General features: G+C 46.8%; 2 protein-coding genes across 2 annotated transcripts; both read right to left on the bottom strand.

The window, feature by feature from the left end:
• Nucleotides 1-7,625: 7,625 nt before the first annotated feature.
• On the bottom strand, nt 7,626-29,074 carry GP6 (glycoprotein VI platelet; the record flags this gene model as incomplete). Its single annotated transcript, XM_082677314.1, has 9 exons — nt 7,626-7,792; nt 8,659-8,709; nt 9,878-9,937; nt 11,057-11,110; nt 14,092-14,376; nt 17,795-18,052; nt 18,168-18,203; nt 21,898-21,986; nt 28,959-29,074. The coding sequence occupies 9 exons, from the start codon at nt 29,072-29,074 to the stop codon at nt 7,626-7,628; spliced, it is 1,116 nt and encodes a 371-aa protein (XP_082533440.1).
• An 18,513-nt stretch (nt 29,075-47,587) lies between these two features.
• On the bottom strand, nt 47,588-61,972 carry RDH13 (retinol dehydrogenase 13). Its single transcript, XM_082676599.1, has 7 exons — nt 61,781-61,972; nt 58,895-59,013; nt 55,688-55,843; nt 52,735-52,839; nt 51,417-51,629; nt 50,554-50,655; nt 47,588-49,185 (listed from the first exon to the last, which is right to left on the bottom strand). The coding sequence occupies exons 1-7, from the start codon at nt 61,843-61,845 to the stop codon at nt 48,941-48,943; spliced, it is 1,005 nt and encodes a 334-aa protein (XP_082532725.1). The 5' UTR covers nt 61,846-61,972; the 3' UTR covers nt 47,588-48,940.
• Between the last annotated feature and the right edge of the window lie 10,117 nt (nt 61,973-72,089).

Below are 72,089 nucleotides of genomic sequence, written 5' to 3'. Positions count from 1 at the left end.
CATGAGCCATGGCCGCTGAGCCTGCGCGTCCGGAGCCTGTGCTCCGCAACGGGAGAGGCCACAACAGTGAGAGGCCCGCGTACCGCAAAAAATAAAATAAAATAATTAACATAACTTAACATAAAATACAATAAAAGAAAAGAAAAAATAAAAGAAAAGAAAATAAAATGCTAAGTCAGAAGAGCACAATAACCAAAAAGCATCATCACACCTGTAACGTGCCAACTGAAGCAAGACAACCACCTCCTCAGACAGAAAAGTGCTGGAAGCATATACACCCCCAAAACCCAACGACTGTGTTTGAGTTTCCATGCCATGGATGATTTTATCCAGATATTTTCCCTTTTTTCAATGCTGCCTCTGGTGAACATGCATTTGGTTTGGGGAAGAAAAAATGTTAAAGGGAAATGAGTCACCCAGGTCACAGAAAGTCAAAGGGTAAACACGCCGCCTGTCATGTTTTCCAGTTGAGATGAGGAGGAAGAAGTTCCAGGAAGGTGGCGGGTGATGAGGTCAGAAGCCAGACTGAGTAGACGGGGACACACAGGAGTGATGGCGACTTGGAGCCACACAGAGCTCTTCTTAGGAACCTGACAGGGAGAGTGAAAACCTACATTTCAGGTTTAAGAGCCCACAGGTGAAGGGAGGGGTGAAGGTCCTCGACAAGCATAGGGAGGGGGACACGAAAGCTGCTGGAATTTTGGATCAGACAGTGACGAGGACAAAGGCTTGCATCCGAAGACGGAGCACACAGCAGCACAGCGTGAATGAAGCGGACCATTAAAGTAGGCAGAAAGTCACCATCTCGTTCCAGCCTGGGCGCTGCTTACACGTCAATAATGTGGTTCTCACGTAACTGAAGGACGACCAGTTAGGATTGCAGGTAACACCACGAACCGCTCGTTGACTAAAGGAGGTAGCCCAGTACAGCAAAACCGCATTAGAGCCACGTGGGAAAACAAGGAAGGTACATGCCCAAGACTAAAGGGTGCACAGAGGTAGTTAGCTCTCTGGACCCCCCAGGAGACGGAGCATAATTCCTTGAAGGAGATATTGGGGGGAAACCCGAATGAAGTCAGAGAAGGAAACAAAAGTGGAATTTCTGGTTCCGTACGCATGGGTAAGGATGAACATGTACATGTGAGAACCCCCGGAGTGGAGAGTGACATAACCTCTGGCTTCCTACCCTAACCCTGCTCAAGTAGCTGGATAAGTCATTTAATTTCCAGTTCCCACTGCTAAGCCTGTTTGGCCAAGAGCCACACCTGAAACCATGCGATGCCAGGAATATAGAGGCTCCTTCCCTGAGTGAAGATGCCTTGTAATTACAGCAGCAGAGACACTCCCGCTTAGGTCATTCTCTCTGCTCTTACCATCATGAAAGCGGATTGTTCCCACCCAGAATGAATGGGTGACGGGAAAAGGGGGGAGTCCGTGACTTGGGTATATTCATAGGCAGATAAAAGCAGGACCTGAGAGGTAGCCTTGAAAAATGAATAACAAAATGAGTTGATGGAGTCAAATAGACTACAGGTGAATAGCTTTACCCTTAGCGGAAAGCAGTTCTTTGTTTTGGTGGGTTTTTTTTTTTTTTTGGCCGTGCCACGGGGCACGTGGGATCTTAGCTCGCAAACCAGGGATGGAAGCCGTGCCCCCTGCAGTGGAAGCTCAGAACCCTAACCACTGGAAGCCAGGGAAGTCCCAAGCAGTTCTTTACTTTAAATAGGTATGAGCAACTTAAGGGTGAAGACCAGTGCTGAGAAACTTAGGACCTGAGCTGGAACAAGCCTGAAAGGCTCCGCTGTGACAGCAAGATAAAAGCAAAGACACTTGCTGAAAAGGAAGTGATATGCTGCCGCTTGGAACTACAAAATTGCTCAGGACTCTGCATCTAATTAGCAGCAGTAGTTCCCCTTGATGCTCTGTCACCACAAGCATTTGGGGGGAAAAAAACACAAATTTATAAATTCATGACCACGTCGCTGTCCCCCACCCTTCATGACAGTGACACTTGCATCCGTCTTTTGAGATCAAGGAGTGATACCATCCCGAATTATAGATGCAAAACTGAGGCTCTGACACGGTAGTCCTCTGCTCGAAATTACAGTGGGAATGCAAAGGTACCGCAGGTGGGCCTGAGGGATCTCTTTGGGGTGATGGAAACGTCCTAAAATTGGGTTATAGTTATGGTTGCACAACTCTGTTGTAAGTCTGCTAAAAGTCACTGTACACTTAAAATGGGTGGATTTTGCAAGATGGAAATCATACCTTAAAGAAACACTTAAAAATAGCATTGGGGGCTTCCCTGGTGGCGCAGTGGTTGAGAGTCCGCCAGCCGATGCAGGGGACACGGGTTCGTGCCCCGGTCCGGAAGGATCCCACATGCCGCGGAGCGGCTGGGCCCGTGAGCCATGGCCGCTGAGCCTGCGCGTCCGGAGCCTGTGCTCCGCGGCGGGAGAGGCCACAACGGTGAGAGGTCCGCGTGCCGCAAAAAAAAAAAAAAAAAAAAGTTACACATGAAATCATTGGCAGCTGTCCCCCCCTCCACATCTCGTCTCCTCCTTATAAAGAGAGAACTCACCTTGAGGCCTGCAAAAACCTTCTCGAAGTCTCACGCCGCCATTCAAGCTCGCAACATTCTGTGCAAAGGCTCCACCAATAATTGCCACTGAGTTAAGAGATCAGACAGAGAAACAGGTACAAGAGTAGGTACTCACCTCCCTCCGGCTACGACTCAGTTGCAACCTGTGGGTTACCTCACGCAAAGCAAAGCCTCCACCAAGAGAAAGTCTTCTACCAGCCCGCACTCTGTGATTGGCCCGTGGGACCTGGCGGGAGGGCAGGACTTCCGGTCCAGGGTGGAATGGCTCTCCTTATAATGGTCAACCGGTGGTTCTCAATCTTTAAAGTGAGACTCACATTGAAATTACCCGGGTCCAATCCTTGGTCATCCTACTCGAATTGGTCTGGGGTGGGCTTTAAGAAGCCAGAAGCCTTCAAAAGCCCCCCAGGTGATTCTGCTACTGACCAGGGTTCTTGACCTTCCCCAATCAATAGAAATTGATCAGAGGCCAGACAAGAAATTCGTGCAAGGTTTTATTGGGGCACTCGCTGCAGCTGGGGGGAGAGAGAACAAACTTCAGGTTCCCTTGCTGGCTTGCTCCCCAAGGCCGGGAGAGGGGGGTGAGCTCTCTCCATATATGGGGAGAGAGTAGGGGTGTGTCCAGGGGGTCGGGCTGGAGGGGGGGCTTAGGTGGTTTGCCCACCCATGAGGTGGTGTTTTGTGCAGGGGGCATGCTCAGTACCCTGCTTTTGCTCCCAACCCCCCGCTCCCCCCCCCCCCCCCCCCCGCTTTTGCTCCGGGCTCTTCAAAATTGTCAGTTGAGTTTTCTGGTCTCTTTGTATCTCTTGTCCAGAATTTGCCCCACCTGTAGGTAGGCACGCAGTTATTTTTAGTCCCATGTAGTTTCTTTGTATTTTGTTGCTCGAGGAGTCCAGGTGCAAGCATTGCAGCAAAGGGTCCCAGGTCCCAGCCCGTCTCAATTCTTGTATTTTTTTTAATTTTTAAAAATTGCTGTTTACTATATTTTATTTATTTATTTTTAATTTTTGGCCACACCACACAGCATGAGAGATCTTAGTTCCCCGACCAGGGATCGAATCCACGAATCCAATGCCCCCTGCATTGGAAGGCGGATTCTTAACCACTGTACCACCAGAGGATTCCCCAGCCTGTCTCAATTCTAATGTGCAATCTCTCTCCCAGACCAACTAGGTCAGGTTTTTCAACCTTGGCCCCTAGCAATATTTTGAGATGGATGATTCTTTGTTATGGGGAGCCGCCCTGTGCATGGTAGGATGTTTAGCAACATCCCTGGTCTCTACCCACTAGATGCCGGTAGCACCATCCAGTTCTGACAACCAAAAATGTCTCCGAACTTTGTCAAATGTCCGCTGGGGAACAAAAATCACCCCAGGTTGAGAACCACTGACACAGGTGCAATTAGCTGACTCCATCATACCAAGGGTATTGAAATGCATCCATATTCCATGTTAACTAAAATGTATCTATCACAATGGTCAAGTGCATTTGTTCTACAGTTGATGGTATTAGTTACTGTTGACATTTAAGTGTGCATCCATGTCACTTATTTTGTATCAATTCTTATAGGTATTAATTTTTAACTCATTTTGCCTCTTTGAGAGCCAATGTTTTTCAAGGAAAAAAAATTGAAAACCTGAGGACTCTCCAGGCTCTATGACTGGAAAATAGCCTGTGGCTTAATAACAATATTCAATATCTTGTAAGAACCTATAATGGAATATAATCAGAAAAAAATAACTGAATCACTATGCTGTACACCGGAAAGTAACAATATTTTAAATCAACTCTACTTCAATTTTTTTTTTTTTTTTTTTGCGGTACCTGGGCCTCTCACTGTTGTGGCCTCTCCCGTTGCGGAGCACAGGCTTCAGACGCGCAGGCTCAGTGGCCATGGCTCACGGGACCAGCCGCTCCGCGGCATGTGGGATCTTCCCGGACCGGGGCACGAACCCATGTCCCCTGCAACGGCAGGCAGACTCTCAACCACTGCGCCACCAGGGAAGCCCCTACTTCAGTTTTTTAAAACCATAAAATTTAGTGATAACATGTCACGTACATTCTAAGCCCATTGCATATATTATCTCATTCAATCCTCAAACAATGAGGCAGGTATTACTATTATCATAACTGTTTTGTACACCTGAGACAGAGAGTGTGAAAGGCAGTCAAAATCTAGAGCACATACTCTTTTTTTTTCTTTTAATAAATTTATTTATTTATTTATTTTTGGCTGCGTTGGGTCTTTGCTGCTGCACACGGACTTTCTCTACTTGCCGCGAGTGGGGGCTACTCTTTGTTGAGGTGCGCGGGCTTCTTACTGCGGTGGCTTCTCTTGTTGCAGAGCATGGGCTCTAGGCACGTGGGCTTCGGTAGTTGCAGCACGTGGGCTCAGTAGTTGTGGCTCACGGGCTCTAGAGCTCAGGCTCAGTAGTTGTAGAGCACGGGGCTTAGTTGCTCTGCAGCATATGGAATCCTCCCGGACCAGGGATCCAATCTGTGTCCCCTGTATTGGCAGGCAGATTCTCAACCACTGCGCCACCAGGGAAGCCCTAGAGCACATACTCTTAACCAAGGGTCAGCAAACTTTTTCTGCAGAGCCAGATAGTAAATACTTTCAATTTTGCAGGAAATATATTATCTGTAGCAACTACTCAATTCTGCCATTGCAGAAAGAAAGCAGCCACAGACAATATATAGTGAATGGGCTGACTGTGTTCCAATAAAACTTTATTGACAAAAACAAGTGGTGGGCCAGATTCAGCCACTGGCCACAGGTTGCTGGTCCTTGCTGTTGTCTGTTATTCTCAACTTTCTATTTTAAATTGGAGAAATAGAGGGAAAGGGTGAGGGAGAGAGATGGGGAGAGGAAAGGAGTTAAAGGAATAAAGAAGACAGAAATGAGAATTAACTAATGTCAAGGACATTCTCCAGGTCACAGTAGGTTCTCTACATAATTAAACATGTGAAATCTCCACCACACATATCTGTGAAAAGGACAATATTTCAACTATACTATTGAGAATTGAAGTTCAAAGACATTGCAGAGCTTGACAAGTCTCAGAACTATCAGGGCAGATAAACCCAGAGCAGAAAGATATTAAAACCTCTCTCCAATAAAACTCTTCTCTAACAGTAGAAGGAGGTCATATCCTCCAATGCTGCACACCAGGATTCATCAGACATTAGGGGGATCTTGTAGCCTTGGCTGATATATAAGTGACAGATACAGCTGTGTGATTTTAATCCAATGTTTATTATAGTTATTCTCAGTGAGACATTTGGTCTGATACACCTGCGATAGCTAGAAGTGGGAGTTACTGAGGGAGATTTTAAATTTCTGATTTTATTTCTTTGGTTTCCCTAGAAATATTTACATTTTGCTTTATTACACGAGTCTTTTTTTCCGGCTTTATTGTGATATAATTGACAAAGAGAAATTTTATATATTTAAGGTGTACAGTGTGATATTTTGTTATACATTTACATTGTGAAATGACCACTGCCACCAAGCTAACACATCCATCACCTCACACAGTGTGTGTGTGTGTGTGTGTGTGTGTGTAAGAAGTGTTTTCTATTTTGCCCTGATTTGCTGAAACTGAAAGATCTTTGGCCAGAGACGTTTGGATATTTTTACTCAAAACACAGGAGAAAAACCTTGATAACTGTCGTCAACTTTTCTTTCTGTCTCCCTTGAAAATAAATTAAACCGTGTAATATTATGTTTGCCCTTATCAATCAGCCTAAGCCAATGGGAACTGAAATCACATCCTGCTATGTGTCAACTTACTATTTATAAAAAGCACCCGGCACTTTGATGCTTCTATACACACACGCACAACACAAGCCCTGAAAATACACTTCTCCTTCACTGTGTAAAAAGTCACATCTCATCCTCTTTTCAAAACTCACACTTAGGGCTTCCCTGGCGGCGCAGTGGTTGAGAGTCCGCCTGCCGATGCCAGGGGACACGGGTTCGTGCCCCGGTCCGGGAAGATCCCACATGCCGCGGAGGGGCTGGGCCCGTGAGCCATGGCCGCTGAGCCTGCGCGTCCGGAGCCTGTGCTCCGCAACGGGAGAGGCCACAGCAGTGAGAGGCCCGCGTACCGCAAAAAAAAAAAAAAAATCCTGATTATGTAATTCCTCCCATTCCTTTCTCCCCTCAACCCCTGTCAACCAACCACTCTGTTTTCTATCTCTGTGGATTTACATATTCTAGCCTTCAGCACAAACTTAGTGAGGACTTTGGACTTTTTTTCTAATATAAAGGCGAGCCACTGGCATGTTGGTTATAATTATTATTATATTCTAAGGGGAAAGAACAGAATGCCCCAAAGCCTGAAAGAACCAGGCACATCTCGAGAAACAAAAGGAGATTTTTCAGACTACAGCTTAAGATAGGGCTAGAGCAAGGGTTAGGTTTGGGGATAATCAGGAAAAAAAAGCACAGAACTGATTCACTTTGCTGTACACCAGAAACTAACACAACATTGTACATCAACTATATTCCAGTTAAAAAAAAAGAAAAGAAAAAAAAGCACGGGGTGTGCACGGGGGAAACGTGGGAGAGTTTTGTGCAAAGGATAGAACAGGTCAGCTGTGAGAGGTGGGAATATGAGAAGTCAATCTGGAACTCGTATTAGGGAAGGTTGGAGAAAGAGATAAGTGTGATGGCCCAAGTGAGGTGCCACAAGGTCCACAATGAGCAAGACATCAGTGAGGAGACTACGGCATCCACTAGATTCCTTCCATCCCAAACAAAGAGAGTCCTGGGACATACAGCCAAATAGACACTGACTCAACTCCCTGATGGGGCCCCAAGAAGAACACCCCCCTCCGCCGCCCTCCTTTTCCACAGCTGTAGGCTCTATCCTTTCACTCTCACACTCCACACCAAGTCCCCTCCCCACTCCCATGACCTATCTCTTAGATACAACCAAGCCTTGGGATTCTAACGATGGGATCCTCAGTTATGATCATCTGGTTGACCCCCAGCCTGACAACCGTGTGACTTCTGGGTCTAAGGGAGGGGTGGGAGTGGCCTGTGGACAGCTCTGACCCGGTGCATCAGGGGTTTCTTTCGGCTGTGCCAATCTTCTGCCAGAAGCCCCACCAGGAGTATCAGAATCACAGCCCCAAGGCATATCCGGACCAGATTGCTCCTAGTGTAATACTGGAAGGCAAGACCTGGAGGAACAAGAGAGACAGGAGCAGATGATAAACGCCCATCTCCACAGGGGGCCCAAGTTCCATCTCCAGTCAGGGAACTAAGATCCCACATGCCGTGGGGCAACTAAGCCCACGTGTCACGACTACAGAGCCCACGCGCCCTGGAGCCCGAGTGACACAACTAGAGAGAGAAACCCCGCACGCCACAACTAGAGAGAAGCCCTCGCACCACAGTGAAAGAACCCGCATGCCTCAACAAAGACCCCGCGTGCCGCAGCTAAGACCTGACGCAACCAAAAAAAAAAGAAAGAAAATAAATAAGTAAATAATCAATTTTTTAAAAAAGATCTCACATGCAGCACGGTGCAGCAAAACAAAAAAGCCCTTCTCCAAGACCCACATGCATATTGGGTTTCTCACAGCCGTATCCCTCATCTGAGACTCTGTTACTCCTGGCTAGCTAGGATGCCAGTCTCCTTTCTGGAAGGCTCCTCTCCTCCTCACCAAGGGTTAGGATTAGATAAGCCCAATTGTCTAAGTATCACCTCTTCCATACACCCCCTCGCAGGCCTCTGATACAGCCTCACCCCACACACAGACACTACCTGGTTATTCGGCTAATCGTGGATCAGGAGACGGTTGTAACGGGTGGGGAGAGAGATGAAACTTATCTTTCTTTCTCTGACCTTTGAGAAGGTCACCTTCACACCTGATCCCTGCCCAGTTCGGAGCTCCACACACTAACAGTCCCCCTCCACTTCATACTTTACACACCAGAACCCAAGATCACAGAGCTGCAGCTCCTGTGTAGGGAAAGCAGCCAGCTTTGGGTAAAGACATGGGACGGGGAAAGGAAGTTGGTCCAGAGAAGGACACTTGCTCACCAGTTGGAGGGTCTGACTCCTTTGGAAGGATGGTGATATTCCTAGAAGTTTCTGGGAAACAAAAAGGATAAGTGTAAAGGGGTGGAACCATCTCTTCTCCTACCCCTGCTTCTACCGCTATCCTGAACACATGCACTTGGGAGCTGGAATTCCAGGGTTATAAGAAGAGCATGAACTGTAGAGTCAGGGTGTTCCAATGTGAACCCCAGACCCATCACTTATCAGATGCAGCGTCTCGGGCAAATGACTTCACATGTATGAGTCAGTTTTCCTATCTGTCCTGAGAGTGACTGGGAACCCAGAAAGGTTCTGAACAGAGGGTGAAGAGGAATCTCATCAGGGTCTTAGAAAGACCCTGCTGGCATCAGGAACCTAAAAAAAGCTAGAGCTGTGTGGACGCAGTGGAGATATCTAACCTGTTCTCTGGGGATCTGTCAAAGGTTTTCCATCTTGGGGGAAATGGAGACTTTTTTCTGGGGAAGCCAAGGGCAAAGAGAATGGCAACATAAAGGAAGCATATTTGCATTGGACTGGAGGAATAAGAAAAATGTACTGTGTCCAGGTAACTATGATCTATTTGGGGCTGAAGCATGGGCTCTGCCTGGAAGCAGTGGGAACGAGATTACACACATGGATCAGAGCCAAGTCAGAAGAGCAATGTGTAGGGATGAGCAATGGCCTTCCCATGATAGCCTTGGTGCCGCCATCTTGGAAAGAGCCACATTACCCAGAACACTCTTCTGCCCCCAAGCTCAGAGCCCATCTCCATCCCATCCTCATCTTCAAACCCAGGACTTTCCTGGGAAGAATCAGGTGGTTTGAGAAGCAGATTAAAAGCCTACAGCCTGACACAGACGTAGAGAACAAATGTATGGACGCCACAGTGGGAAGCGGGGGTGGGGTGCAATGAATTGGAAGAGGGGGATTGACATCTATACACTACTGATACTATGTATAAAATATATAACTAATGAGAACCTACTGTAGAGCACAGGGAACTCTACTCAGTGCTCTGTGGTGACCTAAATGGGAAGGAAATCCAAAAAAGAGGGGATTATACGTATATGTATAGCTGATTCACTTTTCTGTACAGTAGAAACACAACATGGTAAAATTTTTAAAAATTAAAAAAAAAAAAAAAGCCTACAGCCTGAGCTGATGGAAGAGAGCCCAATCCTCCAACTCCTTTCTGCTGAGCAGTGGGCACCTGGCTACTCACCAGTGCTGGCAACTTCGTTCACGAGCGAGTGGTTCAGTTTCTTGGAGGCTTCTGAGAATTCTAGGCAAGAAGATTATAAGGAACTGGGCAATGCCAGGTTTGCCCAGTAAGTCCCTTCTCAGATACCCAGTCTCCCGGGAACCCATTTCTCTAACACACACTGCCCAGGCACAGAGGAAAGACAAACTCAAAAAGCCCAAAATATACTGCCTTCTACTTCTGAGTGGCTTAATAAGAAATGAGGTGTCAGGGGTCATTTCGAGATGTCACAGCCTAGCGTACTATTTCTTTCTTTCTTTTTTTTAAATTTATTTTATGTATTTATTTTTGGCTGCACTGGGTCTTTGTTGCTATGGGCGGGCTCTCTCTAGCTGCGGCGAGTGGGGACTACCCTTCGTTGCTGTGCGCGGGCTTCTCATTGCGGTGGCTTCTCTTGTTGTGGAGCACGAGCTCTAGAACACAGGCTCAGCAGTTGTGGCGCACGGGCTTAGTTGCTCCGCGGCATGTGAGATCTTCCCGGACCAGGGCTCGAACCCACGTTCCCTGCATTGGCAGGTGGATTCTTAACCACTGCGCCACCAGGGAAGACCTAGCGTACTATTTAAGACACAGGCTGACATCCGATACCGCCGGAAGCAGCTGAGATGCCATGAAAATTGGGAAGACCATGGCTCACACAAAAGATAGTGCAGTGGTTCTCAAAGGAGCATCCCCAGACCAGCAGCAGCAGCATCCCCTGGGAACTTGAAAATTATTGGACCCCACCCCAGACCCTCTGAATCAGAAACTCTACGGGTCTAGGAATCTGTCCTGTATAAGCTCTCTAGGTGATTCTCAAGCCCACTACAGTTTGAGAACCACTGATCAATGGAATCAGAGACTCAGAACTGGAGCCCAGGAATCTACAATTTTACAAGCCACCCTGCTTCTTCTTCTACAGGTTGGACATCATAAACCATCCCCGAAAGGCTGGAGAGAGGTGGGGATGTGGCACAGGACAGTCATATCTATACATTTATTATACCTTCTTTACAAGCAGAAATAAGGAATTTTTAAAATAAAGCAAATCTGTGAAAGAGGCAAATGAAATAAACTGAGAAATCTAGACAAAGAGGAGAAAGAAAAGGGGGTCCATGTGCCTTATACCACGGAAACCAGGGTGAATCCTCCGGAACTTACCTGTCACAGAGGAAGGTGGTTCTGTAGGCAACCAGCTGGGGGTAAAAGAGGTCCCTGAGAAATCAGAAAAAGAAAAGAGAGAGAATTCTGTGCTCTGTTAGGTATGGAGCCTGAGCAAACCCAGTTTCCTCACCTGGAAAATAAAAATAAAGACGCTTCCATCATTGGACTGTTGTGGGTGTTAAATAGCATTTGAAAGGCACACCTAGCACATTCTGGGGCTGATTAATGACACTCCCTGCAGCTGCCTTCCCTGCTTTTCGAAGCTCAGTGCTTTCCTTTCTTCTGGATCTCTGTGACCTGCCGTCTTACTTATCTGCCTTCCCTGGGAACAAACCAGGCTCTTGCCTCCTGGGAAGCAGATGAGGAGACAGAAACTATGGGATACATCTGGGGAAGACAGGCATCCCATGTGGGGAGAAAAGGGAACTGCCTACGGAATAAAACACAGCCCCGCTTTCCCCTCCCACCACCCTTGCTGCTTGCTTCTGGGTTTTTTTTTTTTTTTTTTACCTAGACAAGTCACAAGGCATTATTCATAGTATTAAAAGTTCTTTTTTTTACATCTTTATTGGAGTATAATTGCTTTACAATGGTGTGCTAGTTTCTGCTTTATAACAAAGTGAATCAGTTATACATATACATATGTTCCCATATCTCTTCCCTCTTGCGTCTCCCTCCCTCCCACCCTCCCTATCCCCTCTAGGTGGTCACAAAGCACAGAGCTGATCTCCCTGTGCTATGCGGCTGCTTCCCACTAGCTATCTATTTTACGTTTGGTAGTGTATATATGTCCATGCCACTCTCTCACTTTATCCCAGCTTACCCTTCCCCCTCCCATATCCTCAAGTCCATTCTCTAGTAGGTCTGTGTCTTTATTCCTGTCTTACTCCTAGGTTTTTCATGACATTTCTTTCCCTTAAATTCCATATATATGTGTTAGCATACGGTATTTGTCTTTCTCTTTCTGACTTACTTCACTCTGTATGACAGATTCTAGGTCCATCCACCTCATTACAAATACCTCAATTTCGTTTCTTTTTATGGCTGAGTAATATTCCATTGTATATATGTGCCACATTTTCTTTATCCATTCATCCGATGATGGACACTTAAGTTGTTTCCATCTCCTGGCTATTGTAAATATAGCTGCAATGCATTTTTTTCTTGGGAATTCCCTGGCGGTCCAGAGGTTAGGACTCCATGCTTTCACTGCTGAGGGCATGGGTTCAATCCCTGGTTGGGGAACTAAGATCCCACAAGCTGCACAGCATGACCAAAAAATTTTAAAAAATAAAATTTAGGGCTTCCCTGGTGGCGCAGTGGTTAGGAGTCCGCCTGCCGATGCAGGGGACGCGGGTTCGTGTCCCGGTCCAGGAAGATCCCACATGCCACGGAGCGGCTGGGCCTGTGAGCCATGGCCGCTGAGCCTGCGCGTCTGGAGCCTGTGCTCCACGACGGGAGAGGCCACAACAGTGAGAGGCCCATGTACCGCAAAAATAAATAAATAACTAAAATTTATTTTTCTTAGTGTGTATACCCAGAATAATGGCCTCCCAAATATGACAGTATCCTAATCCCCAGAACCGGTGACTATGGTACCTTCCATGGCAAAAGGGACTTTGCAGATATGATTCAGAATCTTGGGCTGATTCGCAGCAACATGGATGGATCTAGAGATTGTCATACTGAGCGAAGTAAGCAGGACAGAGAAAGACAAACATCACAAGATATCGCTCATATGTGGAATCTTAAAAAAAGGGTACAAATGAACTTATTTACAAAACAGAAATAGAGTCACAGACATAGAACACAAACTTATGGTTACTGGGGGAAAGCGGGGGAGGGACAAATTGGGAGACTGGGATCGATGCCTACACCCTACTATGTAGAAAACAGACAACTAATAAGGACCTACTGTATAGCACAGGGAACTCTGCTCAATACTCTGTAATGTATGGGAAAAGAATCTTAAAAAGAGTGGATATACGTATATGTATAGCTGAATCTCTTTGTCATACACCTGAAACTAACACAACATTGTTAATCAACTATACTCCAATATAAAATATAAAAAAAAATTTTAAATGAAAATAAGGGACCTCCCTGGTGGTCCAGTGGTTAAGACTCCACACTCCCAATGCAGGGGGCGCAGATTCGATCCCTGCTCGGAGAACTAAGATCCCACACGCTGCATGGCCCAGCCTAAAAATAAATTAATTAATTAATAAAATAAAGTAGGGAATTCCCTGGTGGTCCAGGGGTCCGTGTATCCACTGCAGGGGGCACAGGTTTGATCCCTGGTCGGGGAATTAAAGCTCCCGCATGCCACGCGGTACGGCCAAAAAAAAAAAAAAAAGGAAAAAGGAAGAAACAAAATTTTAAAAAATAAAAATAAAATAAATGAAAAGACTGCATATATGTATATGTATAACTGATTCACTTTGCCGTACACCTGAAACTAACACAACATTGTAAATCAACTATACTTCAATAAAAAATTTTTTAAAAAGAATCTTGGGCTGGGGAGATTACCCTGGACTACCTGGGTGGGGCCAGTCACAAGGGTCCTTAAAAGCATAAGAGAGAGGCAGGAAGGAGGAAGAGTCAGAGATAGATTAGAAGATGCTATGATGCTGACTTTGATGATGGAGCAATGGACCATGGAAGCCAAGAGATGTAGGCACCTCTAGAAGCTGGAAGAGGCACCAGAAACCTCCCCTTGAGCCTCCAGAAAGAAGGCTGGCTGACACCTTTGTTTTATCCCCGCAGGACCCCTTTTTTTTCTTCCCCCCCCCCCACAGGACCCCTTTTTGACCTCTGACCTCCAGAACTGTAAGGTAATAAAGTTGTGATATTTTAAACCAGTGAATCCATGGTGATTTGTTACAGCAGCACTCAGACACTCATACACCCTCCAAAGCCTCTGTCTTCTCCTGCCCTCCCACTTTCTTCATGCCTATTGCTCCCTCCCCTTGGAGCTTCCACCAGGGCCTGTGAAGGCTGGGGGAAAAGGTTTGGTCTGCACCCCTAACCTGTGACCACGAGCTCCAGGGGGTCGCTGGGGGCCGACCACAGGTATGGAGATCTGCTGGAAAAGCTGTAGCACTGGTAGGTCCCACTGTGGGCAGCAGTCACCGTGGTGATGGGAAAATCAGCCTGGTACCACCTTTCAGGTGTCTTGTAGGGCCCAGTGTCCCCCTCCTTGTACAGAGCAAATTGGTCAAAACCATACTGGCTGTGACACCGTAGAGTTACGTCCGCTCCTGGGGCCACTGCCGTGCTGGGCTGGGCTGAGAGCGAGGGCTTGGTGAAAACTCCTGGGAGAGAAGAAAACTCTGGTATTAAAGATGGTGGCCCCTGTGGAAAACAGTATGGAGGTTCCTTAGAAAACTAAAAATAGAATTACTATATGATCCATCAATCCCACACCTGGGCATATAGCCGGACAAAACTCTAATTCAAAAAGATACATGCACCCCTATGTTCATAGCAGCATTACTCACAATAGCCAAAGCATGGAAACAACCTAAATGTCCATCAACAGATGAATGGATAAAGAAGTTGTGGTACATGTATACAATGGAGTACTACTCAGCCATAAAAAGGGATGGAATAATGCCATTTGCAGCAACCTGGATGTAACTAGAGATTATCATACTAAGTGAAGTAAGTCAGAAAGAGAAAGACAAATACCATATGATATCACTTATATGTGGAATCTAAAATATGACACAAATGAACATATCTATGAAACAAAAACAGACTCACAGACATAGAGAACAGACTGGTGGTTGCCAAGGGGGAAGGGGCTAGGGGAGGGATGGAGTAGGAGGTTGGGGTGAGCAGATGTAAGCTTTTATATACAGAATGGATAAACAACAAGGTCCTACTGTATAGCACAGGGAACTGTATTCAATATCCTATGATAAACCATAATGGAAAAGAATATTTTAAAAAATAGAATATATATATATATAACCAAATCACTTTGCTGTACAGCAGAAATTAACACACCATTGTAAACCAACTATACTTCCATTAAAAAAATATTAAAACTGAAAATAAATAAATAAATAAAGATGGTGGCCAGTGTCTCAGCTGTGGGGATGGGAAGGTTCCCCCACCTCTTTACAGGCTAGGGAACTTTCCAGCTGTATCCAGCCTAGAGAAGCTACTCTTCCCACCACCAGCTCACAAAGTGGTTAAGGGAGCACGACAGGAGTGACATGACGGTACCCAGGCTCAAATCCTGGTTTTGCAGCTTAGGGGCTGGACGAATCTCCCCCTATATCTGTGCCTCCGTGCTCTCTACTATAAAACGGGAATGACTGGATGAAACAATATGTGTTAAGCATTTAACAGAATACGGAGTGCATAGCAAGCACCCAAAATATAATGGTAGTAACAAGCTAGCTTAACCTGATACTATACCGTAAGCTTGTATTACAGTATACAATAGTTATATTGTAAACGTATTAGAGTGCCAGATTCCAGGTGCTGTTCCGAGACCATGCCATTTATCAATTCACTGAACCCTCACAAAGACCTATGCATTCACTCCTATAAATATCCCCACTTTATACATGAAACTAAAGTCCACAATGCTGAATCACTTGTCCGAGGTCACAAGATAGCATAAGTGGTGGAGCTGAAATTTGCAATCACGGAGGTTGGCTCCAGGCTGTCTGCTCCTAGAGGCGAACCTATCCTACTATGTAAGTTGATATTATTATTATCATCATGGAGCGTCACAAGCCACGCCTAGAAAGCCATACTCACAACAGCCAAAGTTGCCTGATAATTATGGCTCATTCTTTCATTCAACAATTTTTTCCTCTGAGCAACTATTATGTATTAGTCTCTAGAAATAAAAATCCCGTCAGGAAGAAAGAATAGCCAACAGCTAATAGATGAGTAGGGCTTCCCCGGTGGCGCAGTGGTTAAGAATCTGCCTGCCAATGCAGGAGACACGGGTTCCAGCCCTGGTCCGGGAAGATCCCACGTGCCACAGAGCAACTAAGCCTGTGCACCACAACTACTGAGCCTGTGCTCTAGAGCCCACGAGCCACAGCTACTGAGCCCACGTGCCACAACTACTGAAGCCCGCACGCCTAGAGCCCAGGCTCCGCAACAAGAGAACCCAGCGCACCGAGAAGCCCAGGCACCACAATGAAGAGTAGCCCCTGCTCGCGGCAACTCGAGAGCCCGTGCGCAGCAACGGTAGACCCAACACCGCCAAAAATAAATAAATAAAAATAAGTTAAGAAAAAAATAGATAAGTAAATGTGTGGCATACCAGATAACGATGAGTGCCATTTTAAATCGAGATGGAATTTTAAGTAGGGTGGTGAGGGAAATAATGAGAAGATAGTATTTGATGGGGGACTTCCCTAGCGGTGCAGGGGTTGAGACTCTGCACTTCCAGTGCAAGGGCACAGGTTTGATCCCTGGTGGGGGAGCTCAGATCCCCCATGCTGCATGGTGAGGCCAATAAATAAACAAATAAATAAGCTACCTTCTTTTAAAAATAAAATTAAAAAAAGATAGTATTTGAGTCAGCCCCCAAGGCACACTGGTGGACCACTGTACCTCAAGTAGTCAGGAGTTAGGGTGAGGCAAGCTAGGCACTCTCTTCGGATGAAAAAAAAAAAAAACTTCAGTAATCAAGATAAATATTATTTTAATGCAAATTTTAAAATAAAAATGAATGCAAACACATTTACAGGAAACAAAATATCAAGATTTTAAACAAAGACAGAATCCACCTGTGCCCAGGGGAGCCATGTTGAAGTCTGAAACATGAACCTACCCTGCTATATAACTTGCTATTATTATCATCACAGAGGCTCCCAATCCACGCCTGGCACACAGTACTCACAACAGTGAAAGCTGCCTGATAATTGGAGGCAAAAGGCTCAAAACGTTTTTATGGCTTTTTACGGTTCATTTGTTCCACGTTATGAACATAGCTGCAAAAAGACTGAAAAGTTTAAAAGTAGGTTACTAAAACTCACATTATTTTAAGTTTAAATATTTTATTTATACAAAAAATAAACAGAATTCATTTTCATTTTACTCTCCTGGCTTTGATGGAAGCAAACTCAATATTTTTTGAAGCCACTTCAGAAAATAATCATTTAAAAATGCATTAGCCAGAAAAGGATATGCTGAGAACATTTTATTCCATCAAAAAATAAATAAAAAGGCATAAACGTGGGACTTCCCTGGCGGTCCGGTGGTTAGGACTCCGTGCTCCCACTGCAGGGGGCACGGGCTGGCTCCCTAGTCAGGAAACTAAGCTCCCGCGTGCCGCACAGTGCAGCCAATAAAGAAACAAATTTATTTTTTCAATGCATAAATGTGGCTAGAGGGGTACGCAATTTTCCTCTTGTGTCAGGTCTGGATGTGGCTTGGAACGGCATTCCCGGAACTTGTCTTTACTTAAAATTGCGGTATTGTGTACATCGTGGATGTTTTTGCATTGATTTGGGTTTTGGTTTTTTTTTTTAAGATATTGCATTAACGTATTACTTATGTTGATTACTGAGTTTTTTGGCACCTAAATTTAGCACTTAAAGCCAATGCCTCGCTTGCCCCACCCTAAGCCCAACCCCTCTGGGACTCTGGATTGGGACTTCGGATTTACGGTCACCATAACCCCCACTGTCTGAGCCCAGAACTGAGGACCACGCAGCCCTGCGGCTACAAATCCAGACGCACCCCACGCCCAGTTACCAGTAGCAACCAGCTCCAGCTGGTTGCTGGGGGGAGACCAGGTGGTCCCGCTCTGATAGGAGCAGCGGTAGCGTCCGACGAAGCGTTGTTCCATGGCCGAGATGGAGAGCTCCGCCTGGTCCAAATACTTCCGGGATATCAGTTCCTCCAGGCGGTACAAGTCCGCGCCTGGAGGGCCCTGACAGCTGATGGTCACCGGCTTCCCCAGGGGCACAAGGGAGCCGGGCCGGGCCTGGAGGGAGGGCTTGGGCAGCAGGCCTGGAAGGGAAGCAGAGTCTAGCAGAGGTCAGCTTCCAACAGAGCCTCCTCCTGGGCTCTCCCACCCGCTTCTGCCCTCTCGCTGGCTGCACCCAGAAGAGGGATCTGGACTCACCTTTCTGAGCCTGTATCACCTGGCCCAGACACAGCCCTGAGGAAAGAAGCAAAGGGTCAGTCACCAGGACCTCAGCATGAATCCACACTTCCTGCGTGCTGGGCACCGGGATGAGAAACTTGCATGCACTGGCTTTCTTTTTTTTAAATTTTTATTTTATGTTGGGGTATAGTTGATTAACAACGTGTTAGTTTCAGGTGTTCGCTTTCTTTTGTCATAATTTTTTTTCAAAGACACACATGCACGTAATTGAAGTGAAAGAAGCCAGCCAGAAAAGGCCATGATTGTATGATTCCATTTCTATGAAACATCCAGAATGGATCAATCCGTCCAGAGACAGTAGATGGGGGAGGGGGGTGGCGGGTACCGGGAGGAGCGGGGATTGGGGAGTGATTGTAACGGGTATGAGGTTTCCTTTTGGAGTGGTGAAAAGGCCTTGGAACTAGAGAGACGTGTTGGTTGCACAACATTGTGCGTGGACTGCATGTCATCAACGGTAAATTTTATGTGAAGTGTATTATTTTACCACAATTTTAAAAAAGCTGAACAGGGATTCCTTGCCGCAACCCCCAGCTCCCTGCAGTACACTTCCCCATTCACACGGCTGGAAAGAGAAGGGAGCTGTGTGCTGGAAGGGGCTCTCACTTTTTTCCAGTTTCACAGAGATGTAATTGACATGTAACATGGTGTACGTGTAACAGTGTTGATTTGAGACATTTTTCTGTTGCAGGATGGTTACCACCATAGTACTAGCTGACACCTCTAGCCGGACACATAGTTGCTATTTCTTTTTAGTGGTGAGAACACTGAAGATCTAGTCTCTTAGCAACTTTCAAGTATATATTACAGTATTATTAGCTATAATCACCATGCCATATATTAGATCCCGATGTGGTGTCTTGCATTAAATCATAAGTCAAGAGCTCTCAGGGTGCATTGATACTGGATTCCTCCCTATTTTATGCTTTTGGGTTAAATCAATATTCTCCCTATTTTGTGCTTTTGGGTTAAGTCATTATTATGACTGTGCAAATATTATTCACACCTGAGCACTATAATGTACCTACATACTATTTTTCTATTTATTTTCCCTAGGATCAATAATTGTATGTTTTATTTCCATCCACATAGTGTTCCTTGAACCTATATCTAATGCTTTTCACAATTTTCAATAGCCTTTCCATGTAACTTTACACATCTATCAAACTGCATCATCTATACATTCCACTTTTATCCTTGGAGGTGCCTTCCCCCCATTTTCTCTTCTAACTGAACTAATTCTTCTCTAGGTTGAAAAACTGCCCTTTTTCTCTCAAGCTAAGACTCTTTTTTTTTTTTTAACCGTTTTGCTGAGTTAGTAGCATTAACAATTTAAGTCTCCCTAGGGTTGCCAGATTTAGCAAATAAAAACATGGGACTCCCAGTAAAATTTGAATTTCAGGTAAACAACAATTAATATACAGCATATATTGCAGAGTAGGTCCCGTGAGGCCCACGACCAGGTAGATTCAAACACTAGCAGCATATTTTCGTGGTAAAGAATGTGGATTTGGTGCAAACATTCCTTAGTTTGTATTCGAGCCATAGCTGTGTGACCTTAGACAAGTTACTTCATCCTTCCGGGCCTCAGTTTTCTCACCTGTAAAATGGTAATAATCGTAGGCCCTACCTCATCAGGCTGTTATGGGGATTAAATGAGTGAGTGTCCGTTTAAAAACACAGAATAATGTATCTGTAAGTGCTACATGAGTGTCTTTAAAGAACGAATAAGTGAATGAGAGGCAGTTTGTGTTCATAGTATACACGCTTATCCCCAGTAACACCAACTGTTTCCTTCCTTCTTAGCCGCTTGGAGCCTCTGTCCTTTTAGCGATAAAGTGCTTCTGAAGAAATAAGGAAATAATGCACACACGTGCCCAGAATAAAGCTTGATACGGAGAAGGCAGTAAAAACGCATCTGAGCCCACCCCCAGTCCTGTTAAGGGGGACTCTTACTAGAGCCTTAGTGAGGTTAATTGACAAACAGAAATCTTATATATCTAAGGCTTACAGCATGATGACTTGTGAAATAATTACCACAATCAAGCTAATTAACACATCCATCACCTCACGTAATTATCTTTTTTTTTTGGTGAGAAATTTAAATGTACTCTCTTAGCAAATTTCGAGTATATGCTACAGTATTATTAGCTATGATTATCATTCTATAATTTGGATCTCCAGAAGTTCTTCATCTTATAGCTGGAAGTTTGTACCCTTTGACCAACATCTACCTCCCCATTTCCCCCACCCCCATGCCCCGGCCCCCGGCATCTACCAACCTACTCTCCGCTTTTGTGGGTTTTTGAGATTCCATGTATAAGTAAGATCCTGCAGTATTTGTTTTTCTCTATCTGGATTATATCACTCAGCATAGTACCCTCAAGGTCCGTCCACGTTGTCACAAATGGCAGAATTGTTTGCACCAGTACCATGAGGGATACTGACAAGCTAAATCTGTAATCTAGCCCTGATACCAAATCCACATTAAACAAAATTAAAAATTAAAACATAACAAGGACCAATTGTATAGCACAGGGAACTCTCCTCAATACTCCATACTGGCCTGTATGTGGAAAGAATCTTAAAAAAGGTGGATATATTTATATGTATAGCTGATTCACTTTGCTGTACGTCTGAAACTAACACAACATTGTAAATCAACTATACTCCAATACAAATTAACAACAGGGCTTCCCTGGTGGCGCAGTGGTTGAGAGTCCGCCTGCCGATGCAGGGGACGCGGGTTCGTGCCCCGGTCCAGGAAGATCCCACATGCCGCGGAGCGGCTGGGCCCGTGAGCCATGGCCGCCGAGCCTGTGCGTCCGGAGCCTGTGCTCCGCAACAGGAGAGGCCGCGACGGTGAGAGGTCCGCGTACCGCAAAAAAAAAAAAAAATTAACAACAAAAAAAAGCGAAGAGCCAAGGAAATGTTTAAATACTGTGGAATAATATTCAGCTATTTAAAAGAATAAATTAAAAATTATACATGTCTACTGCTATGTGTCAAAAAGTAAGCTGCAGAATGTGTACCATATGTTCTTATTTTTATAAGAAAAAACTCTATGTACGTACGTGTACACATTTGTACTAAAAAATTAAGATAAATGTAGAAGGATAAACAAGTATTGGCTACTGTTGGTGACTTAAGGGGGGCTTAGAACAGAATTTATTGTTTTCTTATATGTTCTCTTACAACTTGTAAAAAGAAGCATAAACTTTTATAAAGAATCTAATAACAGTTTAATAAAAAAACACACAACAAGGACCTACTCTATAGCACAGGGAACTATACTCAATATTTTGTAATAACCTATAAGAAAAAGAATCTGAATAAGAACATATATATGTATATATCTCAGTCACTGTGCTGTACACCTGAAACTAACACCACACTGTGAATCAACTATATTTTAATTAATTAATTAAAATTAAAACAGCATGGAGTAGTGGGAACGTTGCAGTCAACACTGGGAAACCTGTATTTATTTTTTAACTCAGCCATGAATAAACTAGAGTACTTCAGACAAACACCATCTCCCAGTTTTCCCACCCAACAAATAAATGCGGTGACCCTTGGTCACCTCCTGCCCTGAAAATTTTCTCTTGCCTCTTGTACTGATGCAATTTTTAAAAAATTCTTTGTCTCACAGCCCACTGCCTATCCCTCAGCATTTTGCAGATTGACTCACCAAGACAGAAGAAAGCAGCCATGGTTGGGGACATGGTTCCTCGGCCGGTCCTGAGCTGTATAGCCCGGGAGGGAAGCCCTGGGTGCGGGCTGGAGCAGAGATACAGGATGTGATGGGAATGAAGAATGCTCTCCTCCCTTCCCCCATCGGCCTGGCTTTTCCTAATTGAGACTCATCAAGCTGGAGGCGTCCCCTCAGTAGAATGACTTGCACACAAGCTCCAAGGAGCTTGGCTTATCTCCCGTCACCAGCCCAGTGTCCCAGCAGGTCTGCCTAGTGAGGCATCGTCTGCGTTCTGATACTCCCAGAAGCTCCCTGGCATTCATTAGGGACATGCAAGTCAAAACCACAATGAGATATCACTTCACACCCATGAGGATGGCTCTATCAAAAAGACAGATATTAACAAATGTTGGTGAGGAAATGGAGAAGTTGGAGTCCTCATGCTTTGCTGGTAGGTGTATAAAATGGTGCCTCCGCTGTGGACAACATTTCCTCAAAACGTCAAGCAGTGAATGCTTCAGCAACTCCACTTCCGGGTATATACCCAAAAGAACTGACAGCAGGAACCTGAACAGATATTTGTATACCTGTGTTCACAGCAGCATTATTCACAATCGCCAAAACATGGAAACAACGCAAATGTCCATTGATGGAAGGATCAATAAACTGTGGTGTACACATACCACAGTGGAACATTGTTCAGCCTTTAAAAGGAACGAAATTCTGACACAGGCTACGACCTGGATGAACCTTTATTAGGCTAAGTGAAATAATCCAGACCCAAAAGACCACACATTATACGATCCCATTTATATGAAATATCCGGAACAGGCAAATTCATAGAGACAGAAAGGGCTCTGACGTTATCAGGGGCTGCGGGAAGGGAGAATGGGAAGTTACAGCACCATTTTAGACCTCTACCGGGGTAAAATGCATGGAAACTTTGGTAAGTGTTTTGAGCAAGGTGCTGACACGGAATACTAGCTGACGGGTCTCTGTGATAGCGTGGTTTCGGGGAACTTCTCTTTGGAGCGGTGATGTTTTGAGGGCATGCCTGATGGTAAGAAATATTCATGGAGGAAAGGCAGCACGTTCAGCCTGCCCTAAAGTCTTGATGACATAAAGAGCTTGGCATTTTCATGTAAGCAGAAAATGACTGGTGTAGCTGGACTTAAGTGAGCAGAAAACTAAGACTGAAGCGATTAGAAGGGCCAGATCAGGATGGCCCAACTTTCGCAGGTGATTCTTTTCCTTTTAATTATCTTTTATTTCTCTTAGTTGAAGGATAGTTAATTTACAATGTTGTATTAGTTTCACTTGTACACACAGCAATTGTTATACATACATACATATACACGTGTATTCTTACATGTATAAATACATGTATGTATGTATATATATGTAGGTATGTATATTCCTTTTCATATTCTTTTCCCTTATAGGTTATTACAAGATATTGAGTATAGCTCCCTGTGCTGTACAGTAGATCCTACCTATTTTATATATAAGTAGTGTGTATCTATTAACCCCAAACTCTTATCTCCCCACCACCACCCGCTACTCCCTTTGGTAACCATGAGTTTTGTTTTCTCTGAGTCTATTTCTGTTTTGTTAATGAGTTCATTTGGACCAGGTGACTCTGCTGGAGTAGGGGAGGTCTGTCCTGTGTATTAATAGGGCTAGCAGCATCCCTGGTCTCCATCCACTAGATGTCACTAGCGCTATGCCCCCTCCAGCTGTGACAAGTGAAAACGTCTCCAGACATTGCCGGATGTCCCCTGGGGGGTGCAGAATCACCCCCAGTTGAGAACCGTTGGGTTACATCATTCAGGGACTTAGAGGGCAAGATAAATTTGGATGCACAGATATCCCTTTATAATACTCCTCACTTTTCAAGCATTCCCTCATTTGATCCTCATGCAAGCCTGAGAAACGGGTTCTGCTTTAGTCCCATTCTGGTGAGAAAACTTGAGCTTAGAAGAAAATGTGCTTTTTTAGGTGAAGCTTGGGTGCTGGGAGCCAAATAAATCATTTTCCTCTGGTTTAGCACATGTTCACATGGATCTAGGCAGAGTCTCTCCCTTGTTCACTTTACGTATGCCCTTTAGTTCTCATTTCTTTTCTCCATCTCCAAGGAACAACTCTACAATATCTCATGTGAATTAGTTCATTTCTGCAAACCGTGACTTCGTACCGTGCAAAATGTATACTGTATTGTAAATTGTGCAATGCCGTGGAAGTCATTCGTCTTTCCATTGCCCACAGAGATTTCATAGATCTGTAGAATATTGATTTGCTTCCGACACATTTATCCCTCCACTGTCCCAGTAACAGACAGCCACATCGCATCCAAATATCTCCAAGATAAATAATTCTGAGCTAAATATCATTCTACATGTGCCTCTGTGGACATACGTGAAATGTCCTTGAAACATGCACCCAACAGCAAACGCCAGCTCTTAAGTGTATCTTTCATTTACTTACTGCCAAACTGAACTCTGCATTCGCCGCACCAGTTTCTTCCCCCCCAACAGTGCAACAGGACCCCCATACCTCCCCAATACCCCCAACATGTGGGGCTACCCAGTTTGGGACTGACAGGTACCCACTGCTGTATTTAAAATGGATAACCAACAAGGACCTATGTACCGCACAGGGAACTCTGCTCAGTACTCTGTAACAACCTAAATAGGAAAAGAATTTGAAAAAGAATAGATACATGTCTGTGTATAACCGAATCACTTTGCTGTACGGCTGAAACTAACACAACATTGTTAATCAACTGTACTCCAATATAAAATAAAAAGTTTTTAAAAATGTGGGATTACCCAGCCTTCTAATCTTTGCCAGTCCGATGGTATATTAGCTTCCTAGGGCTGCCATAACAAAGTATCACAAACTGAGTTGCTTAAACAATAGAAATTTATTGTGCCATGGTTCTGGAATGTAGAAGTCTGAGATCAAGATACTGGCAGATTTCCTTCTGAGAACTGCGGAGTAGAGGTCGGGGCAGAGTGGGGGGACTTGGTGCGTGCCTCTCTCCTAGCTTCTAGCGACTTGCTGGCAATCTTTGGTGTCCCTTGTCTTATATTTTTTAATTTTTATCTTTTTATTAATTTTTAATGGAAGTATAGTTGATTGAAGATGTGTTAGTTTCTGGTGTACAGCAAAATGACTCTGTTATACATTCTTTTTTTTATATATTAATTTATTTTATTTATTTTTGGCTGTGTTGGGTCTTCGTTGCTGCGCGCAGGCTTTCTCTAGTTGTGGCGCGTGTCTCTCACTGTGGTGGGTTTTGTTGCAGAGCACAGGCTCTAGGCGCACGGGCTTCAGTAGTTGTGGCTCTCAGGCTCTGGAGCGCAGGCTCAGTAGTTGTGGTGCACAGGCTTAGTTGCTCTGCGGCATGTGGGATCTTCCTGGACCAGGGATCGAACCTATGTCCCCTGCCCTGGCGGGTGGATTCTAAACTACTGTGCCACCAGGGAAGTGCCTCGTACATATATTCTTTTTCATGTTCTTTTCCATTATGGATTATTACAGGATATTGAAGAGAATAATTTTTAAATGTGTACACGATCATTCAGCTAGTGGGTGCAGAAGAGAATGTGAACCCTAATTAGCCCATCTATTCTAGACTCTGAGCTCTTACTACTATGCTCTCCCACCAAATGTCACTCCCCAACATCGTCCACATTATTTTTCTCCCTGGGTCTACTTCCATCAATCAACACACATTCTCAATTCCCGTCTATTTCTTCTACTCTCCACTCCAAACCACTTGGCTGTATTTCACTGACCCTACCATTAACTTTCTTCTCTACTTCCTCTCATCAAAACTTATTGAACTATTATTATTATTATTTATTTATTTATTTTGCAGTATGTGGGCCTCTCACCGCTGTGGACTCTCCCGTCGCGGAGCACAGGCTCCAGATGCACAGGCCCAGCAGCCATGGCTCACGGGCCCAGCCGCCCCGCGACATGTGGGATCCTCCCGGACCGGGTCACGAACCCGTGTCCCCTGCATCGGCAGGCGGACTCTCAACCACTGCGCCACCAGGGAAGCCCCCTTATTGAATTATTTTTAATACCAACTCCAATTCCTCTCCTGTCATTCACATCTCTTTTTGATTTTGTTCTATTTTTTTTAACATCTTTATTGGAGTATAATTGCTTTACAATGGTTAGTTTCTGCTTTACAACAAAGTGAATCAGCTATACATATATCCCCATATCTCCTCCCTCTTGTGTCTCCCTCCCTCCCACCCTCCCTATCCCACCCTTCTAGGTGATCACAAAGCACCGAGCTGACCTCCCTGTTCTATGCAGCTGCTTCTCACTAGCTATCTATTTTACATTTGTTAGTGTATATATGTCCATGCCACTCTCTCACTTCGTCCCAGCTTACCCTTCCCCCTCCGCATGTCCTCAAGTCCATTCTCTACGTCTGCATCTTTATTCCTGTCCTGCCCCTGGGTTCTTCAGAACCTTTTTTTGTTGTTGTTAGATTCCATATATATGTGTTAGCATACGGTATTTGTTTTTCTCTTTCTGACTTATTTCACTCTGTATGACAGACTCCAGGTCCATCCACCTCATTACAAATAACTCAATTTCATTTCTTTTTATGGCTGAGTAATATTCCATTGTATATATGTGCCACATCTTCTTTATCCAGTCATCTGTCGATGGACACTTTGGTTGCTTCCACGTCCTGGCTATTGTAAATAGAGCTGCAATGAACATTGTGGTACATGACTCTTTGAATTATAGTTTTCTGAGGGTATATGCCCAGTAGTGGGATTGCTGGGTTGTATGGTAGTTCTATTTTTAGTTTTTTAAGGAACCTCCATACTGTTCTCTATAGTGGCTGTATCAATTTACATTCCCACCAACAGTGCAAGAGGGTTCCCTATTCTCCACACCCTCTCCACCATTTACTGTTTGTAGTTTTTTGAGTTTTTTTTGCAGTACGCGGGCCTCTCACTGTTGTGGCCTCTCCCGTTGTGGAGCACAGGCTCCGGACGCGCAGGTTCAGTGGCCATGGCTCACAGGCCCAGCCGCCCCGCGGCATGTGGGATCCTCCCGGACCGGGGCATGAACCCGTGTCCCCTGCATCGGCAGGCGGACTCTCAACCACTGCGCCACCAGGGAAGCCCTGTTTGTAGATTTTTTGATGATGGCCATTCTGAACAGTGTGAGGTGATATCTCATTGTAGTTTTGATTTGCATTTCTCTAATGATTAGTGATGTTGAGCATCCTTTCATGTGTTTGTTGGCAATCTGTATATCTTCTTTGGAGAAACGTCTATTTAGATCTTCTGCCCATTTTTGGATGGGGTTGTTTGTTTTTTTGATATTGAGCTGCATGAGCTGCTTGTAAATTTTGGAGATTAATCCTTTGTCAGTTGCTTCACTTGCAAATATTTTCTGCCATTCTGAGGGCTGTCTTTTTGTCTTGTTTACGTTTTCCTTTGCTGTGCAAAAGCTTTTAAGTTTGTGTTCTATTTATTTTAATTGCATAACTAAAGGGGGAAGTTCACCAAAACCAGGGAAAAACCGTAAATCCCCGACCTAAACACCCTCTGCATCATTCCCTTCCCCAAGAGTAACCCTTCTGTAGTTGAATTACTGCAATTTGGTTCCTTTACAAAGAACATTTCCTTGTTCATTTTTTGCTGCTCCGAAGGCTTCAGCTCTCAGAAACTCCTAGAACGTTAGACTGAAACGCCATTAGGAACTGCCTCCTTGCCCAATTTTTTTGTCATGTGGCATGCAGGATCTTAGTTCCCCGACCAGGGATCCAACGCGTGCCCCCTGCAGTGGAAGTGCCAAGTCTTAACCACTGGACGCCAGGAAAGGCCCTCCTCCTTGCCCGATTTGACTTACTTCTTTTTATAAATTTATTTTATTTATTTATTTATTTTTGGCTGCGTTGGGTCTTTGTTTCTGCGCACAAGTTTTCTCTAGTTGTGGCGAGTGGGGGGCTACCCTTCCTTGCAGTGCATGGGCTTCTCATTGCATTGGCTTCTCTTGTTGCGGAGCACAGGCTCTAGGCACGTGGGCTTCAGTAGTTATGCCACGTGGGCTCAGTAGTTGCGGCTCACAGGCTCTAGAGCGCAGGCTCAGTAGTTGTAGTGCACGGGTTTAGATGCTCCGTGGTATGTGGGCTCGTCCCTGACCAGGGCTCGAACCCAAGTCCCCTGCATTGGCAGGCGGATTCTTAACCACTGCACCACCAGGGAAGCCCGACTCTTACTTCTTGGCTTCTCCTTGTATTTTGGTACCAGTGAGTTCTCCTTAAACATGCTTGGACAATTGTTCCTGCTCAGTGACCCAACTCATCCTTAATGCCTGCTCCCTCTTTGCTTTCTAAGGGCCAGATCATGTGATTTGCCTCTCTCAGTAGACCATGAGTTCCTTAAGACCAGAAGCTATGCCAAGTGAAGGGTAACTTGGAGTTTTTGTCCTATTTTTGCAATTGTTCTCTTTGACATTGATTTGAAATAAAAACCAATATGCAAAATAGAAGGAAAAATAAAAGACCAGAAGGTATATCTTACTAATATGTATATCGTCAGCTTCTGTGAACATTTGTTAAATAAGCAAATGAGTGGGTAACTACACAAGGAACCAGGAATCCGTTGAGAGATATGTGATGCGTCCCAGAATTTCTCTATGGTTGACAAGGCTTCTCTATTCTTGAGCCTTTGCGGGGCCTCCAAGATGATGAGTGGCGTGGGTACATGAGTAGGACAACTCACGAAGCCCCATTTTCCTTAAGGGGCACTTGAACTCTGGAGTCCACACAGCCAGTTCTGGCTCTGCTCTCTGGACAAGGTGAAGGTGGCATACACACAGGGCTATTTTATGGAATCCTCAGTGGTACAGGACGGAAGTGGATCCCCACTCCCTGTAAGGGGGTCCTGGCGTAGCTGAGCAGAAGACTCAGAAGACTCCGGTGGGCCTTCCTCTGTGTGGACCTGCCCGCATGAAGGTACAAAGTGAGGGGAGAACACCTGGGGGAGGGAGCAGGGGAAGGAGGAAAGACTCACATGCATGTCCATTTGTCTGTCCTCCTCAGGCAGGATATCCACTGAGGCATCATCTGCAAGAAAAGAGGAGAGGAGAGGCTTCCAGGAAGAGCCTTCAGATTATCCAGTCTTGCCATCTATATTTCAGAGATGGATGACTGAAATCGGGGAAGGGCAGTGACATCACACCCAGTGAGGTTTGCCCCCAACCTTCTCAGCTTCTTCTAGGATGCCTTCTATCTTCCCCACCCTGGCTACCCCTACTTCTCACTCCTCTTACATTGATTTTCTTCCTGGAAGTCCATGTCTGGGCTGGAGCTAAGGGAAAGGAGATAGACGCATTCAGGTAGGTCTGAGAAATGAGACAGACACAGCATTCTCTATTGAGAGAGTCCAAATGTTCCTACCTGTTATCATTCACTTGGCCCTTGGTGTCATCCTCAGTGGCTCCTACAGAGAGTCAGTGATCAGAGTCCTGGTAGGGGACCCACAAAGCCCCTCCCCACACTCCTCCCAGGTTAACCCTTCCCCCTCCAGGACGTACTGTTTTTGGCTCGACACCAGCACCAGCAGAGGAGAAAGAGAAGGAGGAAGAGGAAAGGTAGAATGCTGATGACTGAGGTCACAGTCACAGTGGGAAGGTAGTCATCTCCAGGAGGATTTAGGTAGACTTCAGGTAGATCTAGGAATTAGTAAACAGTGAAGATCTGTTATTGATCTCCTCTTGGATTAATTCATCCGTTCAATAAATATTTATTGTGTGTCTTCCATATATGAGGCAAGTTATTGGATGTTTTGGAAACTGTAGTGAACCTACCCAATAACAGAGTCTAGACATGTGAACCAGTACACAGAAGTTGTTACGCTTATTATATGATAAAACTATCTACCCTGCATTATAAGAGAGATTTCTTTGGGAGATGATCCCCAAAGGATAAGAAACACATAGATCTCCGAAGTGCAAGAAGAACTGCCTTCCAGGAAGAGGGAACAACATATGCAAACTCAGAGGTGAGAAGGAGTTTTGCGTGACCCACACACAGAAAGGACAAATGGTACATAATGTGAAAAATGGCTCTTGGTAAAGATAGAAAGGTCAGGAGATATCAGCAAAGTTCGAAAACATTGGAAGCTGAGGAGAAGAGTCTGGATTTAAGTTTAAATGTAATAATGACCCACAAAGGGATTAACAAGCAGTGAGCTTGTAATTTTTTAAATTACTACATTTCTGGTGTGATAAATGGATTTAAGGGGCCAGGTGGAAAATGGAGGGACAATTAGGGAACATGCTACAGGCAGCTACATGACAAATGATCATGTAATGACAATGTGGTAGTGATGAAAGAAAAAAGGGAATGGATTTGAGTAGTTTTTGAGGATAGAAATGATGAGCTTTGAGATTTAGAGATGGAGCAGATGGGCACTGAGAGCAAAAGAGGGGCATCATACATCATTCTCAATGAATTGATCATTGGAGAGGATGCATGGCATCTATTGAGATGGGAAGACCAATACAAGGAGGAGGTTCTGAGATGTGTTGGGAGTTCTGCCGAGATTCTCATTAGGTGTCTGAGCAGATGTCAAAGATTCTATTGGATAAGAAATTCACGGGAGCATTTTTGACTGGAGTGAGCGATAAGTTTGATAGCCATCAGCAGATACTGGACAACTGAAGCAGATCATCTTTAATCTACCCATTTTAATCCAATGTTAGTCTTCCCTGTCAACTTAAGAACAAATATCATTGCTTGGCATGATAAAAACTCTCAGCAAAGTGGGCATAGAGGGAACATATATACTTCAACATAAAGACCATATAAGACAAACCTACAGCCAACATCATACTCAACAGTGAAAAGCCAAAAGCATTTCCTCTGAAATCAGAAATAAAGACTCGGATGTCCATTCTCACCACTTTTATTCACATAGTATTGGAAGTCCTAGACACAGCAATCAGACAAGAAAAATAAGCAAAAGTCATTTGAATTGTAAAGGAGAAGTGAAGCTCCCTGTTTGCAGTTGACATGATACTATATATTAAAAAATATCCTAGACACCACCAAACTAATACTAGAGCTCACCAATGAATTCGGTAAAGTTGTAGGATATAAAATTAATATACAGAAATCTGCTGCATTTCTATACACTAACAACAAAACATCAGAAAGAGAAATTAAGGAAACAATCCCATTTACCATTACATCAAGAAGAATGAAATACCTAGGAATAAACCTACCTAAGGAGATAAAATACCTGTACTTAGAAAACTATAAAACATTCATGAAAGAAATTGAAGATGATAAGAGAGAAAGATACATCACGTCTATGGATTGGAAAAATTAACACTGTTAAAATAGCCATACTACCTGAGGCAATCCACAGATTCAATGCAATCCCTATTAAAATGCCAATGGCATTTTTCACAGAACTAGAACAAATAATTTAAAAATTCTTATGAAAACACAAAAGACCTCAAATAGTCAAAACAATCTTGAGAAAGAAGAATGGAGCTGGATTTATCACACTCCCCACTTCAGTCTATACTACAAAGCTACAATAATCAAAACAGTATGGTACTGGCATAAAAACAGACATATAGATCAATGGAACAGGACAGAAAGCCCAGAAATAAACCCACTTAATCTGCAACAAAGAAGGCAAGAACATACAGTGAAGAAAAGACAGTCTTTTCAATAAGTGATGCTGGGAAAACCAGGCAGCTACATGTAAAAGAATGAAGTTACAACATTCTCTAACACCATATACAAAAATAAACTCAAAATGGATTAAAGACCTACATGTAAGCTTGGAAACCATAAAATTCCAAGAATAAAATATAGGCAGAACACTCTTTGACATAAATTGTAGCAATATTTTTTTAATCTATCTCCCTAAAGCAAAGGGAAAAAAAGCAAAAATAAACAAATGGGACTTAATTAAACATAAAAGCTTTTGCACAGCAAAAGAAAACACTGACAAAATGAAAAGACAGGGATTTCCCTGGTGGTCCAGTGGTTAAGAATCTGCCTTCCAATGCAGGAGACTTGGGTTTGATCCCTGGTCGGGGAATTAAGATCCCGCACGCTGCGGGGCAACTAAGCCCTCATACCGCAACTACTGAGTCCGCGCACCACAACTAGAGAGCCCGCATGCCACAACTACAGAGCCCATGCGCTTGGAGCCTGTGCACCACAACTACACAGTCCACGTGTTCTGAAGCCTACGCACCACAACTAGAGAGAAGCCTGCATGCCACATCGAAGAGCCTGTGGGCCACAACAAGAGATCCCACGTGCCACAACTAAGACCCGATGCAGCCAAAAATAAATAAATAAATAAAGATTTTTAAAAAATGAAAACACAACCTACTGAATAGGAGAAAATATATGCAAATGATACGACCAACAAGGAGTTAGTACCCAAAATATGTAAACAGCTTATACAAAGCACCAGCAAAAAACTCCAAACAACCTGATTTAAAATGAGCAGAAGAACTGAATAGACATTGTTCCAAAGAAGACACACAGATGGCCAACAGGCACATGAAAAGATGCTCAATATCATTAATCATCAGAGAAATGCAAATTAAAACCACAACGAGGGACTTCCCTGGTGGCGCAGTGGTTAAGAATCCGCCTGCTAATGCAGGGGACACTGGTTCGAGCCCTGGTCCGGGAAGATCCTACATGCCACGGAGCAACTAAGCCTATGCACCACAACTACTGAGCCTGTGCTCTAGAACCCGTGAGCCACAGCTACTGAAGCCCACGTGCCTAGAGCCTGTGCTCCGCAACAAGAGAAGCCACTGCAATGAGAAGCCCACACACAGCAACAAAGAGAAGCCCTCGCTTGCCGCAAGTAGAGAAAGCCCACGCACAGCAATGAAGACCCAATGCAGCCAAAAATAAATTAATTAATTAAAAAAAAACACACACACAACGAGACATTCTCTCACACCAGTCGGTATGGCTATCATCAAGAAGACCACAAATAACAAGTGTTGGCAAGGATGTGGAGAAAAGGGAACCCTCATACACTGCTGGTGGGAATGTAAACTGGAGCAGGCACTATGGAGAACAGTATGGAGACTTCTCAAAAAACTAAAAATAGAACTACCACTACTGGGTATACATTCGAAAAAAATGAAAACACAAATTCTAAAAGATACATGCACCCCAGTGTTCACAGCAGTACTATTTACAATAGCCAAGACAGAATCAATCCTAATTGTCCATCAGTAAATGAATAGATAAAGAAGATGTGATATACAGGTATATACAATGGCATATTAATCATTAAAAAAAATCTTGCCGGGTTTCCCTGGTGGCGCAGTGGTTGAGAGTCCGCCTGCCGATGCAGGGGACATGGGTTCGTGCCCTGGTCCGCGAGGATCCCACATGCCGCGGAGCGGCTGGGCCCATGAGCCATGGCCGCTGAGCCTGCGCGTCCAGAGCCTGTGCTCCGCAACGGGAGAGGCCACAGCAGTGAGAGGCCCGCGTACCGGAAAAAAAAAAAAAAAAATCTTGCCATTTGTGACAACATGGGTGGATCTAGAGGGTATTCTGCTACGTGAAATAAGTCAGAGAAAAGACAAATACTATACGCTCTCACTTATATGCGGAATCTAAAGAACAAAACAAACAAAACAAACAAAACGAAAATAGAGTCACAGAACCAGAGAGAAATAAACGGGTGGCTGCCAAAATAAGTGAAGGGGCTTAAGAAGTACAAACCTTAAGTCATCTAATGAATAAGTGACAGGGACGAAATATACAGCACAGGGACTGTGGTCAATAATAATGTGCCCTCGGCAATGGGAAAACCTCAATAAATGTTATCTAGCAATTGTTAACATTACACATTGACCCCTAATCTGAGCAAAATGTTGTTGTCTGAGCTTGACATGCATTGTATCTTAACTGATGCAACACCATTCTTCTTTTTTTTTTTTTTTTGGCCATGCCCCCCGTGGCTTGTGGGATCTTAGTTCCCCAACCAGGGATTGAACCTGGGCCATGGCGGTGAAATCGCCAAGTCCTAACCACTGGACTCCCAGGGAACTCCCGTTATTTCATTTTAGAAAGAAGGAACTTGGGACCCAAATGCAGGAAACTGCTTGCAAAATGTCCCAGAACCAGTAAATGTTGAGGTCTTCATTTTAAATAACTTTTTTTTTTTTTTTTAGTGGTACGCGGACCTCTCACTGCTGTGGCCGCTCCCGTTGCGGAGCACAGGCTCCAGACGCGCAGGCTCAGCGGCCATGGCTCACGGGCCCAGCCGCTCCGCGGCATGTGGGATCTTCCCGGACCGGGGCACGAACCCGCGTCCCCTGCATCGGCAGGCAGACTCTCAACCACTGCGCCACCAGGGAAGCCCGAGGTCTTCATTTTACTGCAAGTCTGCCTCCTGAGTAAGAGTACCTTCCTGTGAACAAACCTTCCATAGATGAGGGAGATGGAAGCAGTTGAGGTGATAGCAAATGGAAAGGACACACAACACACCCAATGGGTGATGGTCCCATACCCACAGGGGGGTCTGGTGCCCGTACAAATGTCCCCAGTTCTCTGTGTCTGCGTTGTGAATGTCGACCTCAACTGTGTTCCCTTTCTGCATTATTTGAAAACCTGGGCATTCCCTTCTTGACTCATCTGTGCTGATGGGGAATAGCAGGGGATCAGGAAGCTTTCCAGAGAAGGGGAGAGGTTTTCCACCAGAGATTGGCATAATGGTGAAGAATTAAAACATTAAAAACAAATAACACGACGAGTGGATGAAGAGATGGTGCAGGTTAAAGGCTGGGATGCTTTCAAGGCTACTCAAGCTCATCCCTCAGTCCACTCGGCCCATTTCAGAGTTCTCTAGGCAGAAAAGGGAGAAAACACTCACCCGTTTGTGCCCGAACCCTTTGATCCCAGCAAGACACTGAAACAGAGAAAGACTTGGTAAGAGATGTCTCCCGATAATACAGTGAGTGATTCCCAAACACCTGAGCTCAGGGCATCACGTCTAGACCAAACTGAAGAAAAGTGGCCCTATGGGTGATCTCTCTGTAAGTCACTGACCCCAGGACTTCATAAAGGAAGAGTCCCACAAGAGGAACCCAGGTTATAAACCTCTTATCTACATCCTCTTCCCTCACCAGCCTCCCACACAATTTCCCTTGCCCCACTCACCAAGTCCGAGAAGAAAAATGACCCCCAGGGACATGGCAGCGCCTAAGTCCACAGCTCCGCACCAGGCAGCACAGCCAACTGGGCAGCAGATCTTCGCAGCAGGACACGCCCGTGGAGGGGACAGCCTGGGGCTTTAAACCCCTTGCCGAGGAGTGACAACATCCCCTGCTCAACATAAAGGGGAACCGCTGCTTGTGCAAGACTAGGGCTTTGCCTCTCAGCCCTCCACCATATCACCCCGCTGGGCATGAGTTACTCTGTGGGTTTCCTGCTGTGATCTTACAGCCACAGAGACGTGGGAGATTTGTGCCACGCTCTCCACAATGATTTGTTTATCTACCATCGAAGAACTGAAGGCAGCTTTACCCACCCGAAAAAAATGAGGTGAAATGTAGTTCGAAAAGACGGAATCTAATATATGAAACTACTAGGGATGGTGTTGCAGACCTAAAGCGAACTAGAGAACGTGGTGGAGAGCAATGTGGGTCCAGGGAAGGTGACGGGAAGACCAGTTCTTTTGTAGGATTTGGATTCTCTGTAGTAACAGTGGGTATGAAAAGGTTCAGCTAAGAGTAAATTTTTCCTGAATGGCTGCATTCCAAGGTTTATGTCCTGACCAAGAATCTCTGATGGGGGCATTAATATCAACTCACTAGAAATGAGTGTTTTAGTTTGCTTGGGATGATCAATGACCCTCCTTTAATCTGAGAAACATGTAAATCCCTGAGTATCTGATGTCTTATATAGGCTTCTTTTTTAAAAAAATTAATTTATTTCTTTATTTTTGGCTGTGTTGGGTTGCTGCACGCAGGCTTTCTCTAGTTGCGGTGAGTGGGGGCTACTCTTCATTGCGGTGCGCGGGCTTCTCTTGTTGCGGAGCATGGGCTCTAGGTACACGGGCTTCAGTAGTTGTGGCACGCAGACTCAGCAGTTGTGGTGCACGGGCTTAGATGCTCCACGGCATGTGGGATCTTGCCGGACCGGGGCTCAAACTCATGTCCCCTGCCTTGGCAGGCGGATTCTTAACCACTGCGCCACCAGGGAAGTCCAGAACATCTTTTCTTACCCCTAGCATAGCAAGTAATTTTTCAAGCTTTATTGAGGTGTAATTGCTATGCAAATAAATTTTTACATATTTAATGTATACATCTTGATGGATTTAGACATATAGCAGGTAATTTTTTTGAATGAATCCTGGACATCATGTATGAAAATGTGAGTATCTTACGACCTTCTTCCTCCATAAAATATATCATTTTCATTTGTCAGGAAATTATAGTAGGAGCATATTCCTGTTATTACATGTAACACTGAAATGAATTGCTTTGAGCATTTAGATATATAGATTCTATCAAATATTTGAGAGTTGTTGATGGCTTATGGTAAATGCCAGTTCCTCCTTATTTTCAGATGTGTACACAGGTGCACTGTCACTCTTTGCCCAGCCATACCCTGTGGTGACTTTAGGAGAAACTGTAATTCAGGATCTACGTATGGTCTTTTTACTCTGTCCAAGCAACATGATGAAGGTGACTTCATGAACTGTATCAAGCAGAGCTATAATAGATCCCACATCTCCCCAGTGACAGCAGCCCACAGTGGGATCCGCAGGTGTATGGCTCGTACAAGACGTTCCCCTATAAATGGAAAAGCTCCAGTAAACCACTGAAGCTCATAGTCACAGGTAAGGAATCTACGGCTCGGACACCCTCTCCATCCCTGTGAACTCCCTGGGCCCCTAAACGGACTCGCTCAGGCTATGGGAGAAGAAAAGGCAGCTCCCTGCAGAGGGATGTGTTATCCGCCTATGATCTTCCCAGTCCCTTTCCCAGACTGGGTCACCTCCATGTTGGTGTGTGATATAAAAGGGCAAGTGGAAGTCCAGATTCACTGCCTGTATCCAGTAAAAATTTCCTGAAGCCCTTAGGTGCCTGACCTGGGCCTGGGCAACCCTGGGGGCGCAGGGATGCCTTTGAGAAGATGGCAACACACAGGGGGATGCAGGCAGATTATTTTTCCACAAGTTTTTTTTTTGGGGGGGGCTGCATTGGGTCTCCGTTGCTCCCTGTGGACTTTCTCTAGTTGAGGCGAGCGGGGGCTACCCTTCCTTGCGGTGCGTGGGCTTCTCATTGCGGTGCCTTCTCTTGTTGCAGAGCACGGGCTCTAGGCGCTCGGGCTTCAGTAGTTGTGGCATGCGGGCTCAATAGTTGTGGCTGTAGAGCGCCGGCTCAGTAGTTGTGGCGCATGGGCTTAGTTACTCCGCGGCATGTGGGATCTTCCCGGACCAGGGCTCGAACCCATGTCCCCTGCATTGTCAGGCGGATTCTTAACCCACTGTGCCATCAGGGAAGCCCCCCTGTAGGACCTTTTGAGTCACAGTAAGGACTCCTGGGTGAGAGGAACAGTAATGGAGACTGAATGAATCAGGGAGAAAAAGAGACACAGAGGAAACAAGGACAGAATTGGAGAGGCCTCAAGCTCCTGACAGGTGTAGCAAGACAGGAAGCATGCTTTCTGGGCGTTAGGAAGATGTGCTCAGGTTAAATCGGGAGGGAGCGGGGGGCGGCGCCCGCCCACTCACCACCTTGCCTCTCTTCCTTCCCAGGTGTGGACAGAAAACCCTCCCTCTCGACTCACTGAGGCTCCTCCTCCAAGAAGACCCCCTCTAAGAAGCTCAGTCTGCGGTATCACTCAGAGACCTGGTGTGACACACTCGTTCTTTCCAGGAATGGAAGAGTAGAATTTGCCCAGAACCTAAGCTCCAAGTACAGAGCTGGGGCTTTTGAGGCCGACTTTCCTGTGAATGCCATCTTCCTGATGCGCCCGGGGACCTACGGATGCTACCACGGTCTACACAAGAACTTCCCCTACCTCTGGTCAGAACCCAGTGATGTCCTGATGCTCCCAGAGAGAGGTGAGGGGTCCCCACGCTTCCCACCTGCTCCCGGGACTCCCAGACTATGGCAGCAGCTAGCTAGAGGCAGTTCTTTTGCTTTCAGTTAATGAAAATTAAATAAAACTTAAAATTCACTTCCTCAGTTGCAATAGGCACGTGATGTGCCCTGCAGCCACTGAGTGCCTAACGGCTCCCATATGGGACAGCACAGCCCTAGAGAATCAGTAGTAAAACTCAAATGATAAAGGACATTTCCATCATTGTATGAGGGTCTGTGGGGCAGACCATTTTCAAATGTCAGCTTGTTGACCTGTGACCAAAGAGTCCCTGATGGGGATTGCAGACCCAGTGCTACTGGGGTTGAAAACATGGGGCAGAGATGGAGGGGATCTTAGCCCTGAAAGAGCAACAGTGAGGGACTTCCCTGGCTGTCCAGTGGTTAGGACTCCAAGCTTCCACTGCAGGGGACACAGGTTCCATCCCTGGTCAGGAAACTAAGATCCCACAAGTTTCAGCCAAAAAAAAGGTATTAAACCAAAAAACAAAAAACTTCAAAAAACCCAAAACTAACCGAAAGCTGGCTTTTAAAAAATTAATTCCATTAATTAAAGCTTCCACCTTTAGGGACTTCCCTGGTGGTCCAGTGGTTAAGACTTCGCCTTCCAATGCAGGGGGTGCAGGGTCGATCCCTGGCCCAGGAGCTAAGATTCCCACATGCCTGACAGGAATGTGGCCTTCGCTGGTGGTGCAGTGGTTAAGAATCCACCTGCCAATGCAGGGTACACGGGTTCAAGCCCCGGTCTGGGAAGATCCCACATGCCGTGGAGCAACTAAGCCCATGTGCCACAACTACTGAGCCTGCAACTACTGAGCCTGCGAACTACTGAGCTCACGTGCCACAACCACTGAACCCCACGCGCCTAGAGCCCATGCCCCGCAACAAGAGAAGCCACCACAACGAGAAGCCCGCGCACTGCAATGAAGAGTAGCCCCCGCCCACCACAACTAGAGAAAGCCCGCGCGCAGCAACGAAGACCCAACGCAGCCATAAATAAATAAGTTTATTTTAAAAAAGAAGCAACATTGTAACCGATTCAGTAAAGACTTTAAAAATGGTCCACATTAAAAAAAAATCTTAAAAAAAAATTCCACCTTAAAAAAAAAAAGAAAGAAAAGCAACAGTGAGTAATATTGTTGGGGCATCCCTGCTCCAGGTGAAGTTAGTCTGAGGTGAGGGAAATCGGGGCAGCCCCAGCTGTTGATCACAATTCTCATAATCCTTTTAGACCTTCACCTCCAGACAGTATTGATAAGTTACTTGAAGAGCCCTGTAGTAGTTTCCTAGTGCTGTCCTACAAATTACCACAAAGTTGGTTGCTTGAAAGAACAGGAAATTGACATTATGCTAAGTGAAATAAGCCAGCCACAGAAAGATAAACACTGTATAATTCCACTTCTATGAGTGGTCAGAATCACAGAGACAGAAAATAGAATGGTGGGTGCCGGGGCCTGAGGGGATGGGGACAAAGGAATGAGGAAATATTTAATGGATACAGGGTTTCAGTTTTGCAAGATGCAAAGAGTTCTGGAGATAGATGGTGGTGAGGGTCGCGCAACAGTGTGCCTGTCTTTAATACCACTGACCTGTACGTTAAAAAGGATTAAGATGGTAGATGTATGTTATGTGTATTTTATCCCAATAAAAAATTGGAATATTTTAAATAAATAAAAATTTTTGATTGTAAAAATGTATAATAAAAAAAACTATTCTCTCACAGTTCTGGAGGCCAAGTCCAAAATCAAGGGTCATCAGGGTTGGTTCCTTCTGGAGGCTTTGAAGGAAAATCCACTCCATGCCTCTATCCCCGCTGCTGGTGGACGCAATTCTTGGCCTCCCTTGGCTTATAGCTCCATCGCTGCAATCTCTGCCCTCCATTTTCTCCTTTTCTGCCTCTAATAAGCACGCTCATCACTGGATTTAGGACTCACCCTAATCCAGGACTGGAGGACTCAAGATCCTTCCCTTAATTACATCTTCAAGACCCTTATCTGTAATACCAAATAAGGTCACATTCTGAGGCTCTGGACAGACACATCTTGGGAGGGGAGAGGGGCACTGTTCAACCCACTACAAGTCATTATCCCCTAAAATGTTGCTTCATTACTTGGAAGAAAAAAATCAGTCCTAAGGAATTCCTTGGCCGTCCAGTGGTTAGGACTCTGTGCTCTCACTGCTGAGGGCCCAGGTTCGATCCCTGGTCGGGGAACTAAGATCCCACAAGTCGTGCAGCGTGGCCAAAAAAAAAATCAGTCCTAGAAGCAACCATTGCCTTCAGCTAGGGCTTGTGATCTGGCGAGAGAAGAGCAGAATAGTTATACTCCTATCCACCCACTGACCAACTGCTCTTATGCAGTTAACAACCTGAACAACGCCATGCCATGATTCTGGTACTCGGGAGTTCTCAGTTCAAACAGGGCTACCTGGCTGAGAATGATCAAACCGAGTGGATGAGAAAACAATTGTGATACTAGGCAGAGTAATTGTGCCCCAGAGATGTCCACACCCTCCTCCCCAGAACCTGGGAATCCGGTACCACAGAGAGGAATTATGGTTGATTTAAGGTTGCAAGTAAGTAGACCACCCTGGAGTAACCCAGCAGGCTGAGTGCATCACAGGGGTTTCTGAATGTAGAAGAAATAGTGTCAGAGTGATGTGATATAGGAATGACTCAACTCGTCATTGATAGATGTGAAGATGGAGGAAGGGGCCATGAGCAGACGAGGTCAGGCCGCCTCTGGACGCTGGGAAAGGCAAGAAAACAGATTCTTTCCCAGAACCTCCAGAGGGCAGCCCTGCCAACACCTTGATTTAAGCCCAGTGAGACCCATTTGGACTGCTGACCTCCAGAATCATAAGACATCAGTGTTGTTCTAAGCCACTACGTTTGTGGTAATTTGTTACCGCAGCTGTAGAAAACTATGATGACTTTCAAATCTGGGGCTTCTGTTTAGACTGTTAGGTATAAGGCACAAGGATATATTGTACAACATGGGGAACAGAGTCAATATTTTATAATAACTGTAAATGGAGTATAATCTTTTAAAATTGTGAATCACTATATTGTACACCTGTAACATATAATATCATACATCAACTATACTTCAATTTTTAAAAACAATTTTTGGGAATTCCCTGGCCATCCAGTGGTTAGGACTCCACAATTTCACTGCCAAGAGCGTGGGTTCGATCCCTGGTTGGGGAACTAAGATCCTGCAAACCGCGTGCCTCGGCCAAAAATAAATAAATCCGATTTTTTAAAAGTCTGGGGCTTCTGGGGACTTCCCTGGTGGTCCAGTGATTAAGACACCGTGCTTCCAATGCAGGGGGCGGGGTTCCATCCCTGGTCAGGGAACTAAGATCCCACATGCCCAGCAGTGAGGCCAAAAAAAAAAAAAGAGTCTGGGGTTTCTGATGTGAGACTGGGCAAGTTTCCACATCAGGAATTTCTCTGCCTCTGTCCCCAGATGCTGCCCCTGGGAACCACGATGCAGAGAACGTCGTCCGCTTCGCTCCGGCTGCAATGTCTCTGGTGATCCTGGGGGTCTTCCTGGTTGATGCCTGGTTCAGCAGAAAGGATTTCAAGAGGAAGTCAAGAGCTCGTGAGCCTCAGCCGACCGCGGAGGAGCCCTCATAACTGTGAACCACACCCCAAGATTCTCCGCTGCACAATGCTTCATTCGAGTGCACAGCTCTGGCCACTGCTCGTGTTCCCTTTGGGGAGACCCTGGAGCGGAAGACGTCACGACAACGGTGGAGGCTGGCAAGGAGGAGTCATCAGCCCTTGGTTCAATCCACAACTTCTCTCCCCACGTCAGCTTCCCCGTGCTTCTCCACACTCTCTGGCACTTGTGATCCTAGGCTCTTCCGAAATCTTCCATCCTCAGCTTCGGGGGTTCAAGACAAGTTTTCTCCTCTCTCTGACTCACCCCCCTCTGCTTTTTCTTCTTCTCAATTCCATTTCATCAGATCCACCAAATCTTCTCCGTCAACCTACACCTTCTCTTGCCACGCCGTCCAACCCCGGGAATATCCTCCTAGTGTGTCACCTCTAAGGAGATGACCCCACTCCTGAATTTCCAGCCCCAAAGGGCTCCTTGGAAGGACTCTCATTTTAAGCTCTCTCGGACACATGTTAATGATGGGTGGTCCTGGCCACATGGGGAAAATAGTGCCTACTCGTGAGGTACTGTGTTTATCTCCTGTCCCTCTCTCTACTATCTTGCTGCAGGTCTATGGTGTCCACGCTGGCTGGGGTCCAGGCACATAAGTCCCATCCACCCACATTTCACTATGCCCTCATTGAACACTTCTCCCATACAATGTGTTTTAAAATAACAGCAATAAAATAAAATAAAATAAAAATAACAGCAAAATAGTGTTGGTGCTTCCTAACAGCTGCAGAACGTTCCTTTTCTTGGATGCGCCATTATTTGCTTAAGATGACCCGCATTGCTGGCTTTTACGTTGTTTCCAGCCTTGCTGTATTAAAGAAATGCAATTGACATGCGTTTACAAATGTCATCAACACATCATGTTTCCCACATGCATGTATATTCATAGGCTACATTTTGAGGGAGGAATTGCTGAGTCTGCATCTGTAAATTGAACAGATACCAACAAGGAGATTCTGCCCGGAGGAAGTCCTTGATGGTGTGTGTAAGCGGGGGAGATAAATGGAAAAACTATCCCCAAGCCTGGTCACAGCTTTGGCTTCACTCCACGTTATGGGCTGGAGTGTGAAGGGCAAAACCCCCCAAAGATGCTATCTTTCACTGAAAATCTTAAGCTCCATGATGTATTTAGTTTAAGGCCACTCATTAAATTCTGAAGTTTTTCTCCTGCATATACCTTTTTTTTTAAACTGGATTCTTTTGCCTAGTGCAAGGATTTGCCCTCCTTAAATACAGAAAAGGCATTCCATAAGTATATTTCCAGGTGGCAATTCCACATAGCATAATGTTTTCAAGGTTTATCCATGTTATGCCATGCGTCAGTGCTTCATTCCTTTTTTTTATTTTTTATTATTTTTGCGCTACGCGGGCCTCTCACTGTTGTGGCCTCTCCCGTTGAAGAGCACAGGCTCCAGACGTGCAGGCTCAGTGGCCATGGCTCACGGGCCCAGCTGCTCCGCAGCATGTGGGATCTTCCCGGACCGGGGCACGAACCTGTGTCCCCTGCATCGGCAGGCGGACTCTCAACCACTGTGCCACCAGGGAAGCCCTCATTCCTTTTTTATGACTGAATAATATTCCATTGTATGGATAGACCACCATTCATCTGGTGATGGGCACTTGGGTTGCTTCCACTTTTTGGCTGTTGTGAATAATGTTTTTCCGAACTCGGGTGGAAAACAATCTGGCAGTTCCTCAAGTTGTTACCACATGACAGCAATTCTGCTCTTAGTTGTATATCAACTGAATTTTTGGATTCTCATTTTTGGAGGTGGGGGGGTGGCTTCTTTTGGTGGAAGTGTTTGATGATTCCTATTTGTGCCCATGCATTTCTATGTAGAGAGCTGGTGGCTTTGGGGTGATTTGCACATTTCTTGTTCAATGTATTCCTAAATATATATTTAACACTTGTGATTGCTACCATAAAGTTTTTAGTACAAGGGTGCCCTCTGCTGTCAGGGTAGTGAAGTACAGCTTTTTACTAGATGACTAGCAAATAGGGGGAGTTTTAAGTCCTTGATTTTTTTTTTTCCTTTTTTTCTTACAAAATCCTAATTTTTCTTTCTCTCTCCTTTTTCCCTTCACCATGCGGTATACAAAAGGTACCTCTCCCCTTTAATTTCAATTCTCTTTTCTCAAAGGAGGGTCACGTTTCCAAGACCGTAGTAGTCAGTGCCCTGATGTGTCTGAACGCTTTTTTACTATTTTCACACCTTTCTCTTTCTGGTGGTGGTTTTCACACAACTACTATGTATAAAATAAATAAGGTAAAATTATATATTGTACAACACAGGGAATGTAGCCAATATTTTATAATAACTAAATGGAGTATAACCTTTAAAAATTATGAATCACAGGACTTCCGTGGTGGCGCAATGGTTAAGAATCCACCCGCCAATGCAGGGGACACAGGTTAGGAGCCCTGGTCCGGGAAAATCCCACATGCCACGGAGCAACTAAGCCCATGCGCCACAACTCCTGTACTCTAGAGCCAGTGAGTCACAACTACTGAGCCCACATGCCACAACTACTGAAGCCCACGCGCCTAGAGCCCGAGCTCCGCAACAAGAGAAGCCACCGCAATGAGAAGCCCAGGCACCACAAGGAAGAGTAGTCCCTGCTTGCCGCAACTAGAGAAAGCACGCACGCAGCGACAAAGACCCAATGCAGCCAAAAAATACATAATTTTTTTAAAAAAATTGTGAATCACTATGTTGTACGCCTGAAACTCATATAATATTGTAAATCAGCTATACTTTAATTTTAAGTCCAAAGGACTTTTACCTGAACCGTCTGAGACTAAGTTGCAGACCTGATGCCCCACCATCTAAATCCTGATGGGTTTTCCTGCAAAGACGTTCTCGTACGTAACCACAGTGCAATCAACGAAATCAGGACATTAATATAAGGCTGCACCGTCTTTAGAGGTTATGTGGGAGACACGTTCTCATGCAGTTGCCACAGTCTCCAGCTACCCAGAAAGCCTGAAATATTAAATAAAACCTTCATTATAGATGAGTGACCCTCTGCCCATGGATTCTCCACAGCTGGTCTCATATTTCATCCCCAGTCTAACTCCCCCGAAATGCACTCCCAGGTATGGTCCCCAGGTTCATCTCAGCCAGACCCTGCAATGCACCAGCGTGTGAGCTGGGATTCGCCACAGGTGATGAGGCGGACCTCGAGATGATGAACATCATCTTGTGAGGCACCTGCTTGAGGAAGGACCACGACCGTCCCTCAAGGGGTGCTGGTCTCCAGCAACGGGGGTGTTCTCAGGGAAACTGAGCAGCTCAAGATCTTCAGGTTCGTCCACACCAATGACCCAATCCCAGGTCTCAGGTGGGTTCCAAGAATGCTTACTTCATTTCCTTGGAAGCTCTGCCACTGTGATAAGAAGACCCCTCGCCGGATTTTCAGCAGCGCCTGCCCTGCAGCTTCAGAAGGACCTCTGGATTTCGTGACATGTCTTCCATAGGAGATAGGCTGCCCTGAGTCAGTCACCTGTACTGTTTCCATTACGACCTGTTTCCCAGCACCTTGCCTGTCAGCTGCACTCCACCCCAATGAAGCCCAGGTGAGAATAAGCGAGGCCCCCGTGTGCTGGAGACTAGCTCCACCTGACCCCACCCTCGGCTCGCTCACAGACCCACAAACATACCCAGATCCGCCTCCATCCGTGGTTCTCGACCGAAGGCGAGTTTCCCTCCTCGGGGACGTGTGGCAATGTCTGCAGACAGTTCTGGGGGTCTCACCCGGCCGGTGGGGGCTACTGGCATCTGGTGGGTAGAGACCAGGACTGCTGCTCGACATCTTACAGCGCACAGGACAGACCCCTGCCCCACAGCAAAGAATTATCCGGCCCCAAGTGTTAGCAGCGCTGGTGTTGGGAAACCCTGCTTGAAGTCCGTTACCTTCTGCCTTTCCCTGGGGGGCTTTTGTGGGTTCTAAGATGAGCGCATGACCTCAGCCCAATTTGACAAATAAAAGAGAAATGCTTCTCTCCCCGTCACTGGGCAAAAAACAAGAAAACAAGTGGCCCAGATTGGCTCTGACAGTCATCTCGTGACCCACCCCCCAAAGAGACTGCACTAGTTTCTTCCTCCGGCTGCTGTAACAAACACCATCACCTTGGTGACTCAGAACACATAAATGTATTCTCTCACACTTCCAGAGGCCGGAAGTCCAAAGTCAAGGTGGCGGGGCTGGGCGGGGTGGGGAACACACCCTCCAGCAGCTCTGGGGGAGATTCTGTTCCTTGCCCTTTGCAGCTGCTGGGGGGTCCAGCCATTCCTCGATTTGAGGCTCCATCATCTGTCTCTGCCCTCAATCCCCTCATTGCTTCTTCCTCTGCTCTGTCTTCTAAGGACACTTGTTGGATTTAGGGTCCACCCAGATAATCTAGGACAATCTCACCTCGAGATCCCCAATTACATCGGCAAAGCAACTTTTTCCAAATTGGCTCCCGTTCACAGGTATTTGGAGTTAGGACTTGGACGTATCTTTTAGGGGGAGGCACCCCACCATTCAACCTGTTACAAACACCCAGCCTTGGAATGACGTTGCACTGGTAACTGTCAGACCGTCATCTTGCAGTAGGAATCTTGATGATGTCACTGAACTCAAAGCCTGCCACACCCCTGGGCTTCTACTTCTGTGAAATAGTGTTCCTTCCTGCTTTTGCCTGGGGTGAAAGTCAGCTCGGCTTACATCCTCTGAGTATGTCCTGTCATCAGCAGCCCAAGGCATCCTGACAGAATTCCCAAGCCCCAGAGTGAGGTGTGAGGATTTGACCCTGACTTGGTTTCCCTTTGTGAAGAACCCACCCCCTGAAGCATTGTCCTTTCACGTTGCATTCCCGGGTCTGTTTATTACTTTGCACCATCTCCTCTCTGGGCTTCTGTGGCTCTGGGTTTTGTTTTGCATTGTTTTGTTTGAGATTGGTTTCTATCATCTTTCATCAGTCTGAAGGTCGTAGCTAGGTTTGTGAATCACCTCAAAGCCTTCAGAGAAGTAGGCGGCGATTAGGTTGATGTGTGAGTTAACATTTGTGATCCTTGGGGTTTCCGTTTCAGAAAGGAAGCAGATATTGGTTGTGAAGGTTTGTGGTTAGCATTAGCCCTGAGGTGTGTTGCTCACACCTACATAATAGACAAATCGCCCTGTGATTAGCTGTTCTCCTGGGCATTTAGGCCTCTAACGCTCCCCCCAAAAAGAAAGTGGGTTCTAGAATCAGACTTTGAATTCCAGCTCCTCTTCTTGCTAACACACTCCCAAGTGTTTTTCTTCTTTTTTAGCGGGTAGGGAGTTTGTGATTTTAAAAATCTGTTCTTCCCAGTCGATTTGCTTGCAAGCCACACTAGTGAAGCTGACTCTTTTTTTTTTTTTTTTTTTAATTTCTTTTGGCCTCGCCATGTGGCATGTGGGATCTTAGTTCCCTGACCAGGGATCGAACCCATGCCCCCCGCAGTGGAAGCGCAGAGTCCTAACCCCTGGACTGCCAGGGAAGTCCCTGAAGCTTATTCCTCTTTATTTGAGCAGAAGGGAACGCATGGGAAGTACACTGGGGGTGCTAAGGAAGCAGATTTTGAAAGGGACAGAGCGGTAGGCAGAAAAGAGGGTCCTCCCAAACGTGTCCACATCCTAGTCCCCAGAACCCTGTTACTTTACAAGGCAAAGGGGGGATTAAGGTGGATGATGGGATTAAAGTTGGTAATCAGCTGACTTTAAAGGAGGAAGATGATCCTGGATTATCCGGATGGGCCAAGTGATATCACAAGAGTCCTTAAAAACAGGAGATGGAGGCAGAAGCGGGAGAAACAGAGAGACGGCAGCGTGAGAAGGACCTGGCCTGCCATTGTCTGCTCTGCAGATGAAGGGGCCACAGGCCAAGAAGTGCAGGCGCCTCTAGAAGCTGGAAAAACGTAAGGAAACAGGTTCTCCCTGGGAGCCTCCAGAAGGAACCATACCTGTTCACTCTTTTTTTTTTTTTACTTTTATTTGAGTATACTTGATTTACAATGTTGTGTTGGTTTCAGGTGTAGAGCAAAGTGATTCAGTTATACATACACACGTATTCATTCTTTGTCAGATTTTCTCATATAGGTTATCACAGAGTACTGAGTAGCGTTCCCTGCGCCACACCGCAGGCCCTGGTTGGTTAGCTATCTTATATAGCAGTGTGTGTGTGTCAATCCCAACCTCCCCATCACACACACGTTTCCCCTCTGGGAACCGTAAGTCTGTTTTCTGATATCTGTAAGTCTGTTTCTGTTCTGTAAATAAGTTCGTTTGTATCATTTTTTAATTAGATTCCACATACGATGATATCATATGGTATCTGTCTTTCTCTCAGAACTGTTCGCTCCTTGCGTTCAGCCCAGAGAGGCCCACTTCGGGTCCCTCCAAGGGCCGCCCACAGCATGGCAGCTGGCGAGTGGGGATGGGAGGGAAGGTCGTGATCCCAGGCATCCTGTTTCCGCAGTGGTTCCTCCGCACCATGCTGTCCCCAGCGTGACGCGGCGATAACAAGGCCAGGTCTGAGTCGGTCTGTTCCTGGAGGGCATCCCCAGCGCCTTGCCAGGGTCTGGCACACAGAAGGTCCTCAGTAAACGTCCAACGGCAAGGAATATGCAGCGGCCATTCCCCAAGCCCAGCGATAACTCACGGCCATCCAATGAGGTAGTCAGGTTATTCTGCACAGTTTACAGCTGGAGAAACCAAGGCTCAGAGAGGAGACTGGAGGTGTGCAAGGTCCAACGGGGGACCATGAACTCAAGCATCAGCCAGACAACTTGCCCATGGCCATCCAGTCCCCCACATGGCCCACACCAGAGGGAGCTGATGCCGCACCCCAAAATTCCTGGTTTGGATTCCCAAGGGAGGCATCTGATGGCCCAGCTCACCTGTTGGCAGCAGGGCACACTGTACCAGCCAGCCCCTGGGTCAAGTGCTCACCGGCTGTCCAATCCACTGTGGCCAGAAAAGGGGTAATACTGCCACCTAGAGGACGCTGCAGGCATGGCAGCCAGCATTCTTTGGCCAAGACTGCTACCTAGAGGGTGCAGTGGCCATGGCAGCCAGCATTCCTTGGCCAATACTGCCACCTAGAGGATGCTTCGGGCATGGCCGCCAGCTTTGGTTGGTTGCTGTTCCACCTTGGTGACTGCCTCCCTGGTGGCTTTCATACCTGCTCCAAGAAGTTACTTGGGGAGGCGCTGTCCCCTCTCAGAGGATCCATAGGACATCTCCAAGCCCACAAGGCGGGCACTTTCAACCCAAAGCCTCCCGGCTACCTCCTCATCCTCAGCTTCCGGGGCCGGAGCCTTCTCTTTGAGTCCCTCAAAGTACTTTCCAGAAACGCCCTCCAACTCCTCCGCCACAGCCAGGTAGGTGCTGGGCTGGGCCGCCAGCTGGGGGCTCTTGACCAGCAGCCAGAAGATGGGCCCTGCATCGGCCCACAGAGAGTTCAGTCCACACATTCAGAGAGGAAGATACAGAAAGCCCAGCACCACCCCAGGTGGCTCAGGGCCCACGAAGGCCAGAAGTTTCCCTGGAGTCCCACAGAGCTCTCCTCCAGGCCTTTACCCCTCTGTTTCCCAACACCAGGAGCTCCCTTCCCTGGCACTGCCCAGACAAATAATTCCAGATGCAGGGACCAGCTTGAAAGCTGCCTCCTCCAGGAAGCCCCCCTGGCTTTTCCCAGGCAAACAGAAGGTCCCCCTCCTCTATGTCAGCCCCAAGTCCTCATCCCACCTGATCTTTCTTTAAAGTAGCTTCTGTGTATTGAGTGTCTCCAGTGCCAGCTTCAGCTTAAGGTCCCTGATACCTAGCCTCCACCAACTAAATGTTTTTCAGGATTATAAACACTAGTTATAAAGCTCTAATTATTTATTCGGCCAGGAATTGTGCTGGCTCTTTTAGGGAGGTCTCATCTAATCCTCCCCACTGAGGCAGGTACTATTATGACCCTCATTTTGCAGATAAGGAAAGGGAGTTTCGGCGAGAAGTCACTTTGCTGGGTGGCCCAGCTAGTTTGGGATGAAACTGGAGTTAGCCCAAGCATGGCCGGACTCCAGGAAGTCAGCTCCATGACCTCCACCTCTGAAACAGTCTCATCAAACAGGCTCTGGCCTGTTTCCCAGGGCTATTCTGAGGCTGGCAGGCTGGGCAGACATATGAAAGTGACTCAGTACCAGGGAAGATACAGGGCAGGGGGCAGAGCAAAGCCCCCGAGATAGTCTCTGAGTGTGATGTTAATTTTATGTGTGAACTTGACAGGGCTAAGGGATGTCCAGAGAGCAGGTAACATTATTTCTGGGGTGTCTGTGAGGGTGTGAAGAGATTAGCATTTGAATCAACAGACTATGTAAAATCCACCCTCACCAATGTGGGTGGGCACCATGCAGTTTGTAGGGGGTGAAAACAGAACAAAAAGGTGGAGAAAGGACGAATTCTCTCTCTCTCCTTGAGCAGGGACATCCATTTCCTCCTGGCCTCAGACACTGGCGCTCCTGGCCTTCGACTTGGACTGGGACTTACGCCATCGGTTCCCCTGGTCCTCAGGCCTTTGGGTTTGGAATGCAACTACACCGTCAGCCTTCCTGGGCCTCTGGCATACAGATCAGATCCTGGGACTTCTCGGGCCCCACAGATGCATGAGCCAATCCTCCCTAATAAATCTCTCTAAATATCTATGTACATCCTATTGGTTCTGTTCCTCAGGAAGACCCTAACACACTGAGGGAGGGTCCTGAGCCCCAAGCTAGGAGGACAGGGGTTCAGTTAAGGGACCCCAAACTGGGAGAGGACTTACCGAGCGTGAAGCTGGAGAAGGTGGAGCTGTGCATGCCCGTGTGTCTGCCCAGCTCTGTCCTGGCCACGCCAGGGTGCAAGGCATTGACAGTCACACCCGTGCCTGCGGAGAGAAGGAAAAAGTGAGGCAGGCAGACGTCAGGTTCACCCCTACCATCCGAGGGGGCTCCCCCTGAATCCATGTCGCCCTCTTGCTCTCACACCTCCACATCCCCAGTTTCACTTGCAAGGCAGCTCTGTCTCATGGCTGCCCAGGGCAGAGCCTCTGAACCTGAGTGTGTAAAAATCACTTGCAGGGCTTGAGAAGCCCAGACCGCCAGGCTCCACCCCACAGAGTCTGAAGCAGTGGGTCAGGGTGGGGTCTGAGACGCTGCAATTATGACAAACACCCAGGTGAGCTGACACTGCTGGTCTACTGACTCTTTGAGAAGCAAAGGCAAAGGGCAGACTTTTCAACTGCAGCACTATGGACACTGAGGTCAGATGATTCTTTATCCTGGGCCTTGTAGGAAGCTGAGCAGCATCGCTGGCCTCTGCCGACCAGATGCCAGGAACATCACCCAACCTGCCCCTGCTCCGCAAACTGACAGCGAAAAATGTCTCCAGATATTGCCAAAGCTTCACTGGTCTAGAGCACCAAAGGCTCAGGTGCCTGTCCGGGATGAGCAGAGAAGAATGCTGTGATTGGTTAGTGATGTCTGCTTCAGGCACCAGCGGGGAGCGTGGTGGTGAGTGTGTCATATGTTTGCCTACTCGGTCCTGGAGTCAATGCTTGACCTCCCGTCCACCCAGAGTCACAGCAGGACTGTTTCAGGCTCGGAGCTAAAGGAAAGGGGAGACCAGCGAGGCTCGCCACACACACACCTTGCAGCCGCCGGCTCAGCTCCTTGGTGAAGAGGACAACGGCCAGCTTGCTCTGGCAGTAGGCTGCCTTAGTGTCATACTTCCTCTTCTCCCAGTTCAAGTCCTCGAAGTCTATGTGCCCAGCAACGTGGGCCAAGGACGAGAGGTTGATGATGCGCGAAGGAGCAGAGGCTTTCAGCTTGTCCAGCAGCAAGTTCGTCAAAAGGAAGTGACCTGGATGATGGAAAACGAAAAGATAACTTTCACTGAGTTCTTGTCCCGTGCATAGGACCATACTGAGAACATCACCTTATTTCATCCTCCCATAACCCATTTTTCTCAACAGGGTCCAACTTTGCGCCCCCCACCAGCAGGCATCTGGCACCACCTAGAGACAATTTTGATCATCACAATTGTGGACAGTAGAGGGAGTGCTACTGCCACCTAGTGGGTGGAGGCCAGGGATGCTGCTAAAAATCCTACAATGTGGGAGTTCCCTGGTGGCCTAATGGTTAGGATTCTGGGTTTTCACTGCTGCAGCCAGGGTTCAATCTCTGGTCAGTGAACTGAGATCCCACAAGCCGTGTGGCATGTCAAAAAAAAAAAAAAAAAAACCTACAATGTACAAGACATTCCTGATAACAAATTGTCACAAAGCCCTGTGATAACCCTCTATGAGGTCAGCTAGAGAAGAGATGCCTTCTGTCTCCCAAAATCCTTTCTCCCTTTCTTCTTCAGTGATAGAATTTTGGGTTATGCATGAGACTGCCCAGTGAAAGACTACATTTCCCAGACTCCCTTGCAGCTCCATCAGGTCACATGACTGAGTCCCAGCCCAAAGGGGGTGAAGGGTAGTCACATGTGTTATGGGTGAATTGTGTCACCCTCCCCAACCCCCCTAAAAAAATATGCCCTACCCTCCAGTACCTCAGCATGTGACCTTATTTGGAGAGAGGGTCTTTAGAGAGGTGATCAAGGTAAAATGAGGCCATTAGGGTGGGCCTTAATCCTATATGATTGGTGTCCACCCAACGTCCATCACCCTTACTAACAGACTGCAGATGCATTCAGGGTGACAAAAGATAAATTGACACAGTGAGAGAAGGACAGACAGAGACTGGGGGACAGACAGACAAAGAGACGAATGGCCAAGAGGCTGATGGAAGGTCCGAAGGACTGAGGGTCCAGCGATGAACAGGCGATTCCCTGAGCTGCCAGGTGACCCTGCTCATGGCCGCCTGGCCACATGCAGAGAGGAAGACCCCACCCAGAGCTGTGTCTGGCCCACGGGGGCTCCTGCTCACGTCCCAGGCCGATGCCACACAGCCTGCAGCCTCACCCAGGTAGTTAACGCCAAGCTGCATCTCAAAGCCGTCCTCGGTGGTCCAGTGGGGGCACCGCATCACGGCTGCATTATTGATCAGGATGTGCACTCGCTCCTCCTCTGGAAGACAGGGGTGAGGACAAATGTGTGACTCAGTTTCCCCTTCTGTAATGGGGTGATAATACAACCTGCTGGGTAGAACAGCTTCGTTATTATCTATTTGACAAGTATTTTCTGCAACCTAAGTGTCCATCGACAGAGGAATGAATAAAGAAGATGTGGTACCTATATACAATGGAATATTACTCAGCCATAAAAAAGAATGAAATAATGCCATTTGCAGCTACGTGGATGGACCTAGAGGATTATCATACAAAGTGAAGTCAGTCAGAAAGAAAAAGACAAATACCATATGATATCACATGTGGAATCTAAAAAAATGATACGAATGACCTTATTTACAAAGCAGAAATAGACTCACAGGCATAGAAAACAAACTTATGGTTACCAAAGGAGAAGCGGGGGAGGGATAAATTAGGAGCTGGGGATTAAAATATACACATCATTATATATAAAATAGATAACCAACAAGGACCTACCTATTGTTTAGCACAGGGAACTATATTCAATATCTTGTACTAACCTATAATGGAAAAGAATCTAAAAAAGAATTTGTGTGTGTGTGTGTGAGCGTATGTGTATATAACTGAATCACTTTGCTGTACACCTGAAACTACAAAAACACTGTAAATCAACTGTATTTCAATAAAAATTTTAAAAATACACACACAGGAATACCCTGGCAGTCCAGGGGTCAGGACTCCATGCTTCTGCTGCAGGGGGCACAGGTTCCATCCCTGGTCAGGGAACTAAGATCCCACATGCCATGCAGTGGCCCAAAAAAAGACCAAAAAACCCCCAAAAAACACAAGCTAGCCACAAGAATAGAAGGGAAAAGTTCTGCCTGTAATGATCTCCAAGATAGAACCGGGGAGAAAAAACAAGGGGCAGCACCAGGTATGTAACAGGCTCCGCTTTGTACAAAAAAGCCAAGGGGAAGTGTTTCCCCGTTTGCTTTATAAATGCATAAATGGTCCCCAGGAGGACACACAAGAGGTAGAGCACTGAACACATCTGAGGACGGCATGCTGGGAGCTAATGGCAGGCATGGCGGGAAGATGTTTTGCTGTATCCCCATTTGCACTTTCTGAACGTTTAACCCTGCAAATGTTATTCCTGTTTGAAAAAAAATAAATTCTTAAGTCGTTCTGAGACCATGTGGTGGGGAGCAAAAGGAGTGAGTCAGGCATCAACGTGACGGAAGTGCAGAGAAATGCCAGCCTGATCCCTGGATTTGCAAAAAGAAACACCCAGGAAAGAATGTGGGAGCTCCAGACGCTCTGCACTAACACTTAGTTACCTATTGTCACAGCCACGTCCCCCAGCGGCCCGGGCGCTCCTCGGAAGCAGAGCCTGAATCTGACTCACGTCTGTGTCACCTGCGTCACCCAAGAGTCAGAGAGCCTCCGGAAATGTTGGCTGAATCAGTGTTTGTGCCCTTCTCCACCTAACTCTTCCTTCCTCCTTGGCCTCTGCTTCTTGTAGGATCGAAGCACACATAGGACTTAGTTTTCCTAGACAGCAGTCAGTTAACTTCTTCTGTAAAGGACCAGGTAGTATATACTTCTGGCTTTGCAGGCAATATGGTCTGTCTCTACTAAACTCTGCCCTCCCAGGACCAAAGCAGCCACAGATAATACATAAACCAATGGGCATGGCTGCATGCCAATAAAACTTTATGGAAACTAAAATCTGAATTCTGGGAACTCCCCGGCGGTCCAGTGGTTAGGGCTCTGCGCTTTCACTGCCAAGGGCGCCAGTTCCATCCCTGGTCCAGGAACTGAGATTCCACAAGCTGGGGCTTCCCTGGTGGCGCAGTGGTTAAGAATCCGCCTACCAGTGCAGGGGATGCGGGTTCGAGCCCTGGTCCGGGAAGATCCCACATGCTGCAGAGCAACTAAGCCTGTGTGCTACAGCTACTGAGCCTGTACTCTAGAGCCTACGCTCTAAAGCCCACGAGCCACAACTACTGAGCCCACACACCACAACTACTGAAGCCCGTGTGCCTAGAGCCCGTGCTCCACAACAACAGAAGCCACCGCAATGAGAAGCCCGAGCACTGCAACAAAGAGAAGCCCCCGCTTGCCACAACTAGAGACAGCCTGCACGCAGCAACAAAGACCCAACACAGCCAAAAATAATAATAATAATAATTAATTAATTTTTTTTTAAAAAAAAGAAATCCCAGGACTTCCCTGGTGGTGCAGTGGTTGGGCATCCGCCTGCCAATGCAGGGGACACAGGTTCGATTCCTGGTCCGGGAAGATCCCACATACTGTGGAGCAACTAAGCCCATGCGCCACAACTACTGAGCCTGCACCCTAGAGCCCACAAGCCACAACTACTGAGCCCGCGTGCCACAACTACTGAGCCCGCATGCCACAACTACTGAGCCCACACGCCTAGAGCCCATGTTCCACAGCAAGAGAAGCCACCACGATGAGAAGCCAGCGCACCACAATGAAGATTAGCCCCCGCTTGCCACGACTAGAGAAAGTCTACGTGCAGCAACAAAGACCCAATGCAGCAAAAAATAAATAAATAAATTTATTAAAAAAAAAAAAATCCCACAATGTGGCACAGCCAAAATAAAATAAAATCTGAATTCCATACAATGGTCACATGTCGTGAAATGTTATTCTTTTAATTTTCTTTCCCCCATGTAAAAATGAAAAATATGTAAATGTGAAAATGTCAGAAGAGAAAAAAATGTAAAATCTTTACCCGAAGGCTGAACGAAAACAGGTGGCAACCAATACCTGGCTCTAGGACCTGCCTGGTATAATTCCCTCCTCACAGCCTGGCCGCCCAAGTCCTCGCCCCGCAAGGCCAGTGTCATCCCTCTTACCTTCAGTGATCTTCGCTGCAAACTCTCGGATGGACTTAAGGGAGGCCAAGTCCAGGTGCCGGGCGTTGACGCGGTGATTAAGGGTCTCCCCTCGAATCTCCTTGGCTGCTGCCTCACACTTCTCCAAGTCTCGACAGGCCAGAATGATGGTACCTCCTGGAAGAGCCAGACCAAAAAAAAAAAAAAAAAACTTTTAAATGAAATTTTTAAAAAAACTTCCACTCCTGAAGCAACCTAAACGTCCATCAGCAGAGGAATGGATAAAGAAGATGTGGTACATATATACAATGGAATACTACTCGGCCACAAAAAAGAACAAAATAATGCCACCTGCAGCAACATGGATGGACCTAGAGATTGTCATACTGAGGGAAGTAAGTCAGACGGAGAAAGACAAATATCAGGTGATATCACTTATATGTGGAATCTAAAAAAAGCGTACAAATGAAGTAAGGTACAGAACAGAAGTAGAGTCAGTACGTAGAAAACAAACTTATGGTTACCAGGGGATGGGGGGATAAATTGGGAGACTGGGATTGACATATACACACTATTATACATAAAACAGGTAACTAATAAGAACCTGCTGTATAGCACAGGGCGCTCTACTCGATACTCTGTAATGACCTATATGGGAAAAGAATCTAAAAAAAAAAAAAGAGTGGATATATGTATACGTATAACTGATTCACTTTGCTGTACACCTGAAACAACACTGTAAATCAACTATACTCCAATAAAAATTTTTTAAAAATTAAAAAAAAAAAGATCCACTCCTAAGTATAGATACCCAAGATAAATGAAAACATCAGTCCACACAAAAATGTGAACTCACATGTGCACAGCAGCACTGTGCAGAACAGCCAGAGGTGGAAACAACCCAAATGCCCATCGAGGGATAAATGAATATTGGTGGGAGGGATAAACTGGGAGCTTGGGACTGACATGTGCACACTACTATACATAAAATAAACAACCAACAAGGACCTACTGTACAGCACAGGGAACTCTGCTCAACATTCTGTAACAACCTAAATGAGAACAGAACTTGAAAAAGAACAGATACGTGTATATGAATAACTGACTCACTTTGCTGTACACCTGAAACTAACACAACATTGTAAATCAACTATAGTCCAATATAAAATTTAAAAAAAAATTTGTTAAGGGATGAATGAATAAGTGACATGTGGTTTGTCCATCAGTGGAATATTAGCCATGAAAAGGAAGGAAATTCCAACCTATCTACACCATGGACGAACCTCACAAACGTGATGTCAGTGAAAGCCAGACACAAAAGGACACAGAGTGCATGATTCATTTATCTGAAATGTCCAGAAGAGGCAAATCCACAGAAGGAAGATGAGTGGTTTCCTAGCTTTGGCGGGGAAGGGAAATTAGGGGATGATGGCTTAGAGGAGCCAGGTTTCGTTTTGGGGTGATGAAAAATGTTCTAAAATGGAGACCAGTGACGGGTGTACAGTTCTGTGAATATACTAAAAATCATGGAAGTGTACACTTTAAATGTGTGAATTAAATCTTAATACAGCCTTTAAAAAGAAAACTTTTGGGGGACTTCTCTGGCAGTCTGGCGGGTTAAGGCTCCGTGCTCCCACTGTAGGGGGCACAGGTTCCATCCCTGGTCGGGGAACTAAGTTCCCGCATGCCGGGGCGGCACAGCCAAAATTTAAAAAAAAAAAAAGGAAAAAATTTGATTTTTTTAAACTTTTGTTTTCAAATTAGAAAAGTGAGAAGAAACAGGGATTGAGAGGAGGACGGGCAGCAAGGATGCCGCGTGGGTCCACAGGGCTCATCCTCCACAGCTGGGCCAGCTGCCTCCTACACATCTGGCCCCCCCCATCACACAGTCCAGAATGGACTCATCAAGTCCTGGATCTGTCTGTCCTCCCAGTGGCAGCCTGGCTCTCAAGGGACCACAGTGGGTGTGTTGGCCCAATTTCCCTTCTCACTTTTCTTTTTCTTTAAATAAATTAGCTGTCTTATTTTTTGTTTTCATTTTTTTAATTTCTTTTTTTTCAATTTGTCTATTTATTTATGTTTGGCTGCGCTGGGTCTTCGTTGCTGCGCATGAGCTTTCTCTAACTGTGGCAAGCAGGGGCTACTCTTTGTTGCGGTGCACGGGTTTCTCATTGTGGTGGCCTCTCTTGTTGCGGAGCACGGGCACTAGGTGCGTGGGCTTCAGCAGTTGTGGTGCGCAGGCGCAGTAGTTGTGGCGCACGGGCTTAGTGGCTCCGCGGCACATGGGATCTTCCCGGACCAGGACTCGAACCCACGTCCCGTGCGTTGGCAGGCGGATTCCTAACCACTGCGTCGCCAGGGAAGTCCCTCCCTTCTCGCTTTTTCCTGAAAGGAGCGCCTGTCCCTCCCTTGGGGAAACCCCATGTGGTGTGGGGGGCAGGGGGGCTGCCCTCATGGACCCCCACCACTCTCACCTCAGGGGTGAACAGGCAGCTCAGGCCTGGTCAGTCCGTCAGGGACCCATTCACTGGTCACCTCGACTCGACCAGCCCAAGGAGAGTTTCCAGTCTCCCCAGCCCTCACCCCTGCCCTGCCCTGGCCTCCCCGTCCCAGCCAAGGCAGCTTTGGTCTTCCAGCTGTTCAAACAAAACCTTAACTCCTCCCTTTCTCATACCTGAACCCACAGGAAACCCCACTGATTCCAAGTTCAAAAGACATCTGCATGTGCTGAGAAGGGACTTCTCCATAAGCCCAGTCTGACCGTGAGAGAAACGTCAAACAGACCCAAATCTGACCCAAAAGAAGCGTGTTCTTTCTACAAAACGCCTGACCAGTAAGCTTGGGAGAGCCTGACCCCCAACCTCTGACCTAGGCCCCGACCCAGCCATTAGGACTGAGTCCAACTACAGCAGGAAAGAGCACAGCCGATGCAAAGAGAAAAACCCAAACCAATAACTGCTGAGCGCCCACGGCCTCCTCTGAGACCCTGAACCTGCCCTTCCCTCTTCCAGAGACACAAGCCTTTCGGGCTTAAGCCGGTGTGAGTTTGTTTCTGCCACTTGCAACCAAAAGAATCAGATGCCTTAACATCCCCCGGGAAATCAAACCAAACTATCAAATCAAACTATCAATCAAATCAAACTACGACAGGCTCAGTAGTTGTGGCTTGTGGGCCAGATCTCGCGTCCGAGCCCCAGGCAGAGAAGCAGGTGCCCACTGGGACTTCACCTCTTCTGGCCAGCTCCAAGGCCGTCTGTTTCCCGATGCCCGTGTTGGCGCCGGTCACAATGACGGTCTTCCCGGGAATGGTGGTCTTGCTGGGACAAGCCCCGCCGGCGACAAAGTCCCTGGAGATAAAAAACGGCAGGTCAGTTCGGTCTGTCTGTCCTCTCTCACCACAGGTGTCCCTGACTGTTGTGATCTCAGGGAAATGACCTCTCTGAGCTTGTGTTCCCCCAACGGAAAGATGGAAGCGACATCGCATAACTCCACGGGACCGGTGTCGTGGTACAGGTAAAGGACTCAGTATGGTCTGCTGCGGGGAGCGTGCACAGCGAGACAATCGTCATTTTAGAAAGACCCCCTGTGGCTGCTCTAACAGACCACCACAAGCTCACTGGGTTAAAACCATGCAACGGGGCTTCCCTGGTGGCGCAGTGGTTGAGAGTCCGCCTGCCGATGCAGGGGACACGGGTTCGTGCCCCGGTCCGGGAAGATCCCACATGAGCGGAGCGGCTGGGCCCGTGAGCCATGGCCGCTGAGCCTGAGCATCCGGGAGCCTGTGCTCCGCAACGGGAGAGGCCACAGCAGTGAGAGGCCCGCGTACCGCAAAAAAAACATGCAATGGTATTTCCTACAGTCTGCAGGTCAGAGTCTGAAATGGGTCTCAGTGGGCTAAAATCGAGGTGTCGGCAGAGCTGTGTGCCTCCTGGAGGCTCGAGGGAGAACTGAGAATCGTCCCCATACCTTTTCCAGTTTCTAGGGGCCGCCTGCATCCCTTGGCTCGTGGCCCCTTCCTTCACCTTCAAAGTCAGCGGCACAGCATCTTCAAGCCCCTGACTCTGATGCTTCTGCCTCCCTCTTATAAGGACCGTTGTGATGATGTTGGGCCACCTGGATAACCCAGATCATCTCCCATCTCAAGGCCCTTAACAAAGTGACATCTGAAAAGTCCCTTTTGACGAGTTCTGGGAATTAGGACATGCACATCGTTGGGGGCCCTTATTCTGCTACTATGCCCACATTCCAGAGGCTAAATACTGGAAACAACCAAATGTCACCAACAGGGAAATGGCCAAATAAACAATATTATCTCCACACAAAAGAAGGGCAACGTACAACACGGTAGCCACCAGCCACCAGAGGCTATTATTTTTCTTTTTTTTAATTAATTAATTTACTTTTTATATTTATTTTTGGCTGCATTGGGTCTTCGTTGCTGCGCAAGGGCTTTCTCTAGTTGCGGCGAGCAGGGGCTACTCTTCGTTGCGGTGCACGGGCTTCTCATTGCAGTGGCTTCTCTTGTTGCAGAGCATAGGCTCTAGGCACCCGGGCTTCAGTAGTTGTGGCACACAGGCTCAGTAGTTGTGGCTTGTGGGCTCTGGAGCACAGGCTCAGTAGTTGTGGTGCACTGGCTTAGCTGCTCCGCGGCATGTGGGATCTTCCCGGACCAGGGCTCGAACCCGTGTCTCCTGCATTGGCAGGCGGATTCTTAACCCCTGCGCCACCAGGAAAGTCCCCTGAGGCTAATTTTTTAATTTAATTAAAAATAAAGAGTCTAAACTAACACAACATAGTAAAGCAACCATACTCCAATAAAATTGTTTTTAAAAATAAAATGTAAAAAAAAAACAAACAATAGTCATACTTTCCCCCCTAGGGCATTCAGTTTTCTTTTATTCTTCCCATGCTGGCCCTTTTTTATTTGTAAGCTTTTTCAGAACTGAAAGGCATCAGCATGAATAAAAATAACAGCAGCCGAGGGACTTCTCCAGTGGCGCAGTGGTTAAGAATCCGCCTGCCAATGCAGGGGACGTGGGTTCAAGCCCTGGTCGGGGAAGACCCCACATGCCGCGGAGCAAATAAGCCCGTGCGCCACAGCTACTGAGCCCGTGTTCTAGAGCCCGCGTGCCACAACTACTGAAGCCTGCACGCCTAGAGTCCGTGCTCCGCAACAAGAGAAACCACCGCAATGAGAAGCCCACGCACCGCAACGAAGAGTAGCCCCCGCTCGCCGCAACTAGAGAAAGTGCACGCGCAGCAACGAAGACCCAAGCAGCCAAAAATAAATAAATAAATAAAAAGTAGTCGCACGGTATGGCTCATAATGGACAGGGCAAATGTAAAACATTTCGATGATCACAGGAAGTTCTACTGACCGGTGCTCCTATAGAATATTTGGTAGCTGTTTTTTGGTTTGGGGGGATTTTTATATTGAAGTATATAGTTGATATACAATATTATGTAAGGTACAGGTGTACAATATAGCGATTTACAATTTTTAAAGGTTATATTCCATTTATAACCTATTCCATTTATAACATAAAATATCTGCTATGTTCCACGGGTTGTGCAATATATCCTTGTAGCTTATTTTATACCTAATAGTTTTTACTTCTTAGTCCCGTTTTGTCTTGTTTTTATTAAACGAATTAGCCTAGGAAAGAGAAGAAAGAACTACAGTACGTCTATATACCACGCAATACGATCTTTTCACTTACTGACTTGGACAATTCTAATTTGTTTCTCTCATTTCGGACAACGGGAGCTTAGGTGGTACACACTTTCCTTGCATCTGGGCCACGACTTGACATATGAGAAGTGCTCAATAAGTGTCCGCTGAATGAATGAATTAATCCATTAAAAGTCCAGAAGCAACTAAACCAAAATGTTTACCAGGGCCCGGATCCGCCCCTTTCTCTGGGTGACCTTGGGCCGTGACCTGCCCTCTCGGGGACCAGGCTTGCCCCCGCATTCTCTGGGAGCACTGCTGGACGGGTGAGCTGGAGGACTCCTGGGTGGGCCAAGGGTTGGCAATCTCCACTCGGCTTTCCCTCCCTCGTCCTTGCCCACCGGCCAACCGTTACCGCGCCTGCGGGACCCGCACGTACTTACTTGAGCAGCACGGCGCCACCCACCGCTGTACCCAGCGCGGACAGCGGCAGAATGTAGCGATTCATTACGGGCCGGAGCCGGTGGGAGTGGCGGGAGGGGTCCCACTGCAGCCGCCCGCAGACCCGCGCCCGGGGTCAGTCCTAGGAGCGCGCTGCCTGGGATGCACGTGGGGAAGTGCAGACCAGGCTGGAACCCTCGGCTTCCGGAAACGGGCGGGGCGGAACTTCCGGGGGAGGGACCTATAGGGAGGGGCCGTGAGCGCAGCTGCAGCTGGGCATGGTAGTTTCCGGAGCCGGGGGCGAGGCCGTGGTCTCGGGGGCGGGGCCTACACGCAGTTCCAATAATGTCACACTCGTACAGCTGCTGGAGGGACCCCACGATCCCAATCCAGAAGCTGCTGCTTCCGGACTTCGGTCCTCTGTGTGTTTCAAATGTACAAGCATGTTTCCTCTTCTAAAAATATGTTCCTTACAAAGTACTATGTATAAAATAAGCTACAAGGATATACTGTACAGCACAGGGACTATAGCCAATATTTTATAAAAACTGTAAACGGAATATAATCTAAAAATTTTGAATCACTATGTGGTACACCTGAAACTAATATAATATTGTAAATCAACTATACTGCAATAGAAATAAATAAGGAACATAAATATATGTGTTCCTCGTAGACTTTCTGGGACAATTTGATAATTTCAATGCTCAGAATCCAAGACCTACTAGCCTGGGAGGTTCCCAAACTCCTGGGTCCTGAGGCAGGAGGACATGGGGGCATACACTCGGTCTGAAGGAGGAAGGGCTGGGGGCCTGGACCCCTGGGTCTGAGGGAGGAGAGGCTGGGGGTCTGGACCCCTGGGTCTGATGGGGGAAGGGTTAGGGACCGGGACTCCTGGGCCTGAGGAGAGGCTCACCCTAATTCAAAACGACCTCATCTTAATTAATTACATCTGCAAATACCCTATTTCCGAATAATGTCACATTCTGTGGTCTACTGCAGGTTAGGATTTCAACATATGAATTTGTGGGGGGAGAGGGGCAAGGCAATTCAACCCATCCCACTTATAATACCCAAAAGTTGGAAGCAACCCAATTTTGTAATTGATATGTCCATCGACAGCTAAAGGAATAAGTTATTTATAATAACTTCATATAATGTACTCAATAAAAAGGAATGAGGACTTCCCTGATGGTCTAGTGGTTAAGACTCCAAGCTCCCAATGCAGGGGGCATGGGTTCAAACCCTGGTCGGCAAAGATCCCACATGCCCTGTGGTGCGGGCCCCTTCCCCCCCCCCCCACAAAGAAGGAATGAACTACTGGTATTTACACAATATGTATGATTCCAGTTACATGACAATCTAGGAAAAACAAAACTATAGTGAGAGAATGAAGGTCAGTGGTTACCAAGGGCAGAGGGGTTGGGGGAAGTGATTACTGCAAAGGGAACTTTCGGGGGGGTTGGAAAGAATCTCTAAACCGCACTGGTGTTTATATACGTGATGACATATTTGTCAAATCTCATCAGCATGTTCACTTAAAAATAGTGAATTTTAGGGCTTCCCTGGTGGCGCAGTGGTTGAGAGTCCGCCTGCCAATGCAGGGGACACGGGTTCGTGCCCCGGTCCGGGAGGATCCCGCGTGTCGCGGAGCGGCTGGGCCTGTGAGCCATGGCCGCTGAGCCTGCGCGTCCGGATCCTGTGCTCCGCAATGGGAGAGGCCACAACAGTGGGAGGCCCGTGTATCGCAAAAAAAAAAAGTGAATTTTATTGCATGTAAATTACAGTGCAATAAAGCTGAAAAAAAACACTGAAAAGATTTGCATAATTTTGTTTTGGAAATTATTTGACTCCAAGTAACTCATCTGATTTATGATTGGATCAGGTTTGACAACAATCCACAGGCATACTTCAGAATGCTTATGAAATGACAAATATCGGACCCATAAATTGTCACATGTCCCAAGAGGTTTTTTTGGTTTTTGGTTTTTGGATTTTTAGCAAGACAAAACATGCTTATTTAGTTAAAACTGGTGAGTGGGGGCAGGACATGGCAGAAGTGTACAGAGCTGGAGATGAGAGGGTCAGGGGTCAGCACAGCACTCAGGATGGAGGATCCAGAAGTCTTGGAGGTGGGCAGTTCTTTGGAAACTTATCACCCACTTTCCTCGGAGGTACATGAGGCTCAAGAGCCCCAGGGGGGCTCCAGAGTCCTGACCAGGAAGGGAAGCCTTGTCCCAACAAGTCTAGGGAGGCCCTGCCCCCAGCAACAGCAGGAACTCTTGGGGACAGCAAGCTCCAGGTTTGTCTCTAAGATGGGGATGTCCAGGGTAGAGAAAATCTAGAAACTCTGAAGCTCCATCATCCACAGATGAGGAACACCAGTAGCTGAGCCCAAGTGGGTTATCAAATGGATTAACCACAGACACACACAGACTTTGCAAACTAAAAAGCAAAAACAAGAGATAAAAACAACCCCAACGCTGTCATGAATCACCATCTCATAGAGAACCAACAAGTGGCTACCAGTGGGGGGACGGGAGCAATATAGGGGTGGGCGAGTGGGAGGTACAAACTGCTGGGTGTTAGATGGCTACAGGGAAGTATTTATTGTACAACATGGGGAATATAGCCAATATTTTGTAATAACTGTAAATGCAGTGGAGCCTTTAAAAATTGTATTTAAAAAATTGTATAAGGGGCTTCCCTGGTGGCGCAGTGGTTGAGAGTCCGCCTGCCGATGCAGGGCACACGGGTTCGTGCCCCGGTCCGGGAAGATCCCACATGCCGCGGAGCGGCTGGGCCCGTGAGCCATGGCCGCTGAGCCTGCGCGTCCGGAGCCTGTGCTCCGCAACGGGAGAGGCCAAAACAGTGAGAGGCCTGCATACCGCAAAAAAAATAAAATAAAAATAAAAAAATAAAATAAAAAGTACGGACGCTGACTCTCTCAACCTCGAATAAAGCATCCCCCTCTGAGCCTTTTTCTTCTCTTTTATAAACTGGTCTCCTAATACCTACCTCTAGGGCAGGAGTTAACAAATATTTTCTGCAAAGGACCAGATAGCAAATAATTTCAGCTTTTGGGGTCATCTGGTCCCTGTTGCAACTACTCTGCCATTACAGCAGGAAAGCAGCCGCAGACAGTATACAAACAAATGAGCAGACCTGTGTTCCAATAAAACTTTATTTACAAAAACAAGTGGAGGGACACAGTTTGCTGGCCCCTGTCACGAAGTTTGGAAGGAGGACAGAAAGTAATTCATGACAAAGATCTAACCCACAGTAAATGCCAGAGCATTGATGGCTGTACTGTTGTTACTATAAACAGAACAATGCATCCAAATTCCTTCCTCTGAGGACCTCCTACGTGATTCCCATATGCACCCAAGGTGTTTAGAATATCTCTTCCGGCTACCAGGTAAGCTATGCATCCCTTTATCATTGTTGAAGTTGTTAATAAATTCCTGATAAATGTTGGGTGCTGTTCCAGGTACTGAGAGGACTCTTCCCCCAGCAGAGGGCTTATCATACCCAAGTCATTCTCTCTCTCTCTCTCTCTCTCTGTCCATGCATTTTCAGAACCCTTAACTGACATGTAAGAAACACGTTTCTCTACCTTGAAGCTACCATGCTGGACAGACCACATAGAGAAAAGGTCAGATGGTGGAGGAGCCCTAATTGGTCCATGCTCCAGCTGTTTGAGCCTTTCCATCCAAGACACTGCCCCAGCTTCCAATCCACCCCCGTTGTCACCATGTAGAGCAGAGATGTGTCACCTCCACCAAGCCCTGTGCAGATGGCAGGTTCGTGAGCAAACTAAATGTGGCCGTTGTCTGAAGCCACTAGGTCTTGGAATGATTTGTCGCATGACCTTAGTAACTGGAAAAATTGATTCTTTGTTTAGTACAGGTGCTGAGTGCAGTGCTTTCATGCTCCATAACTGGGAGGACAGGAAGGCAAAAGGGAGGAGGGGCAGAGTGTGGACAGGAGGGAAGGGTGGTGAGAAGGAAGGACGACAGGAAAGGAAAGACTTAGTGAGTTTGCCTGGAGTAAAGCAGGCACCATACAAATAGCTGACCTCTCCGCTAGGATGGGGTGACGGGGACTCTGAGAGTTTGTGAGAGGCAGAGGGCCCCACTGTAAGGAGGCTGGGCAAGTTTCCTGCAGGATGTGGTGTTGATCACAGTGATACAAACAGAAAGGATTTCCTCAGGCCAGAAAGGATGCTGCAGACTGTGGGATCAGCTTAAGGAAAAGGTAGCACACAGGTACATGCTGATATTGTGGGAGTGTAAGGTGTGGATGGGGTGGAAGGAATGAGGCTGGAGTGGTTGGAAGGTGGAGCCAGATTATGGCTCAAATGCCAGGCTGAGAAACTTGGCTTTAATTCAGAGGATACTGGAGGCCCATGAAAGAGTAATGAGCCATGGAAGGTCATGAGCAGATCTATGTTTTAGGAATTTTGTTTCCAGGTGAGATGTAGAATACGGACTGGAGAGGGACATAAGGGATGTAGGAAGAGCAGCATTCAGGACCCATTAGGGAAAGTTGACTAGTTGTTCCCCAAACATACATTCTTCCTTTCTTGCTCATAATACTAGAGCCACTGGTTAATAGCTGAGCACGTGAGCACCTAGAACAAAGAATCATTTCCCAGCCTCCTCTGCACCTAGCTGTGGCCATGTGTCTAAGTTCTGACTTAGACGAGATGTGAGCAAAAAGGACATGTGTACTCAAAATGAAAAGACACGTGCCCTCTTTCTTCCTTTCTTCTGGCTGCAAGGCAGATCTGATGGCAGGACCTGAGGCAGCCATTTTGGACCACGAGGTGGAAACCTTATTTTGCCAGAGTAATGAGATGGAAAGAGCCTGGGTCCCTGATGATTATGGAGCTGCCAAACGGGCCCTGGATCAACTGCAGTAAATAAACTTCAACCCGATTTAAGCCACTAAGAGTCCAGGTCTTTCTGTTAGAGCAGCGATCCCATCTCAGAAAATAGCAACTCCAGTCTTCCCATTGCCTAGAGCAAAACATGGAGTCATGCTTATCTCCTCTTTTTCTCTCAATGCCTGCCAGCTCTTCCTTGAAAATATATCCAAAAATCTGACCATGTCTCAGCATGTCCATTGCTACCATCTCTCACTGGATTAATATGAAAGCCTCCTAGCTGGTCTCCCTGCTTCTCCCTGTTCTCCACACAGAAATTAGGCAATCCTTTTGAAACTTAACTCAATTGCCGTTGGGGAACCATCTTGGTCATCCTCGATTCAGGCAGGAAGCATCCGTAGATGCCAAAACTAATGAGTTAAAAGTTTCATGACACACAGGATATTTGCATAGTCTCAAAGTAGCTCTCCCCAAGATACTTATTTATTACAAAGGAAAAAATGTACAGAAACCCGGCAGAGGTTTTCTCTGTATGCTTTTGCAACTTTTCTACAAGTCTGAAATTATTTCAACACTGGACCAATACAACATAGACATACGGCTGATTCACTTTGTTATAAAGCAGAAACTAACACACCATTGTAGAGCAATTATACTCCGATAAAGATGTTAAAAAGAAAATAGATGAACCTCAAAAACACTATGAGGTCACATATTGTATGATTCCATTTATAGGCAACGTCCAGAACAGGCAAATCCACAGAGACAGAAAGCAAATGGTGGTTTTCAGGGGCTGTGGGGAGGAAGGAATAGGGAGTGACTTCTAATGGGTATGGACTTTATTTGGGGAGGGTGAAAATGTTTGGGAATTAGATGGATATGATGGTTGCATAACATTGTCAGTGTACTAAATGCTACTCAGTTCAATTTAAGATAGTTAATTTCAGGGACTTCCCTGGCAGTCCAGTGGTTAAGACTTCGCCTTCCAATGCAGTGGGTGCGGGTTCGATCCCTGATCGCGGAGCTAGGATCCCACATGCCTTGCGGCCAAAAAAACAAAACATAAAACAGAAGAAATATTGTAACTAATTCAATAAAGACTTTAAAAATGGTCCACGTCAAAAAATTAAAAAAAAAAAAGATGGTTAATTTCAGGTCAATTTTTTAAAAAAATTTGATCAAAACACTTCTATAGTACCATCAATTTCTGATCCTTACAGTGACCCTGGGAACCCACAATCCACCCCCATCACCTTTCTGACTTCATGTCCTACCCCTCTGCCCTCAACACTCTGCTCCATAAACAGTAGCCTTGCTGTGTGAGCATTCACCTCAGGACCTTTGCACTGGCCCTTGCTTCAACCCAGGATCCAGACTCAAGTCTGTCTGGAGCCCTTTCCCCATCACTGCCTCCTGGATGCAGTCCCCCAACACGGAAGCCAAATGCCTTCAGCTTCAGGAGACACATCTGCCCTAGATCCCGCCCAGAGAATAAACAGCTCACCACCAGCCTCCCTCCTCTGGCCAGGCCAGTTTTTAGACTCACCCTCCTGGTGCTACTCCCCGCCCGCTCTCCAGGGCCAGCCAGTCTCAGAGGAATTTCAAGGAACAACCTTTCCTAACCCCTCAGGTCCCAGGAAGAACTCCTCCGAGCTTCTACGCTGCCGGAGCGACCTCTGTTTATGGCACGTTTCAGGCAACCCATGTTTAAGTCACCTCCCCACCCAGACAGGGAGCTTCTTGAGACTCAGGCTTGGGGCAAGTGCATTTGAGTTGAAGTTTGGCTACCCTATCCTTTGCAATTGTCATGGTCAACACCAATATCATGACCATCCTCATAGCTGTCTCCAGTCTCATCTCCTCTGGCCAGCCACACCCCCACCTGCCCAGCCTCCCCAAGGTATTCCCTCAGCCTAAAACCCTCTCTGCATTCCTGGCTCCACCTTGAAATTCAGGTCAAGGCTCCCATGACACCTCGTCAGAGAGGTCATCCCTGACTACCTCACCAGAAGTGGCCACACCTGCCTGTCCCTCAGTGACTCCATTTCTTCACATTTATTTCCTCCACAGAGATTACCACAATCTGAAAGTCTTACTCATGTGTGTGTCCCTACCTGTTTATCTTCTGTCTTCCCACCACACCCGCTAGAATGACAACAACACAAGGGCAGGGGTTTTGTCTGCCTAGCACTTAGAACGTGCTTGGTACACAGTAGGTGCTTGAGTATTTGCTACTACATGACTTTGGGACTTTGCATACGCCACTCCCCAAGCTTAGAATATCATTCCTTGCCGCATCTTCCTTGGCGAACTCCTATTCATCCTTCAGAACCCCATCCAGTTATCACTTAACCTGGGTGGTCTTCTTTGACTGCCTCACATACCCACCACAAAGTTGGAATAAGTGTCTCCTCTGGGGACACTCAATGCCCTGTTGCCACCTCCAGCAGTGCACATGTCACTGTGAATTGCTACTGTGGGTGCCAGCAGGGTCTATTTCCCCAATCGACCTGACTTCTTGAGGGCAAAGGATGAGGCACAATTAGGTCTCAGGGACCATTTATTGAATGAATGAATGAATGGACAAATATGTAAGTAACTATATCTCCCTGAGACCCAGCTCCCATCTTATTTATATGCCCTGCCAGACCTGTGAATTCGACCTCCCTCCTTGTCCTAGGAATTCATCAGCAAATCCTACAGTTGGGGGACAGGTGTGGGGAGCATGCCTTGGGCGAGGAGGATGAGGGAAGAGATGGGGTGGTTTCAGATATGACATACAGAGGATCCTGGCTTAACAAGCAGCAGTGAGAATTCTGTTTGGTTCCTGGGATCTCCCAACAGAGAGAATAAACAATCCAGTTCCCCAATAACAAAGCTATCCCAGTTCAGGGACAGAGGCAGATTCAGACCCACAGAGTCCTAAAGTTCACTCAGTAAAAGGCGCTCTACCGTCGGTGTTTTGGTGCCGGGTTCCCCGCCCCCCGGTGAGCACCTCCACCCAGGGCTTACTGAGGCAGACAGTGCAGGGGTGTGAGCCTCCACTGGTATTTGGGAACCACGTGCTACGGTTTGGAGAGAGGGAGGCGCCTCCTTTGTGGCAGGGAAGAAGGAAGGAGGCCCTGGGCTCTGAACGAGGGCAGGGCGGAGGCTGGGTTTTGGTCTCACCTGCTGCTCCGGAGCGCAAAGAAGCTGCTGTGGGTGGGGCCTGGGGGCGCCTGCGCTCCACCGCCCTCCTCCCTCAGACCCAGGGACCAGGTCCCCAGCCCCTCCCCACTCAGACCCAGGGACCAGGTCACCAGCCCCTCCTCCCTCAGACCCAGGGGTCCGGACCCCCAGCCCCTCCTCCCTCAGACCCAGGAGTCCAGGCCCCCGACTCCCACTGAATGCCTTTACAAGGACACTTCTCTCCACCTGCACGCGAAGAAAGGGCCTGGTCTCAGCCAGATCTGCATTTGTCATGGCCCGGAGCCACTGAGACTTGGCCAGATGGCCCTCCCCTCCGTGGCTCAGGCAGCTCCTGGCCTGGAACACTCCTCCCTCATCCTCCAGGCCACCTGGGGCTGCCAAACTTGCCCTTCAGGTTTAGCTCTGGCCACCCCACCCCTCCTCCTTCAGGAAGCCTGCCCTGACCCTCTGAGGAGCCGCTTCCAGGCTTCCGAGGAACCCTTAGCATCTGCCATTATAGGACCTGTGGAAAGAAAGACATCATCGATGTGCTTGCTAACACTTCTTCCCTAGGATTTTCTCTTCGTTGAGTACTGTACTAAGACCTCTCCATAACCTCCTTTAATCTTCCCAGTGCTGTTATCCCCATTTTACAGATGGGGGACTGGGGCACAGAGAGGTTAAGTAATTTGCCCAGGGTCACACAGCTAGATAGGGGCCTGGACCATGAGGTGGTAGCACAGAGTAACAACCAAGATGCAGTGTCTGAACTGTATGGCCTGGGTTCAACCATCTCTACCACTTATTAGCTGTGTGATTATAGACACGTTACTTAACTTTAATATGTCTTGGTTTCTTCATGTATAAAATGGGGATCATTGAACCCATTTCTTAGGACGTTGTGAGGTTTATACACACACACACACACACACACACACACACAAGGTGCTCAGAAGAGGATATGAGCACACAATAAGTATTACCAAAATTATTAAGTGGCAAAGCCAGGACTCGAACCCACACCCACCTGGGCTCTTTATGATCACACCACACAATAGGATTATCTCTCTTTCTGTCTGTTCTTTCTTCCCCATCAATCCAGGACAAGGATGTGCCTTCTCTGGTTTCCAGCCTCTCGTAGTAGAGACTGTGGGGTCAACATGTGTTCAGTGAAGCAAAAATGCACACAAGTGCACCAAATGCAAAAACTCAGTAATTCAACAAATGTCACTCCAGCACTTACTACGTGCAAGACCCTATTCTATATGCTGCAGGTACATTGGGGAACTGAACACACAATAGTCTTTGTTGTCCTGAAGCCTTACATTCTAATGGGGAGGACATAAAACAGACAAAATAAACAGGTAATATGTGAGTTACAGGGTGATAAATGATCTGGAGAGAAACTAAATGTTGGGGGAGGGGGAAGAGACTCGGAAGGAGGGACGGGTCAGAGGTGCTGCCATGTTAAACAAGGTTGCCAGCCAGGCCTCCCGAGGTGCTGCCATTCAAGCGAAGACCTGAAGAAGATGAGGGAGCAAGCCTCTTCTCATCGATGGATATGAGAAGAGCTTTCCAGGCAGCGGGTACAGCAAGTGCAAAGGCCCTGAGGCAGAATGGCATCTGGGTACTCAAGGAGCAAAGGAAGAGATGAGGTAGGGTACCATCACTTAAGGCCTTGTAGAAGGTCTTCTCTTTTATCCAGAGAAATGGGGAGCCACCGAAGCCTTTTGAGAGTGGAGTGACGTAAGCTGATTTAGGTTTCTATGGGGGTCCATGCATTGAGACCGGACTGGGGAGGAAGACGGCAGGGAGACCACTCACTGCATGTGTAACTCTGAGCAAGTCTCTGAGCCCTTGTGAGCCTCAGTTTCCTCATCTGCCAAATGGAGACACCCCAACACTCACTCCACTGGGCTCGGGGAAGAAGCGGTGTGTATAACTCAGTTAGCGAGGTCCATGGCACAGGGGAAGTTCTCGGAAGGAGATTTTCATGCCTGGGGAGCCTGTTCATTTTTGTGATGCCCTTGGAGCAGTGTTGGGCATTGAGTCTTAGCTGTCATCGTTATCGGGAATTACTGAGGGACATTTCCAAAGGAGGAGGGAAGGGGAGGGCTGGGGGCCGAGGGCACCGGTGGAGATAGGAACGCCAGAGAGGAGGTGTGCACAGAGCAGGGATGGACACCAGCCCTGGAGATGGAAAGGTGGCTCCGGGTTCAAAGCCCACCCTTCCACATTGACCATGAACAAGCGGC

The sequence above is a fragment of the Grampus griseus genome (assembly GCF_964374135.1).
Source record: "Grampus griseus genome assembly, chromosome: 19".
Classification (NCBI taxonomy): domain Eukaryota; kingdom Metazoa; phylum Chordata; class Mammalia; order Artiodactyla; family Delphinidae; genus Grampus; species Grampus griseus.
Note: the sequence above shows the minus strand (reverse complement) of the source record. Positions and strands in the feature narration are given on the sequence as shown.

Excerpts from the sequence above, each read along its gene's own strand:
- RDH13 (XM_082676599.1), bottom strand. The coding sequence starts at position 61,845 with ATGAATCGCTACATTCTGCCGCTGTCCGCGCTGGGTACAGCGGTGGGT. Across the intron at positions 55,844-58,894 it reads CTTGGAGCTGGCCAGAAGAG|GAGGTACCATCATTCTGGCC; the intron begins GTGAAGTCCCAG and ends TGGCTCTTCCAG. Across the intron at positions 49,186-50,553 it reads CTTCTCCAGCTTCACGCTCG|GGCCCATCTTCTGGCTGCTG; the intron begins GTAAGTCCTCTC and ends GGGCCGATGCAG.